Here is a 72,089-nt window from a genome sequence, read left to right on the forward strand (position 1 = left end):
GGCCACGCCGCCGCCCGCGCAAGGCCCCGCGCCGCCTTCCGCCCTTGCTAGGTGCGCACGCTGGCCGCCCGCGCCATGTGTGCACGCCGCGTGCGGCCATGTGTGCACGCCGCGGCCGTGGCCGCTCGCCGCCCGCGCACGCTGCCGCCGCAGTGGCCGCTCGCTGACCGCGCCGCGCACGCACTCCGCCGCCGCGCGCTGCGGCCGGTGCTTGGAGGGGACAGGGGAGCCGCCGCAGCCGGCCGAGGAGAGGGAGGAGGGGCGAGCTCGGTGCGGCGAGGAGGGAGGAGGGGCAGCGGGGCTCGCGGGCGGCGGCGTCGCCGTCCAGGCAGGTCGGGCTTGGGCACCAGAGGAATGGGAGGAAAGAGAGGGGGCGACGGCCGACGGTCACAGGTGGGTGGGTGTGATGGGTGGGATAAAATATTAAACGGTGAATGATATATGGGCCCGTGTTGTGGTAGAATAGAGGATGAGATATAGAGTACGATGGGTGCGGAAAAACTGAGTGTAGAGTAGAGAATCTTGATGACCAAAACAGAATATTCGTTTTAGAAAATGAATTTAGAGTATGACGAGTGCAGACAACCTCGTATGCAGCAAAGGGCTAGCACCTCTAACGGCGGCTTACGGCCTTTTTCATTTTTATATTTAAAAAAATAAAATTTTAAAAATATATAGCCATTCCAAAAAATTTCAAAAATGGGCCCCTGTCGCCCAGGCAGGGAGCAACAAGCCTTTTTTGTAAAAAAAATTACAAACCAGTCCTCGGTCAGCGCGACGCGGGGGCTCGGCGGGGGGGGGGGGGGTCGCCCCCCCAACGGGCGACAGGGATGGCCTGTCGCCCCCCCCCCCCCCCCCTCGGGCGACAGGGTCCCCTCCTCTATATAAGCCCCCCACCCTCATTCCCTCCTCATTTGAGCCCAAAAATTCCACCAAAAATCTAGAAAAAAAAAGAGAGGAACTTCCACCAAAAATCCTGAAAAAAAGAGGGGTGAGGAGAATGGAAGCGGCGAAGCCCTGCCGGATTACGCACTTGTGATCTGCAGGTAATTATATTTGAATCCATTGATATTGTATAGCAATTTAATATAATTAGTGCTATTGTAGAACAATTTAAGTACGAGTTCGAGGATAGAATTAATTTTTGGATAGTGAAATATAGAATTGTAAATTTATAATGACAGTACCTTATTGATATTACAGCATAAGGCAATGGCTGCCTCCAATTCTGGGGGATTTTCATGGACCGAAGAAAAATCTAGTATAATACTTGATATCATGACACATCTTTTAATCAGTAAGAAGTTGGATCCATTAGCGGATGGTACGATAGAGATGGTGTTGTCCAAAATAGTAGAATTTAAAGATTTCACAATGTTTCGAGGTATTACAACGCAAGATGTAAAGGGACACCTGCTAGAATGTCGGAATATGTACATGAGAGTATGTGAACTAACGAATCATCCTAATGTCATTGGATTCTTACAAAGTTCTTGTAAGATATGGATGCGGCCAGAGGTGTATGAGATGCACATTAAGGTAACTCTCATTCAATTCTAATTTCGTCCGTCATTTGGAATCGATATTTATAAAATAGTAAAATTATTGTTTAATTATATGCTAGGATTACCCCGAGGACACAGAGTTGATTAACAAATCGATACCAAATTTCCGTAAATTGGTATGTATCTTCGGTGGACTTATGCCGCAAATTAGGCGAAGGGGGTGAAGAAGATCTTCGGGTGATAGTACTTGGCCTCCACAAGAACAGATGACCGGAGGTTCGTCAAGTCATGCTGCAGCACCTCAAACACCAAGTTGTGTTAACTGGGATGACGACATGAATGACTTCATGCCCCCCAAACCATGGCCTCCAACACATGATGTTCCTCCCCCTGTACATGAACCTAGATCCAGAAAAGAGAGAAAGGGAAAGGGAAGAGGTTCGTCAAGTCATGCTGCAGCACCTCAAGCACCAACTTGTGTTAACTGGGATGACGATATGGATGACTTTATGCCCCCCAAACCATGGCCTCTAACACATGATGTTCCTCCCCCTGTACATTAACCTAGATCCAGAAAAGAGAGAAAGGGATAGGCAAGAGGTTCGTCGAGCCATACTACACCACCTGCAGCACCACCATCTGTCAACTGGGATGACGACCTAGATGATTTCATGCCATGATCTATAACATATGATGTTCATCGGTTTAAGATGTATTCACATTTAGTATTGTTAATGTTGTATTATGCTTGTATGTATGTCTCGTACCTAACTTGCATTCACTGGACATGTACATAATGTCGAGTTTGAATCGTAGTTAGTCCTAATGGAGCATCGAACCATAAACATACCATCTGTCATATGTAATTGAAAATACAAGAGTGATCAGAGGCGAACGTTGAAGTGTACAAATAAGCGGTCCACAGCTATCTCATTACAAATAAACATCAGAGATACAAACATCGGATATATCTAACCGCCCCTAGGGCGTCGGACCCTCTTAGCCCTCTGCTGGGCACGGACATGGCCCTCGGAGTAGGTGTGACAATCCGGAGACCTCACATGTCACTCAGGACGCAAAAGGGGCTGCGGTGTCTGCTGCTGAGAGATCCCAAGTGGTGCTCCTCCTAGCTGTCAATACCCCAAGACATCGGGGTCACCGTGCGCACCAGGTGAGTCTGGAGTCAAGCTGTCGAGTTCGTCTAAGGTGACGCCCTCGTTATCTGGAACGAACGTACTCGAAACAAACCCTGCGTAACATATAAACGTAAACCAACATATGTTGCGTGGTAAATTAGTGAGTGTATTGAGAGAGTGTTTTGTACCAGGTCGAAAGGAGGAAGAAGGTCCGGCGCCCGCATCGGGGTAGAATCCTATGCATAAAATGCGGATGTTAGCGTACGCTCGTGTCTTTCGTCATGACATGTAGAAACTGAAATATGAAACATAAACTAACATGTGTAGGTCGGTATCTGTGGCCCCGGTACCATCCCTGGATACAGTCCGCCAACTGGTGGTGCCCCTCTAAACATTCCAGTATGGCCGAATGTAGTAGCTGGATCGTATCCTATTTATGGTATTAGTAAATATGTAGCAACCCTGGATACGGTCAGCAGCATCGTGAAGTGCTTTTTGAGGACACTTCTTGTAGTTGTGACCCAATGCTCTACATTGGCTGCAACGCTTTTGTGCCTTGCTTGCCTCAGACTCGTCCATACCATTCCGAATACGACGTGTCTGACGGCGGCCTTTGCCTTTCTTAGTGGCTGGATCAGGAATAAACATCTTATCCTCATTATCCTAAATGAAAGGTCTCACTATTCCAATCCCATATACTCATGTCCCCAGGTGGATACAGCTGCTTCCTTGCTGAAGTAAGGTGAAACAAATACTCCTAGCTGCAACCCAGACTCTGCACATGCCGCAATGAGATGCGAGCATGGCAAATTCAATAACTTAGGCTTCATGCAGGAGCAGAAGGCTTTGCCATCTACTGTATTCAAACTCTCCTGTACCACCCTATCTCTACGGATACCACGACCAGTTCTATCCTTGCATAGAACCTCAAATCTATGCTCCATTGTACCTGTCGATATGACACGGTGTAGTTTGGTTTTTTCTATCTTCTATTGCATCTATTGCATATATTGTGTCACTCTTGTGCAAAACTGAATTTGGGGGTTGCTGATGTTTATGCTTGCAGCCATGTAACGCTCTCTGAAATACTTCATGCACCCATACATGATGAACTCAACAATTCCCACAAGAGGAAAGGCACGACAACGCCGCATAACCATATTGAAACACTCTACATGGTTTGTTGTCTGAATACCATACCGCATTCCGTTAGTATCATAAAGGAATGACCATTTCTCCTTAGGTGCACCTCGAATCCAGTGTGAAAATGGCTTCTCAATTGAATTCCTAGCCTCTGCAGCCTGACTCGTGCTGGTTCTTGATGCCCTTACCTTCACTTGCTCTGCAGTCAACTGATCAAGCATCTACCATAAAGCATTGAATTTTCTCTGTTGATTTTGGATGCACAACCTCTTAAACATGTTCTTAAGATCCTTGTTCTTGAAGTGGTCATAGAAGTTTGCACCCATATGCCTAATGCACCACCTGTTGTGGACATCGGGCCATAATGGAGGCGTTGTCGCAGTTCCGCGTTGCAATTTCATTATTGATTGTAGCAGACCTGCATGCCTATCACTAATAAGGCACACATCTAGACGTGTAGCAACAACATGAACCTTCACTCGTTCAAGGAACCAATACTAACTGTCTAAGTTCTCATTCTCAACAAATGCAAATGCAAGCGAAACTATTTGGTTGTTGCAATCTACCCCAATTGCGGTGAGTATCTGACCTTTATACCTTCCAGTCAGAAATGTGCCATCAATGCAGATCACCGGAAGACAACACTGAAATGCCCTAACACAGGCACCTAGGCAAAAGAAAGCTCGTTGCAGAATGCTTTGCCCCCTAGTCACGGCTGGTACGAGGTATGTGTCATAAAAGCTTCCAGGATTTCTAGCAGCAACCTGGGATAACATACGAGGTAGGTTATCATATGATGCCTCGTATGTGCTGAACCGCATCTCGAACACCTTTTGTTTAGCCCGCCATGCCTTCAAATAACTAATGGTGTACTGGTAAGTCTGCTCAATGTGTCGAACAATCATTTTTTGCTCATAATTTAGGTTGTTCATAATCAACTCATATATTTGCTTTGCAACAAAGTCGCATGATATATTGCGATGCGAGGGCTGAACTTCTGACTGCAAACAAGTGTGCTCTGTCACAATGGAATATTTCCAGTTTGACTTCTATTTTCCTTTGAATGCATGTACTCACCATGAACATCCATCATTCACACACTTCACCTCATATTCTTTATTGCCAGACTTCACGACTCTAAATTCTCGCTTCAATGATATTGCCCATACTCTCACAGCATCTTTTACGGCTTCAATGTTTGGATATATTGCACCTTATACTACCCCATTCCCTCTGTACTCCCACTCCTAATTTCGTACGTCATCTACGACATGATTGCCAAAACCATGCTCCTTCCACTCTTTTGGCAATGAGTACTGCTCGTCATCAGATGAGCCCTCATATTCTTCCATCTCTATTGCGGCTTGGTCTTCTGCCTCCATCTCGTCCACGATGCTATGTATCCTCTCTCCCTCATCAGCAAGGCCCTGTAGTCTGATGTTTTAGTTCTCTATCTCTTCTGACTCATCTTGCTCAACATAGTTGGTCTCTCTTCGAATACTCGGAGTTGCTTGATCTGCACCATGTTGGATTTCATTTTGTGTTTTCTCCCGATTTTGAACAAGAATGGCCAGACGCCACCCACGCTCTAGAGCTGATTGCATGTACTTCTGCCAGTCATCAGTGCTGTGTATCATCATCAATTCCCATAAATCACTTTCTACTTCCCAATTAATAAGAGAATGGACGGTCATCACATGTGTCTCCGGATCAACACGGAACCCACGCTGAAGCCACTTATATATGGAACCAAAACTCCTCTCCAGAGTTTATCTATGGCGCTAGATGTGCACTTAAAGGCAGAAAGGTCTACTCCATTTGGCCCATACAAAATATTGTAGTCACCAAAAAATACTTGAAACTGCATCTTGCTCGACATGTCTGTATATCACAGAATACTTATCGAGTTATACTCTTTACTTCACTAGATTATTCAATAATCCGTAAAAACTAAGTATGGATTTCAACTACAACATTTAAGTATTCATAACTACGTGATGACACTCAAATTCTATTCTAAATCGTAATTAATTTATAAATACGTCTCTAATAGTACTGCAATTGTAATAATAAACGCGTAGTCTTAATTTCCTAAACTAATAATAAACGTGTATCCTTAAACTCCTACTTAAATTGGTTCTACTATAGCACTAATTAAATTTAATTACTCTACAATATCAACGGAAAAATACATAAGTTAAATATAATTACCTGCAGATCACAAGTGCGCAATCCAGCAGGGCTTCGCCGCTTCCCTTGTCCTCACCTCTCTCTTTTTTTCTGGATTTTTGGTGGAATTTTTGGGCTCAAATGAGAAGGGAATGGAGGTGGAGGGCTTATATAGAGGGGAGGTACCCTGTCGCCCGAAGGGGGGGCGACAGGCCCCCCTGTCGCTCATTGGGGGGCGACCCCCCCCCCCCCCCCCCGCCGCCGCCGAGCCCCGCGCCGCGCTGACTGAGGACCGGTTTGTAAATTCCTGTCGCCCCCTGCCTGGGCGACAGGGGGCCTGTCGCCCTCCCCATGGGCGACACGGGCCCATTTTTGAAATTTCTTCGAACGGCCATATATTTTTGAAATTTTAATTTTTTTAAAAAAATATAAAAATGAAAAAAAAGGCCGGCTTGCGCGACTGCAGGCCCAGTGAGGCTCCGCCTAGGAGGGGCGGCAGGTTCTGCGCGCGACCAGGCCTGCACGGCGGCCCGGGTAGCTCTACGCCGAGGCAGTGGGGTGTTGCGTGAGGCCCGACGGTGACATGCTCGGTATGGCGGCCTGGGGCACGGGAGCCCAACGGCGGCTGGCGCAGTAAGGCTTCACCTGGGGCCCGTGGTGGGCACCACGTCGGCCGGACCTGCACGGTAGCGTAGCACTGCGAGCTCCGCACCGATGTCTCTTTTTTTCCCTTTTTCTTCTTTTATCTTAGGTTTGTTCATTTTTTGCCTTAATGTTTCTTCCAAATCTTTTCGTTCTCCAATATTTTCAGTTCAAACTTTGTTCAAAATTTTGAGTCAAGGTTTTGTCAGAAACTTTGTTTACAGATTTTGTCCCAAAATTTATTTTATAACTTTTTCATATTACTTTCTTTCTCTATAAATTTCTCTACAAATCTTCTGTTTATAAAAATTTGTGTAAAAATTGTACAATTATATTTTTTTGCAATATTTACGTCTTTATGTTTTTTACAAAAGGGAAAAATTACCGCGTATTGAGGGTGCTCCCGGCATTATGTCAACCGGACGCAATGCTCCGTCCGGGCAACCATAAACTTGATACGCTCATACAACCATGTTTTATATGAGGTGGTGGTCTTCCGCGATTTGTTTACCGCTAGCCTTCGGATGCCCTTGGACCCTGTGGTAGTGGATATTTTTCGTTTATTCAGAGTGTATTTGCATCAGATGACACCTACTTCAGTCATTCGCCTAAATCTGTATATGTGGCTGACGAAGACCTGCCGCTTAGCTCCGAGCGCTGAAGGATTCGCTCGTGCCTTCTGAGTGCATTACCAGCCGAAGAAGATTTCAGTGGAATCGATCGGAGGTGCAGAGATATCAGCTGTTCCTCAGTACGGGTGTTATACCTTCGCATTTCACAAAAATCTTCCCAGCCCGGTCCCGGCGAGCAAGAACAAATGGGCCAACGACTGGTCCTTGTACTGGTTCTACCTTAAGGTTACTTTGGACTCCGTCACGAGGACCCATCCTCTCGTCGTCGACCATATCCCTGATCTTGGCGACGTTCCGAAGGCCTCCTCCAACGTCCGCGCCGAAGATGAAGCTCTTCTCGCCCTTCTTCGGAAGCTGTCGAAGACCTTTAGCACCCGCGACCTCATCGAAGAATTCGTCGCATGTGGCTGTTTTCCCATCAAGGCCGGCTGGAGTGTCTCCTCCTGGTTAGCCGAAGACCGCTGGATCGAGGGTATTCCGGTACCTGACTTCGCGACCGTTTTCAACTTCGGAGCGACCGTGAGTTTTTGAACATGATCTCGTTAAGGAGGTGCAACGCTTCGTGTTTTTGCTTACATCTGTTGCTACCTCGGTGATGCAGGGGTGGACCCTGCTGTTATCGAGACCCGGGCCGATGAGTTGATCGGGTCAGTGTCGAAAGACGAGTACAAAGCCCTCGCCGGCCATCTTGGTGGGGCCCGACGGAACCGGGTGTTCCACGCATTGGGCCTCTCGGCTCCTCCTCGATCGGCTGAGCTGAAGCTTGCCGAAGGTCATGGCGGCCCGGAGAAGGCAAAGGCTCTTGAGAAAGCAAAGCGAAAAAAAGCTTCTTCGTCCGCGGAGCCGAGAAAGAGAAGCCGGCTGCTGGATACCATTCTGCAGCAATCTCCACTGCGGAGCAAGGGGGAATCCGAAGATGGCGGAAGCACGGACAGCAATCGTCCTCCTCCGGAGGCGACGCCTCTTGACATCCCTTAGGTGGCGGTGCCCCTGAGGGCGGTCCGTCCTGCCCTGGATCTCGAGTTCAGCACTGCCCACGAAAGCGAAGACGAGGGGCACGTCGAGGAGGTTAACATCGTGGCTGACTCCCCCCGCCGCGTGTCCCCCCCCCCCCCCTCGCGCAGCCCCTACCACCGGCGAAGGAGCCGAAGTGTCTTCTGGAAAAAGGGGGGAAACTGCATCCTCGTCCCGGAATACCGCATCCCCCTCCGAGGCGAAGAAAAGCGGTAGCGAAGGTTCATCGAGCTCGTCGGACGGCAGTAGTTTCTTCGTCCGTGATGCTGATCCCGAAGCCACTGTTGTGGAACTCGGTGCGAAGCCCACCGCTGTGCTTCTTGGCGGGAAAATTATGAAATCTCTTTGCTTTGAGAGCCGGGACCGCGAACGTGAGCTTCTGGCCGCGGCAGGCGACTCCTTCTGCTTTCCCCTCATGGAAAAGGACTTGATGGGGAGCGGGCTAAACAACATCCTAGAGAGTGCCCAAGATTTATCGCTGAAGGCCTTCGTGGCTGCGCGGTGTGCTGCTCGGCAACTGGCGGCCGAAAACAGTTCAAAAACTGCTGTCGCCGACCTGGAGGCGAAGGTGGCGTCTCTGGAGAAAGAGAAAGCAGAGCTGGAGACGCGCCTCGCCAGATCTGCCGAGGAGAAAGCAACCCTCACCAAGGAGCTCCTCGCGTCCGCTGACCGAGCAGTGAGAGCCGAGGACGCCACCAAGGCCGCGAAGTTGCTTCCGGAAGATGCCGCGAAGCACCGAGATACAATGCAATAGCGGCTTTGCACCTTCAAGGAGGCAATAAAGACTGGGTCGGAAAAGCTGCAGGAAGAACTGCCTGACCTCCTCGCCCATTATGGGCTTGTGGCTCCGGATATGTTCCCGGAGGGCGCCGACTCCATTGGCCTGGGCTCCTTCTTCCAGAGGCTTCGAGCATGCGTCGCCATGCTGGATGCTGGGGCTCACTTTCACGAAGACATCAGCGCCATGGTCGCCGTCCGTACGCTCAGCGCCGCCGTGTACAGCCTCTTCCCCTCTGAAGCTGGTCAGGCTAGCATTGTGACGAAGGCTCAACTTCGTTCCCTTCGCGACCCCTCCTTCCGCTGGCCAGGCGAGGATACTGTCAACCCGGATGCGCTCCCTGCTTTGGCGAAGAACATCGCTGTCAGCTTCATGGAGCGGTTTTTCAAAGGTGAAGGTTGTGCCCTTGTTCAGCGCGAGGTCGAGCGGATGAAGAACCAGGTGACTTTCATTTATCTATTATTGTTTTGATTCCTTGACGGAGAACTTGCTGACTTCTGAACTAGAATCTTTCAGCTCCAGTCTAATGCTGACGCTATTGCGGAGCCCATTCTCCAAGAGGTTGTGCCCGTGGAAGAGAGACCTGGCGGCGAGGATACGAACGGCGACAACGGGCGCAGCGGTGCTGATGCAGCCCCAGGGCTCCAAGACCAGGCGAGGGCGTCCTCTTCCCGTCCTCCGGTTGGCGAGGTGCGAGGGTCACAGTAGGCTGTTGTATAGGGTCTCAGTTGTAATAATTATTTTTGTACTCTAACACCTTCGGTGCCTGCGCAGGACCCTGCGTTGGCCCCTGCGCAGGGGGCCGAAGACGTTGCTCCTCACCAGCTGAATCGAGGGAACTTTTATGTTTCTGGTGCGTCTTGGACGAAGTTCCATATTCATTATCTTGCGGTTTCATTTGAAGCATTTTGGGCGAATAGGGCGCGTGTGTATGATCAACGGAACAAACAGACAAAGCATTTTTTTTGCCGATTTTCAGCGTGATCCGGTGAAACACGTGAGGATCCTTGCTAACCGTAGGCTTCGTCGTGAAATAAAACGGATTCTTGACACCGATATGTCGTATAGTTCTCCGGCTGGTCTGCGCGAGCCGAAGCCGGAGCCAGTGGATGAAGAGCCCCTGGCGCCTCACGAATTTATGTATCGACGCAAAGGCATCTTCGCCGAGAGCTCTAGTTGATGTTCGTTGCCCTCGGTTCCAGGGGACGACTTTGAAAAGTTTCTTCGGCGGACGGCCGAAGAGATAATAGATGTGGCGGTCCGAGATGTAATATCCGAGGTGGACCGCCTAGTCTTCGAAGAAGAGGCCTCGGATGTGAACATGTGATTTGTTTCTTCGTGCTTTCACACAAAGTGTAACTTCACTTTGTACCAATATGTACTTTGTAATTTATTTCGTGACTTCGGGCGAAGTGTATCTTCGCGGTGTAACAACATGTACTTTGTAGTTTATTTCATGTCTTCGGGCGAAGTGTATCTTCGCGGTGTAACATGTACTTTGTAGTTTATTTCATGTCTTCGGTCGAAGTGTATCTTCGCGGTGTAACATGTACTTTGTAATTTATTATATTGTCCGGCGTTTCAACCTTCGATTGTGCACAAGTGTGTTTTGCGAAGCGCCACCCCCCCTTTTGTACGGGAGAGGTTACACGTTTTTTTGCTGTTCATCTTCACTGGCATCGTGCGTCTTGTTTTGCGAAGCGCCACCCCCCCCCCCCCCCCTCGCTCGACTGGCGGGGATGATGACCTCTGGCTTCTTATTGATTGTTGCATGCCTGCGGGGACTAGTGCCGTCGCTTCGGCGACAGGGATTTCCACCCGTCACTCCGGCGGTGGGATTTTTGTTAGGGGACCTTCAGCTCTTTAGCCGGAGAGGTTCGCACCTAGCCTTCGGCTTTCGCGCGATAGGACTTTCCACCCGTCGCTCCGGCGATGGGATTTTTGTTAGGGGACCTTCAGATCTTTAGCCGGAGAGGTTCGCGCCTAGCCTTCGGCTTTCGCACGACAGGACTTTCCACCCGTCGCTCCGGCGACGGGATTTTTGTTAGGGGACCTTCAGCTCTTTAGCCGGAGAGGTTCGCGCCTAGCCTTCGGCTTTCGCGCGACAGGACTTTCCACCCGTCGCTCCGGCGACGGGATTTTTGTTAGTTTTCTGGGAAGTGGAGCTAAGGGGAGCGAAGACCTCAATTGGGTTTGCTCCTCGTGCTCACTTCTTTCAAGCGTTAACGGCTTGTTTTCCGCGCCAATGACTCCCCTCTTCGCATTGACGAAGAGGGATAGATGCTTTGGCGCCTTTGTAACGCGCTCGTTTGTTGGGGGCCTTGTTTATATTTCACAAGGGGTTACATAGGGTTCCGCCTCGTTAAAAACCTCACACCTCCGGTGCCCTAGTGGACACTTGAAAGCTTCCCCCATGAGGAAAAGAGTACGGGCCCTTTGGTACATTGTGCTAATTTAGAGAAAAAAAGAATTTATTCTACGAGCCCCTTCGGTTATTTCCCTCAGGTGGCTTTTACACACTTCCCTACACAACTTCCCTACACGTAGTATCTTTGTAGCATGTCCTTGTTCCATGAATATGGGTCTTCGGTACATTCTAGCGTGCGGAGCCTGCAGGCCTCTGGTCTTGCCATCGATGCGATGATAAACGGGCCTTCCCACTTGTTGTACATCTTCCCTTTCTGCTTGGCCTTCGGTATTCTTCGAAGCACCAAGTCACCCTCTCTGATATTCCTGGGCTTCACCTTCTTATTCCTCCACCTTCGCGTTTCGTCTTGGTATTTACCCAAGTTGATTGCTGCTTGTATATTAACAGCTTCGATTGTGTCAATTGAGGGCTTGATGTCTTTTTCGATGTTTTCTGCTCCTTCGGTTGTTCTCCAAGATTTGAGCTTTATTTCCTCAGGTGTTACGGCTTCTTCGCCGTATAGGAGCTTGAACGGTGTGAACTTTGTGGTCCTAGACTCTGTCGTGTTATGAGACCACACGACCCTCGGCAGTTCGTCCACCCATTTTCCCTTCGGCAGCTCAGTGATGTTTTTCTTGATGCCTGCAAAGATGATGCCGTTGGCCCTTTCCACCGCGCCGTTGGACTGCGGGTGGTAGACCGATGCGAAGCATAAGTTTGTGCCAAGTTGTGTGGCGAATTGTCTGAAAGTTGCACAGTCGAACTGTTTGCCATTGTCCACTGTGACCTCCTTCGGGACCCCGAAGCGACAGACGATGTTCTGCCAGAAGAATTTTTGCAGGGCTCCTGCTGTGATGTCCCTGAGTGCTTTGGCTTCGACCCATTTGGAGAAGTATTCCACCGCTACAGCGGCGTACTTGTAGTTTCCTGGAGCCGTGGGCAATGGTCCGACTATGTCAATTCCCCATCGCGTGAGGGGCCACACCGGCGGCAGTAACTACACTTCGTCGGGTGGGAATTTGCTGTAGGGGGCATGCTTTTGACAATTTGGGCACGTGCGAACCACCTCGTGAGCATCTGCCATGGCCGATGGCCAATAGAAAACTTTACGGAAAGCTTTGCCGACCAGGGCCCTCGTCGCGATGTGCGAGGAACACATCCCTGCATGTATCTCTTCAAGCAGCTATTTTACCTCTTCGCGTGAGATGCACCTTAAGAGTGGTACGCAGACTCCCCCTCGATATAACTATTCGCCTATGATTCTGTAGTTTCTCGCCCGAAGTGCCATTCTTTTTTCTTCCTTCTCATCCTCCGGGACAAAGTGTCCGCGAAGATAGGCCATTATGGCGGCCCTCCAGTCTTCGCTGGTTATGGCATTGATGAATTTAGCTGGTTCTTCGGCACAATTTACGGAGGCCTGCTTTAATGTTTCAAAGAAAACTTCTGGCGGTAATGGATCAAACTGTGCTGCTGCCTTCGCCAGTTGATCAGTTTGCTTATTTTTTGTTCTGGAGAAACTCCGGATGCTGAACCCGAGGAAGTGTTTCTCCATGCTTCGCACCGCTGCCAAGTACTTTGCCAGCTCTGGCTTGAGAGCCCTGTTGGATTTGTTTATTTGACTTGTGATCAACTCTGAATCGGACCTGATAGTCAGTCTTCGTGCGCCTAGTGCCCTTGCTTTGCGAAGACCCAGGAGAAGGCCTTCATATTCTGCTACATTGTTTGTGCACCCGGTGAAGTCAAGCCTGACTGCGTACTTCAGTTGTGTACCCAAAGGTGCTGTAGGAACTGCCGAAGCCCCTGCTCCGTCTCTCTGGTAAGCCCCATCACACTCAAGTTGCCATATTGCTTCTATCTTCGGCAGATCTTGTGAAGGTGCGACTAGTGTCCAGTCTGTGATGTAATCTGCCAAGACCTGTGACTTGATTGCTGATCTGGAGACGAAGTCAATGGTGTGCTCGGCTAGTTGCATAGCCCATTTGCCTATCCTGCCGGAGGCTTCACTGTTCTCAAACATATCCCGAAGTGGGAAAGAGGTTGGAACCTTGATTTTGTGGCTCTGGAAGTAGTAACGCAACTTGCGTGATGCCATGACCATCGCATATGCCATCTTCTCCATTTCTGAATATAGCAACTTTGACCCATTTAGGGCTTCGGAGACGAAGTATATGGGCGACTGGGTTAATGCCCCTTCGACCATACGTTCTTCAACAAGGGCGGCACTGACGGCTGCGCCTGATGTGGAGATGTATAACAACAACTCCGCCTTCTCCGAAGGGCTGGACATGACAGCCAACTTCTCGATATACTCTTTGAGGTCTTCGAAGGCCTTCGCCTGTTCTTTGCCCCATTCGAAATTTCCTGATCCTTTCAGCGCCTTGAAAAATGGTAGGCACTTCTCCGCTGATTTTGATATGAATCGATTAAGCGAAGCCAACCTGCCCGTCAACTTTTGTACCCCCTTTCTGGTGGTCGGTGGCTTCATCCGCCTGATCGCTTCTATCTTCTCCGGATTTGCTTCTATTCCCCTTTCCGTTATCATGCATCCCAATAATTTTCCTCTTCGGACTCCGAAGACGCACTTCTCCGAGTTCAGCTTCAAACCATGGCGGCGAAGGTTCACGAAAGTTTCGCAAAGATCTTGGATATGGTCCTCCCTCCTCTTGCTTCGGACAACGACATCATCGACATACGCGGAGATATTCCTTCCCAGTTGATCTCCCAGTACCTTCTTGATCATTCTATTGAAAGTGAATCCTGTGTTGCGGAGGCCCTCCGGCATTCTCACGTAGCAATATGTCCCGAAGGGGGTGGTGAAGCTGGTCTTCTCTTCGTCCGCCTTGTTCATGAATATCTGGTGATAACCTGAGAAACAATCCAACACACTGAGCATCTCCGAACAAACTGCTGCATCGACCAAGGTGTCAATTCGCGGCAGTGGGTGTTCATCCTTTGGGCACGCCTTGTTGAGGATTGTGTAGTCAATGCACATTCGCCACTTCTCGTTCTTCTTTGGTACCATTACAATGTTTGCTAGCCATTCCGGGTACAGGACTTCGAGGATGACGCCCGCGTCCAGTAACTTTTGTACCTCGGCTTGAGCCGCTTTCTGCCTTTCTTCGGACATTGATCTTTGGCCCTGCTTCACGGGTTTCGCCTTCGGATTCTCCCTCAGCTCATGCTCGATGACTTCTCGACTGACCCCTCGCAGATCCGAAGAGGACCAAGCAAACACATCTTGATTGTTGCGGAGAAACTGTATAAGCCTGGCCTCTTCGGCCTCTTGAAGCCCTTTTCCGATGATCACCATTCGATCAGGCACATCTTCGCACAAGGGCACCTTCTTCGTATGTTCCGCTGGGGATACACCCCCTAGCTTCTCAGGCTCTTCGCAATTTTCACCATCATTGACCTCATTTGGTGCTTCAATGACATGGACATTCTTGTCTGAGGTTGATGCGTTGTCCTCGCACCTTCTTGCTTCTTCTTGGTTTCCGAAGACTGTGATAATTCCTCCGGTCGTGGGTAGCTTCATGCATAGGTACGACTGATGAATTACTGCTGCGAATTTGACCAAAGTGTTGCGACCGAAGATGGCGTTGTAGGGATAATTGATGTCGACCACGTCGAAGGTAATTGCTTCAGTTCTCTGTCCTGCACCTTCGCCAAACATTACGTTGAGCTCTATCTTTCCAAGAGCTTCGATTCTCTTGCCTCCAAACCCAATGAGTGGATACTGTGACTTCTTCAGCGCTGCTTCGGTGAATCCCATTTTGACGAAGCACTGCCAGACGAGGATATCTGCAGAACGCCCGTTGTCCACCAAGATTCTCCCTACATCATTCCCCGCGAAGTGCACTAAATTCTTGCCAATGTTCGCCCTTATGACAAGGGGGTCATTATGTGGGTAGTGCTGCAGCCGAAGGTCTGCCTGCGTGAAAGTTATTGGGACATGCGACCAAGTTGTCCGGAAGCATCTGCCCTCGCTGACGTGGGAGACTGTTCTGAAATATTCTTTCCGCTGCTTCTTCGTCTCATGAACTGGTTCGTTGGATCCTCCGGAGATGGCATTGATGATGTTGACCCTGCTGCCCGAAGGTGTGTCGATTGCTCGCTCGGGGATTTGCCCCGGTTCTAGTTTTGGAGGTGGAGGTAAATTTGTTGTGTCACAAGAGAGTGGTGTTGAGCTTCTGGACCATGTCTGATTTTACTGTGGGGGTGGTAGCATTGGAATTGATTGTTGCGGAGGTGGTGCATATGGCAGTGGGTTATAATTGAAGACCGGGTACGACACCGGCCAATTTGGTGTAGGAGCCCAAGTATTTGCCGTTGTCGAAGACTGAGGCGGCATCTGCGAGGTATGATTGACTGGTTTTGCTGGCTGGGAATTCTGCCGATCAAACTCCTCTTTCCTTTCAATGGCGAAAGGGCACTCATTTGTCCCGTGGCCTTTGTCCTTGCCGTGGAAGAAACAGAACGGAATTTTCTCCCTTCGACCACCGCTGTCCCTTCGGCCTTTGTTTTGTCGGTCTTCGCGATGGTGAAGATCATCGCGGTTGGATCTTTCTTCGTGTCGGTCCCTTTCGCCTTTGCCCTTGTGACGGTGTCTGTCCTCTCGGGGTCCCTCTTCGGATACGTTGTTTACTGTTCTTTTCTGCCTCGGCTCATTGGCGTGCCATGGTTTCGAATGGGACCTCTCACTGCTTCACGATTTCTTCTGCTCGTTCTTCTCCTCGAGCCTTCTCCTCTTCGCCCGGTCGGATATGCAATATTCTTGCATTATCTCGAATATCTTCGTGACTGTCTTTGGCTTACGCCGGGATATGTATTCCCCGCATGGTCCCAGATTGATCCTCTTCACCACCGAATCGATGATGCTCTGGTCGGCAACATTGGGCGCTCTTGCGCGAAGCTTCATGACACTCTGGAGATATTCTTGCAAGGTCATGTTTCCTTGCCTTAGATCGTGGAAGTCGCAAGATGTGACTTCGTCGGGCCTTACGGCGCGGAAGCTTGAACATAACTCAATGCGAAGCTGCTTCCAAGACAGAATGGTTCCTGGGGGGATGTTTGCGTACCAGCGCTGCGCCAAGCCCTTCGATGCGAGGACGAGCGCCTTCGCCTTACATGCGGTGCCTCCTCCTGATGCTTCGATGGTGGCTTCGTACTTGAGGAGGAACTCTTCGGGTCTGACTCTCCATCGAACTGAGGCAATATTGCTGGGTTAAGACGGTGAGGCCACTGTACCTCCTCCAGCTCTTCGGACAATGGTGATATCCTGTGATGGCTTCTTCGGTGACACTCTTCGCCGTCTGACTCAGAATGGTCAGAGATCTCTTTGACCGGCACAAACTTCTGGCGGGACCTCGGTGGTTCTTGCTGTCGCGGGTTGGCCACGACTGCCTCCCTCTGGGGTGGTTTTGGTGGAGCCTGCAATTGCTCCAGCTGCAGCCTCTGGGCACGGAGCTTCTCCTGCATCGCCTTGTAGCGAAGCTCCTCCTCCCTCAACTTGTTGTACTGCTCTTGACACTCTGCTTCGGTGAGCATGGTCTGCTTCCCCTTCGCCCTTGTCATCACTTGTGGCTCCGAGGGTCCTGATTCCAATGCCTGCTGCTGAACCCTTCGTGCCTCTTCGATGCGACGCATCGCAGCGATGTCTTCGGCTGTGACGCCGATGTCCAGAAGGTTGACTTCAAGCTGGCCATCTGCGAGGGCCTCGACGGAGACGCCGTCGCTGCTAGCTCCGTTCGCCTGTGTTGCTGCCGCTTCGCCCTGCGAGGGCGTTGTCGTCATGGTGTCCTCGGAAGTGGCTCCGGTGGTCCCTCTCTTCTTCGTTGCCGCCATGTGGTGTATCGAACCGACGGGTGGGCGCCAAACTGTTGGTGGAGAGTGTCTCCGGAACGGACGATCACAACAACAGTAATGGACAATACGGAAATTAAGTAATAAGGTGCTCTTTTTCCATTCAAAATCCTCTCCCTTCAATGAACATTACACAGGGTATTTATAGGTGGCATTACATCTTCAATGTACAATTACTCTATTGCACCCCTACAACGGGAATATTCTCGGAATATTCCTAGATGCGAGCGTAATTTGCCCGTTACAATTTGAGTGCACCACAGCTCAGCAGCGGGACCCACGCCGACCCCGGCAGCTTCGCCGTACCCGACGAAGCTCCTGGACCCGCTGCTAAGTACTCTGTGAGACTCGTGTCACCAAGTCTTCGCTCCTCTCCGTCTTCTTGCTCGTGGAACTGCGAAGACGGAACACCTCCGCGATTGCTCCTGGCGTCAGCTCCTGTGTTCCGGGTGCCTTGTCTTCACTTCCTGACCCGAAGACGCGCGAAGATGGGTCACCTTATGCTGGCTGTCGGCGTCGGCTCGCCCGACTCCTTGTCTTCGCGTACCTACGGCGATCTGACCGAAGGTGGTGACCCCAACAGGTACTCAAACGAATACCCAGTTTTTTGGCAAAACTTTTTATATATGTAGTCTATCCTATGTATATGAATATTACACAATATAACAGACTTCCAAACTTCTAGTTTCTACTTCATGTTGAAAAATTATAGCAGTCTTACATCCCAACCCTCCCCATGCGACGGCCCATGGTCCCATTAGCAGTCAGGTAGCCAGTGAGCCAGCCTGAGCGACAGGCCAAGCGCTCGTACACCCCCTCGATCTCTCGAATTCCTGAATCCCCAACCGCAAGACCGCAATCCTAGCTCCTCGAATCGGCGATCCCAGCAGTGATTGCGCAACAAGGCCATAAGAACAGACGGTGGGGGGGCTTGTCGACCGCGAGGACGAATGACGGTAGAGGCTCCATGGCGGCAGACGAACGGTGGCTCAGCCGCACGGATTTGGCAGCTGGGCAGGCCCCGAAGGCGGGCAGCTGCCAGACCAACGTTGCAACCAGGCAGGGATGTAGGGCTTGGGCGTGCACGACGTGACATGCATGGCCACGATGGGAGGACCGCCACAGCTCTGTTGCTCCAGTAGTTGTGCCCGTTTGGGGCGTGGGCGTGCAAGCAGAAACAGGCCTGAGCGAAATCAAGTTTGAGCGCAACATGAGCTGACTAGTGATAAATTTGATTTTTATTTTGAAAAGTATCATTGTAATTTATTGAATTTAGGCTGTCAAAAATAATTACACCTTTTGAAATTTTGAATACCCAACTTCCAAAACTTGAGGCCGCCCTTGGTACATACTTCGTAGTTAATGTAAAATTATATTATCAGCTACAATTATATATATCTATCTGCAAGTAAATGGCTTCTTTTATAGATGTAATATATTTTAATCTAAAGGGAGTATACATTTTTGGCTTGTAGAATGGAATCGTTCGGGTATACGATTGTGTGTAGTGTAGTGTACTCCGATATCTTCAGCAGATTACTTATTACTCTATTGTTAAAAAGACAAATTTTTAATATTGGAAGTATGGAGGATGGAGAGGAAAATCTATTGGTGATGCTGATATCCTGAGTTCAGGACTCGATGGCCTAACTGTTCGAGTCGGTCAATGTCGTGGGGCTGCAGTCGCCGCCGATTCTCGATAACCTTACCCACCTCTCTATTTCCACGTTGTTTTAGTTCTCCCTCTACTATTTCGGTCAAGCAACGCGGGCGCCCCTGATTTAATGAACACCACATACGAACGCACTAAGCCAATGCAACTTGCTCTTGCCCTTATCTCGGCAGCGCCATCGTGCTCCTGCCCAATCGCGAGCAACTGCGTCCGCTTGCAGATATTTTTTATGGCAAAACCACGTTTGACCGCACCAGAATCCAGCACTAGATATCAGCACACTGAAGCCCTGGTTGCAGATATTCATGTTTGCATCACATCATTGACAGACTACTGTAAACAACGCAATGCTAAAAAAAAAACCTCCACCCCAGCAGGCAACGGGGCTGTAAACTAGTTACCAGAACAAACCCTCTGGCGAGCCGGACAACAGTTACCAAACAATGGTATGTACATCCAACAAATGGTGTAAAACAAAAGCAGCAGCAGGAACAGACTCGCTGCCAGGAACTCGCTACAAAATTGCTGGCCATGTAACTATGTAAGCACAGCCATAATAGAGGGACGAACATCAGCACCGATATTTACACGGCCGCAGCACAGAACAGAGGACGCCCTCTACTTCTACAACAGAATGGTCTAGTGGTCGGAGTCCAGCCATCGCCTCAGCTTGGAGAGTGCCTCTGGAGACAAGCTCTTGCAGCACCTTAGCCTACTATTGGATGTCGGCTCTAGGGACGCCGGCCCCCCGCTGAGCTCCGACACGAAGCAGACCACGATCACCGTGAGGTTGTCAAAGGTCTCGAGCCTCTTCGCCTCCATGGCGAGCTCCCGAGCGCACCGCTCAGGGTCGTCATGCCGCCGCAGCCCCTTGCGGACCGTGCTCACCGCGTGTTGGCTGGTCATCACGTCCCATATCCCATCGCACCCGATGATCAGGAACTCATCATCCTCAGTGAGGGTGGTCCAGCGGATCTCTGGCTCGGCAATGAGGGGTGATGCCGAGCCTTGGGGCAGTTTCATGTCCCAGTCACAAAGAGCCCGGGTCACGGAGAGAACTCCATTGAGGTAGCCATCTTCAATATATCCACCAGACTCAATAACCCTTTGACGCTCTGCATCATATGTTGGCCTGTGATCCTTTGACATCTCCACTGCTACGCCTTTCCTACAAAGGACTGCACGGCAATCCCCGGCATTTGCAACCAAAAGTTGCCTGCAAGATACAAAGAGCAAAAGAGCATGAGTACCACTGCATCAAACAACTCATCATGATGCAACGAGGCTTGGTTTTTCACACTCAACTAACCTTCCCAGGATCAATGCTGTCAGTGCTGTGGTTCCAGAAGAACGGTTGATGAGTGAATCATCAGCCAGAGCAAGGTCAGCCCGCAAGAAAGCCTTGCGGACTGAATCCTCAACAGATTCAGCGAACATTTTATCTTCCTGTGAGGCTTGTGGGAATTCAGCATCCTCAAAGAACAATTTCATTGCATGCTTCTTCATGTAGGCAGCTGCATCTGAACCACCATGCCCGTCAAAGACCTAAAAGGCAAAATCACAGTTAAATTGGGTACAGAAATTTACATGAAGAATATAATTAGCTGAACGGCATTCACAGCACGTACTCCATAGAAGGCACTAAGTTCAGAGAACATAAGCACTGGAGCAAGATGAGCAGAAAGATCATCAATTCGAATATGTTCATCTTCCATGTACCGCCTAGGTCCAATATCAGCGAAGCTACCAGATCGAATGCTTGGGACAAACTGCAGGGGTTCCACAGATACACTATCCCCAGCATTAGAAAATCTTTTCAACTCCTGCATCAAGAAAAAAACTGTGAATTACACTGGTGTCTTTCCAGTTGTATAAATTGTAACCTCCTAAAACTTGCTTCTCCAAAATGTCCAATTCCGCGCAAAGCACAACCTCAAGCTCTGTTTCTTTTCTTATTATGAGAGCTGCCAACTACGACATATTGAATTGACCAAATAACTATTCCTTTTGTTCTAGGCGAAAACATCAATTGTTTAAGTTGGGCAATATATGAATTCCAAAGACCCGAGCCACACAATGCGTCAGATGATGGAAAATCCAGATGACCCCAGCAACGAATTTAGGGGAGTTTTACATATTTCACATGCGCAACTGATCAATATGAACTCTCCAAATCAATCCGTTCACTTCCAATGAACCATAATCAAATATTAGAAAAAAAATGAAAGAAAGGCCCTGTCCATTGAATATTTAGACAAACTATCCTTGCAATTTACCTATCAGGCTATCATACTAGGGAAAATATTCGAAATCAGGGTAAACACTATAAGAAACATTACACCCTTGATGATCCATGAAACATTTGACAACAGCACAGGAAAAATTCTTATGCGATGATTTCAGGCTATATAATTTCTTAGCAAAACATTAAACAGGACAAGAAAGACCAAACCTGCACGACCGCCTTCGGCGACGCCGGCGCCGCCACCTGCACCGGCATGGGTGCCACCGCGACCACCTCCTCGACGACCTCGACGCTCTTGACGACGCACCGGTGGAACGGTGCCTCCAGCAGCGGCACGACCTGATGCATGACCTCGGCTCCGGCTCCCATCTCCGCCTCCAACCCGCTCAACAATCGATTTCCCCCCACCGCGGCTGGCGACACCAACTCCTCCCAAATCCCTCGCCTTCCGCCCACTCCGACCCGAAGAACTCCCGATCCGATTCCGACCTCTTCTTGGCCTCAAAATTTCCCCACCCCCAAACAGCTCGATCCGAAGCCCGGTCGACTAATCTCGACGAGAAGCACGCGGAAATCTCCGAAAGGAGCGGCCTTTCCACAATCCGAGAGACGGGCAACACGGAAGAAAACTTCTTTTTTTCTTTGGACAACAACACGGAGAACTGACACGATCCGAACAGCGATTCAGGAAAGAAACGGCGAAGAAGCAGAGAGGTGTTCGCTATTTATTCGCGCGTGGCGGAAGACGAGAGAGGGCAGCCGGCGGCGGGTGACGCGGGTGTGTGACCGGCAGGTGGCCGTGGAGGGACCGGTTGCCTTCGGTATCGTGCCCGGTCGGGAGAACAGGGCTACCGGCACGCGTGCGCGTTGCGAGAGCAATGGGATAATCGCCGACCTCGTTTTGGCAAGACGGGCAGAATACAAGCGATGAACGATGCGTGCGCTCGTTTCACACCTTTTGCGTGTGGGAATCGAAGACGGGGAACCCTCGTTTTGTTTTTTTTCTCTTAACCTAGAATATTCGGAACGAAACTTAGCTTAATAATTTTGTATATCCCAATCGATGGCGTAAATTTTTGTACAGATTAAATTGCACTAATGTGCCATACACTAGTTAAATTAAATTAATTAACTCTCGTGGAGAGTGACTTTACAATTTGACATGGTATTGCCATGAGCTCATTGTGGCGTCAAAATGTTTGGCTTCCTATCCATTTCCTTCCCAATGTTAACAATATGAATAACTTAAACGAAGTTTGGACAATGTCAAAATAGCTATAAAAAAATGTCACCAGGCGCAAATGGGCAATATGCCATACTTTACACTATCAATTCATATATGGCTATTTCGAGGGGGTTGTTAACATGGCATTCGTTTAACATTTGTTGCTCATTGATCTTTACTATTATACGTCGTTCCTCTGTAAAGAAGCCCACGTTTTGCACGTTTTTAAGAGGACGAAAATGGACTTTAGTTCATGTAGCAACAGCTAATTATATGCTTTCATCTTGGCGTATTCCGATAAATTGCCACTTAGCTTAACGCAATGATAGAATACATAATTCGTAAAAATATAAATGACTGCGACTTGTAGACTTTGGTGCGGCTGGTCTCATTATGCCACAATTGCTCCAAGTGATCGGCTGCTATTACACAAAATTTTGTAACAAGATGCATACAATTTTAATGAAAAAAATCCAACTTACATATAACTGAACCATGACCGAAAGGAGCCTGGTTTTAGCCTTTCACTGCAAAATCAGACAGTGAGAGCCATGAATTGTTTAAATTGGGTAAATTTGGTCTTTTGTTAGTTTTCTATTTTGTAGAAATTGATATTTTTGTTTAATATAAAAATCATAAGTAATTCATTTAAACCAGGGAAAATGAGTGTTGCGCCATCTTTTTCTTAATTTATATATTAATATTCTATTTGGATTATTTGGATCTTATTTGTTAATTGTTCTCTAGCGTATTATTGCTTGTGGTCGTACTTTTTATTTATTTAAATTGCCCTTTTACACTATATTGCACTTGGACCTTGAGATTAACCAAGAGGATCTGATGAACTTGTTATTTTGGTATCAGTTTCATATTTTTGTAATTTAACAAAAAAAGTATGATTTCTTTTAGATTGAAACATTTTTTCAATTTCTAAAAAATATATAAAACCACGTTTGCACTACTGAAATGACCAACTTATCGGTTTTCTAAAAAAGACAATCATCAGAAGTGTATTCATCCTAGAATGTAGAGTGAACTGGTTGTAACCATACCAACAATATACTCTACTAGAATATCATGCGTAGATCCCCATGGTCCCACGCGTCCCTCCCGGCTCAAGAGCAACCAATACAAAGGAGAAATTTGACAATGATCGAAAAAAATAGGAGCTGTCCATCTGATAAAATTTTATGGTGAAGATAGAAAGTACAAAGAAATACATAGGGTAAAGTACCTAGTAATTCCAAAATGTAGGACCAAGTACCCAAAAGTGGGACTGAATACTAATTTAATTTAATTTTTATAAATATTATTCATAGATCAAAGGCTAGAAAAAAAATTTAAGGTAAAAGTACCTGAAAGTATCCATTGGTACTTTACACTACGAAGAAAAGGTCCAGATCGCAAAGTTTTTTCGCTGAAAATATCACATCGAATATTTGGACACTAATTAGAAATATTAAATGTGGATAACTAACAAAACTTATTCCATATTACCAGGTGAATTGCGAGACGAATATATTAAACCTAATTAGATCATAATTAGACAATGGTGTGCTACAGCAAACAATTTCTAATGATGGATTAATTAGACTTAATAGATTCGTCTCACAATTTTCTGTCAATCCATATAATTAATTTTATAATTAGATCATGTTTAGTACTCCTAATATAATTAGTTTTATAATTAAATTATGTTTAGTACTCCTAATCTTGAGTTCATAATTGCTACATTAAATTTCGCAAAGTTTTTCACATATCTAAACAGCCCAAATAAAAAACCCCCCAAAACGCCGCTCAGCGCTGACCCAAACCAATGCCGGACTTGAGCTTCGGATCGCGGAGGACGGAAGTTATTAATAAAGCCAAACAAAGTCCAAGCGCCCCCGGTGTGGCACGGAGCTAGAGCGGCAGGGCAGGGCGCGTGCCCTCCACGCCACCCAACCTTTCCCTTTTGACGACAAGAAGCGTCAACGCGGGGCGCGCTACCGCCCTGTGCCGGGGCTTCCCGCGGGCTCCCGAGCCCGGTCTGCCGTCCTCGCGTGCGCCCCCCCCCCCCCCCCCCCCCCCCCCCCGGCCCCGCGGCGCGATAACTCGACTCACACCAATCCTTTCTTATTAACGAAATTAATATTACCCACACAACTACTGCAAACCAATTCAACCCAAATATTTGAGTTTATGATGAATAAAATATTAGCCAAACTATAATTACAACGCAATAAAAACATATTTTTCAAAAAACAAATTATTGTGTAGATTTTGCCATATCGTTTTGCACAGAGTAGCTGTCAGTTATACCGAGTCATCTCCAACAAATTTTAGTCAATTTTGATAAAATTTTATAGTGTGAACGCGAGGTTTCATTTCTAGGGTCCGACTCTTGACATGGGACCCACATATAATTCTAGCAACACTGCTTTGCACAAAGTAGCTGCTAGTCATACCGAGTCATCTCCAATAAATTTCAGTCAATTCCGATAAATTTTTTAATAGTGTGAACGCGAGGTTTTATTTCTAAGGTCCGTCTCTTGATGTGAGATCCATGTGTAATTCTAGTCACACTATTTTGCACAGAGTAACTGCTAGTCATACCCAGGGTTTTTTTATCCGACCGCCGGGACCTAACCGCCGGCCACCGGTTCCGGTTTACCGGACCGGTTGGACCGGTTACCGGTTGAAACCGGTCAAAACTCAAATTTGAATTTAAAACCCGCAGTTATACCGGTTTCGAACGTCTAACCGGCCGGTTTGACCGGTTACCGGTCGGTTTAGGCTAAATTCAAATTTTTTTCTTTTTTAGTTTAAATTCAAATGCCCGCAAAGTATACTAAATGAATGTTTGTATAATATGTTTTAGCCTAAATGAACCCTCCAACCCTTTTTTGTACTACTTTTATATTGTATTTATATACTTTTGTATGTATGTTTTTTTGTTTAACTTCAAATGCTCGCAAAGTATACTAAATGAACGAATATTTGAAAAAAATTTGACACCATTAGATTCGTCGCAACTTGAAGTATTTTTAAGAATTTTTTCGGATTTTTCCATTTTTTCGAATTCAAATTTAAAATTTGAATTTGGGCCGGTTTCTAACCGCCTGGAACCGGAACCGGGCCGGGCTGGTTAGACCGGTAACCGCGGTAACCGGTCCGGTTCCGAGCGGTTTGATTAACCCTGGTCATACCGAGCCATCTCCAACAAATTTCAGTCAAGTTCGATAAAATTTTATAGTGTGAACGCGAGATTTTATTTCTCGGGTCTGGCTCTTGACGTGGGACTCACGTGTAATTCTAGCCACACTGCTTTGCATAAAGTAGCTGCTAGTCATACTGAGTCATCTCCAATAAATTTCAGGCAATTTCGATAAAATTTTATAATGTAAATGCGAGATTTTACTTTTAAAATCCGGCTTTTACGCGACCAACACTTATATATAATTATACTATTTTGCAAAAAAATTCATTTCAGCCCATTCCAATCCACTCCAATATATATTTATATAAAACTCACTCCATCCACCTATTAGATAATATAATTTATTTAAATGTACTCAAATATAATCTATATGAAAATCCAATCCATTAAATCTATTTCAATCCAAACCATTAGTTAGCAGGGTGAGCTGCTGCCCACCGAAAAAGAACGCTTCGCGCCGGCGCAGCCATGCGTGCGGTCCGTCCACGGATGGTCGGCATTTCGTGGGGCGATGGATCCGTGGGCACTTGGCAGATTTGCCCAGACTTTTTTCCACCAGGATGCGCTCATGCGTTGCCACCGGTCAGCTCGGCTACTAGCAGACCAGACCTCATCCGTAAGGCCGATAAATGCGATGCGAGAGATGGTGGCGCTTGTTCCAGGCGACGCGTGGTCAGCGACGTGTATCTATTTGTCTCTACACGTGGCCGGCTGGCTTTTAGCTTAGCCCGCTGGCGATGACCGCGTCGCGTGGCCGGGACACGCGCACTACCGACTGTACGTGCTTCTCGCGCACCGATCGATGGATGATGAGGTGTTGCTCAGAGCCTCAGATCATCACATTCACTTCGAGTGACTCTTTAGTTGGTGAAAAAATTTGGATTTAAATAGTGTAACACATTTTATTATTATTTGACAACTAATATCCACTAATGAATTAATTAACATAATTAAATTCATATCGTAAAAACTAATTAGACTATATAATTAGTTATTTTTTTCAACAGTATTTAATACTCAATGTATATGTCCGAAAATTTAATGTGACATGTACTGCGCAAATTTTTTAGGAACTAAACGCCCCCTTAGTATAGGAGTATGAGCAAAAAGCAGCAGCTGTTGCCTTTTTGGAGGAAAAAGAAACACTTGCATTACCCAAAGGCAAAGGGATCAAAGAGGAAACCCGATCCACCTTGCCATGGGGCTCGCTAGCTCCTTTCTTTCTGCCCCGAAATGGAACACCTGTTGCTCTCTGCGCGACGGCAGGCGGCACAGGACACGTAACGGGAGAGGCAGTGCCACACGGCAGTTCACGGACATCAGAAACAGGGTATCGATCATTCGATCCACGGATACAGACGTGGCCGGAATCCTACTGTACTTACTGAACCTTGCCTGCCTGGCTCCTTTGGGAAGATCGAACAACGATGTGGTTTGTTTTTCCTCATTTATATGGCCTAACAAAATGGTTAAATACCTGCCCAGAAATATCTTGTGCAAGGCATTGCGTCAACATTTCCGGTCCTCACTTCAACCTCCATCTGCGAAAGGCCATCAAGCATCTAACTGTATTATTGTTATCAAGTTCGGTATATATACACGCAATAAGTATATAGTTCTGTTATCTGTAGCAGCAGCTCAGCAAGACCCCATCCCCAAGAATTCAAGAAAGATGGTACCCAGATAACGTTAAAACTTGTGACTATTCTCTTGTCAATTGGTTACTGGCATTTTTTGCTTTTGCCCGAACCAATCGCGGGGCCATGAGAGCATGACCGGAGAAACAAAAGCTCTATTGCTTTTTCAGCTCTTGGATAATCGAATTGGCACGCAATAGCATCAAGTTCTTGAAGCATCATCATACAACATTTCACTTTCGATGCCAAAAAAAAAAAGAACGGAATCAATGTCAAGCTCCAGACGGCCTAGCCCGTACGTAGTCATCCCAAGATAACAACTCATAGGCCATAAGCACTTTGGCAAAAGGAAATGGCTGCCAACAATTATCGTCTAGTATATAACTTGACGTCTGCAATGGCACAACGAAAAAAGAAAGAGCAATTTCGACTTTCTTAGAATCCTTTTCCTGGTCAAAAATGAAATCTACGACTGACGAGTGGTTGAGACAATGAGCCCTGGATAGAGATGAACCAAAGGAAACATTTTTTTATGATTAGAATATTTGCTCACTAATTAGAAGCATAGTTCCCCACTTAAAAACTTTACAACCGTCACATCGGATATTTGTACACTAATTAGGAGTAGTAAATTTAGACTAATCACAAAACTGTGTAAATCACAAGACGAATCTTTTAGATCTAATTAGACCATGATTAGATAATGTTGTGCTGTACTAATGACGAATTAATTAGATTTAAAAATTTTGACTCGTGATTTACATATGAGTTCTGAAATTAGATTTTTTATTAGTATCCAAACACCCCTCCCGACATCCCGTGAAACATCTGGTGTGATACTCAAAAACTTTACACCCACGAACTAAAAGCCCCGCCACGCATTTGGCAGCCAGTGTTTGAGACGCAACGTGAGCCTACTAGTGTCAGTAGACAGTAGGCACTACCGCACTATACCCGTAGCACGTCTACACACGAAACAAGCCGCGCGTCACTCGGGCCACCATCCAGCTCCCAGCACCAGCAGGCATCAGACCCTTCGATGACCTGATCTCAACGTCTGCAGTAGCCGCTATAGCTTCACTTTGGTTTGACGAGTTACGCACTAATTTTCTTCTCCAAACAAGAGAGAAACGCTTGCTTGGTAAACACCTAGTACTCAGTTCTCAGATAGATGTCCAGAAATACACGCCATCGACCTATTACTTCGGTTGCCGGATACACAGATGAATGCCTGAAGCAACCTTTAGTGGTATCGCAAAGGAATCACTGATGATACGTTCAGACGAAAGGACTAAATGAAGCCTTCATGGGCGAACAAATGCCGCAATAAACATGTGTACATTTTTTAATGAGCTGGAGCAGTGTATTAACTCATATGTACAACTAAATAACCAGTTCAGCTCCTTCGCAGCTTGTTACTGCAATTCTGTGAATTCAAACTAATGGTTAGCTATAAAGATTGTCAACCCAAAACTGGAAGAAGATGGGGAAGTCTGACCTCACAATGTGTACCAATGGTTGGTTCCGACTGAACTACTTCTGAAGAGAGCCCTGTATCATTGACGTTAGTGACGGATGGACCCGAGCTGTCTTCAATGATCGTGCAACGCTTCTTCCTTCTGAATATTCCTCACCAAGAGGCCATCTGGGCCGCAGCTCATACTGTACCACACAAGAACTGATCAGGCAAAGAAAATATGGAAGTAGCTCATGAAACTTTTTGCAGCAGCAATTTCAGCAATTCAACTGCTAACTCCAAGACATCTTTCGCAACAAGGAATAGGTCTGATTAAAAAAAAAGGCAAAACTCCATTCTAATTAGTGAAATTAGATGTGATGGTTTTGATTTCTGACACTGCTGATCTACATGGTACTAGATTATCAAATCTCAACCGTACAGTCAAATGCAGTTATTCAGGATCAAATTTGCCAATGTGGGACAATTCAAATTTTCAAAACAACTTCAAGAACTATATCCCACTTGGATGACAATTGAATTGCTGTTTGTTTGTCAATTGTTTTTTCCCCTTAAAGTTGACAAAAGGCCCAATTATACTAGATGATGGAAAGACACATCGCCTTGCTTTGTCTTAAGAAGGTAGTACTGAATCCTTTAGGGAGAAACTCATGAGCTCCGAGCACCCGGATGGGTATCCTCTCAACTAGACCTCTACTGAGCTATTGTTCAGTTTTCAAAAGGCCCAATTACACAAAAAATTTCAAAGAAGCTAAAGGTGTCATGAAAGGAAAAAGTGGTGCGGCATCGCTGCAACTTATTGTTAGAGAGTTGTATAGGCTGGCCCATGGGCCTTTGGTTGTGCCGGCCATATTGGCCTTTAGGGTTGGGGCGCCCGCACTGTCCAGGTGCGCCCCCCTAGGATAAGATCCGGTGATTAGGATAGGCAAGTATCCCCTGATAGGATATTTCCATATACCTAGGCATCCTTGCCTATATGTACTTGTACTCGTGCTTTGCACCCTAATCAATCCAATCCTATTCAGCCATACCTTCCTTCATGGTATCAAGAGACCGGGTCACCCCCGACCTCGCTTCCGCTAACCCTAGCGCGCGCTGGCCACCCCATGGCTTGATCCCACTCCGAGCCTTCCTCCCCCAAGACGGAGGAGGAACGCAGGGCTGTCCGCACCAAGGCTAGGGCTGATGCCCTAGCGCGCGCCGCCGAGGCCGAGAAGTTTGCTGACGCTGCAGCCAAGGAGCGTGACGCCGCCGCCGAGCGCCTTCGGGAGGCGCTCCTTGCTGCCAAGGAGCGCGTAGCGGCTAACGCCGCCGATCCACCCCCCGCCCCGCCGGCGCACAAGGACGACGACAAGTCTGTCCACGACGTCCACGGTGCCATGCTGCTTCACGAAGCGGCCGCCGTTCTGAATCTGCACGCCCAAGCTGTTGCGGTTCAGAACATCCGGAGCCTCGTCCCCGTCGTCCTCGACGTCGCCGCCGGCAACTACACCAGGTGGCGTGAGCAGTTCCTGCTCGTCCTCGGCAAGTTCTCCTTGCAGGACCACGTCCTCCTCGACGACCCCCCGGCCACCTATCCTGACTGGGTGCGCATGGATTGCATCGTCCGGTCATGGATCTACGGGACGATCTCCAACGACCTCGTCGAGACCGTCATGACGCCCGACGCCTCTACCCACACCGTCTGGGCTGCCGTCGAGTCTCAGTTCCTAGACAACCAGGAGACACGCGCCCTCCTCCTTGACGCCCAGTTCCGCGGCTTCAAGCAGGGTGATCTGTCTATTTCAGATTACTGCAGGCGCCTCAAGACCATGGCCGACCAGCTCGGCATCCTGGGTGAGCCTGTCTCCGACCGGACCCTCGTCCTCAACCTCGTACGTGGCCTCAACGCCAAGTACACCGCCATCGGCCGCCACATCCGTCGAGGGCGCCCCTTCCCCACGTTCTTGGAGGCCAAGAACGACCTCCTACCCGAGGAGATCACCGTGGGCGCCTCTGATCCGGATCCCTCCACCGCCCTCCTCGCCGCAGCCACTGGCCAGCCCTCTGCGCCCGCCCCACAGCAGCGTTCTGGCGGTTCCGGGGGCGGCAGCAGCCCCGGGGGCGGGTCTGGTGGCGCCTCCTCCAAGACCAGGCGCTCCGGCAAGCGCAGCAACCGCCAGCCGAAGTCTGGCGGCTCCAGCAGCGGCAACGGCGGCAGCAGTAGCGGCGGCGCCACGCAGGCCGCCCCCACCGTGCCCTGGCCCACCTTCCACAATCCGTGGACCGGGGCCATCCAGATGTGGCCCGGCCCACATCCACAGCAGGCTGCGCCTCCCCCGCAGGCCCTGCTCGCTCAGCAGGCGCAGCAGGCCCAGCTCCAGCAACTGCAGGCCTGGTAGGCGGCCCAGGCGCAGGCCCAGGCGCAGGCTTTCCAGGCGGCCCAGGCAGCACAGGCGCAGGCCCTCCAGGCTTTCCAGCCTGCGCCTGCTCCCGCTTCTCAGCCCGCCAGCCAGTGGGCTGGCGCCCCGGGGTCCTACAACCCCCTCGCCGGGTTGCCGTCGTGGGATCAACAATCCCTCGCCTCCACTTTCAGCACCATGACGCTAAATCAGCAGCCGCAGCAAAACGAGTGGTACTTCGACTCAGGTGCTATCTCTCACATGACCTCCGACTCTCGTACCCTTTCACATATTTTTCCCCAGCGGTACCCTTTTCCTTCAGCTATTGTTGTCGGTGATGGTTCTTTGCTCTCCGTCACCTCCACTGGCACAGCACATTTGTCAGGTCCTCTGCATCTTAATAATGTGCTCAGTGGAATTTGACCCCTCTGGTTACTCTGTGAAGGATCTCGGGACTCGGAACGTGATCGTCAGGTTGAATAGCTCCGGGTCTCTGTACCCTCTGCACCTCCCTGCTGCTGCCACTGCCTTAGCTGCCGGCTCCACCTCCACCTTATGGCACCGCCGCCTTGGTCATCCTGGTCATGAGGCTCTGACCAAATTAGCTTCCATGCTGCCGTCATGTAATAAAGATATTAGCTCATCTCTTTGTCATGCGTGTCAACTCGGCCGCCAGACCCGTCTTCCCTTTCGGGTGTCATCGTCCCGAGCGTCAAACAAGTTTGATCTTATTCATTGTGACATATGGACATCTCCTATTGTTAGTGTTTCTGGTTACAAATATTATTTGGTTATTCTTGATGACTGCTCTCACTACTTATGGACGTTTCCCCTACGTCTCAAGTCCGACACGTATGACACTCTCGCTAATTTCTTCTCTTATGTGACTACACAGTTCGGTGCCACTGTCAAAGCTGTGCAGTGCGACAACGGGCGCGAGTTTGATAACTCCAATGCCCGGACCTTCTTTCTCACCCGCGGCACACACCTGCGCATGTCATGCCCCTACACTTCGCCTCAGAACGGTCGAGCTGAGCGGATCATTCGTTCCACCAACAACATCCTCCGCTCGCTCCTGTTCCAGGCAAGTCTGCCGCCCTCTTACTGGGTCGAGGCCCTGCACACCGCCACCCATCTCCTAAACCTCCTACCAACCAAGACGCTGAGCATGGCCACGCCCCACATGGCCCTGTACGGCTCGCCACCGTCCTATGCTCATCTCCGCGTCTTTGGTTGCCTGTGCTACCCCAACATGACTGCCACTGCCAGTGATAAGCTAGCACCTCGTTCTCTCCCGTGTGTCTTCCTTGGATATTCAGCTTATCATAAAGGGTACCGCTGTCTTGACACCTCGTCCAACCATGTCATCATATCTAGGCACGTTGTGTTCGACGAGTCCGTTTTCCCTTTCACTGAGCTGTCGTCCCCCCCCCCACCCCTAAGGCATATGATTTTTTGGAGGATTCTACTGACATTGTGCCGGCTCCAATAGGACCGTCACAAACCCTTTTCCCTGCAGGACCTCCACCTCCGGCGCCTACCCCCTTGGCGCCAGAATCTGTCGGGACGCCGTCCTCCGCACTGCCATGTGCGGCCCCCGGAGCACCCGCCTCCGCACTGCCACGTGCGGCCCCCAGAGCGCCCGCCCCCGCACGGCCACGTGCGGCACCCGGAGCGCCCGCCCCCGCACAGCCACATGCGGCCCCCGGAGTGCCCTCTCCCGCACTGCCACGTGCGGCCCCGACGGTCCCGCCAGGCTTTGCTCCACTGAGCCCGGCCACCGCAGCCCGTGCTTCACCTGCACCGGGCTGGGACCCTGCCTCTCGCCAGGCAGCGCGTCCTCTCCCGACGGTGCAGCCCCTACAACCGTGTCTACACGCGACGTAGCCAGGCTGCGCCGCCTCCCCCTCCGATCACCGGCACACCTCCTCTACCGAAGGGAGCCGTGACGGTGGTCCCCGTCGTCAACGAGCATCACATGGTCACCCGTGCGAAGCTCGGCTTCAGGCAGCCTGCTCTCTTCACCACGGCGCCACTGTCCCCGGTCCCGAAGACCTTCTGTAGCGCCCTCGCCGACCCCAATTGGCGGGCGGCTATGGAAGAAGAGCAAGCTGCCCTCCTAAGGAATCACACTTGGGATCTGGTTCCTCGCCCGCCACGTGCCAATGTGGTCACCGGGAAGTGGATCTTCAAGCACAAGCTCAAGGCTGATGGTTCTTTGGAACGGTACAAGACTCGCTGGGTCCTGCGCGGGTTCACTCAATGACCAGGTGTGGACTTTGATGAGACATTCAGCCCTGTGGTGAAGCCTGCGACCGTTCGCACCGTCCTCTCCTTGGCGCTCTCTCGACAGTGGTCCATCCACCAGCTCGATGTGAAGAACGCCTTCCTCCATGGCACGCTCTCGGAGACGGTCTACTGTGCTCAGCCAGCTGGTTTCGAGGACCCCTCTCACCCTGATTTTGTCTGTCGGCTCAACAGATCTCTTTATGGGTTGAAGCAGGCTCCTCGTGCATGGTACAGTCACTTCGCAGCATACCTGATCAGTCTGGGCTTCGTCGAGGCCAAGTCAGACACCTCCCTGTTTGTCTACCGCCACGGCACCGACACCATCTACTTGCTACTGTATGTTGATGACATCGTTCTCACAGCTTCTTCGTCAGCTATTCTTCAGCGCACCATTCAGGCTCTGCAGGAGGAGTTCAGCATGACCGATCTGGGTGAGCTTCACCACTTCTTGGGGATGCACGTCCAGCACTGTGGTTCGGGCCTTCTTCTTTCTTAGCGGCAGTATATGGTTGACATTCTGGATCATGCTAGTATGGCTGAGTGCAAGCCGTGCTCTACTCCTGTGGACACCAACCCCAAGTTGGCGGCTGATGGTCCACCGGTTCAGGACGCCTCTGAGTTTCGGAGTCTTGCAGGTGCCTTGCAGTACCTCACCTTCACCAGGCCGGATATCGCTTACGCTGTTTAGCAGGTTTGCTTGCATATGCACGATCCGCGCGAGCCTCACCTTGCTGCATTGAAGCGTATCCTGCGCTATATCAGAGGGACACTTCACCTGGGGCTTCTCCTTCGACCGTCTTCACAGAGCGAGTTGACTGTGTACTCCGATGCCGACTGGGCAGGCTGTCCGGATACTCGCAAATCCACATCGGGTTATGCGGTTTTTCTCGGGGACAACTTGGTTTCCTGGTCGTCGAAGTGGCAGAATACAGTCTCCAGGTCCAGTGCTGAAGCTGAGTATCGCGCAGTGGCTAATGGTGTTGCAGAAGCCACTTGGCTGCGCCAGCTTCTCATTGAGCTTCATGCACCTCCTCGGCGCGCTTCGTTGGTCTACTGCGACAACATCAGCGCCGTCTACATGTCCTCCAACCCAATTCAGCATCAACGCACCAAGCACATTGAGATCGATCTTCACTTCGTGCGGGAGCATGTTGCTGTTGGTGATGTCCGCGTCATGCATGTTCCGACATCGTCTCAGTACGCCGACATCTTCACCAAGGGACTTCCGTCATCGGTGTTCTCGGAGTTCAGGTCCAGTCTGAACGTTCGTGCTTCCGACGGTCAGACTGCGGGGGCGTGTTAGAGAGTTGTATAGGCTGTCCCATGGGCCTTTGGTTGTGCCGGCCATATTGGCCTTTAGGGTTGGGGCGCCCACACTGTCCAGGTGCGCCCCCCCTAGGATTAGATCCGGTGATTAGGATAGGCAAGGATTCCCTGATAAGATATTTCCATATACCTAGGCATCCTTGCCTATATGTACTTGTACTCGTGCTTTGCACCCTAATCAATCCAATCCTATTCAGCCATACCTTCCTTCACTTATTACTTTGGTGGAGAAAAAATGATGCAAGGATGTTAAACCACCGAGAGCAGGATATTGAGCAAATACACATTAAAAAAGCATAAGAAAAAACAAAATGACCTGTCAAGCCAGGCAGTATAAATGGTTAAAGAAAACAAAGTAAAATAGTTAAAACAATGAGGACAGAAACTATGCATGAATTAAATGCGAATCAAGCTGCAGACCTGCATATCATGAGGCTCATCAGCAGCAGGTGGGGCCTCAAATCTTCCCGCCACAAAGTGCTCAATCCCAGTCCAAGCAATCATGACGCCTATGCAGATGCAGCAACATTACCAAAAGAATTTACAATAAAGTTGTAAAGACAACTACAGTAATTAGGGCACATCATACTTCAATATGATATTTAAAAAAAGAACAGTGCAGTCTAGGGTCTATACCCTATAGTCAAAAACAAAAACCTGCAATGAGTTGTCTGGTAACTGACTTTGAATACAGACACTATTATTGACGGTACAATACGTTACTAAGTTACTAAGACTTTTCAATCAACTCGTACCATTGTCAGTGCAAAGGCTTGGAGGAGGAGATACAAGCTGTAGGCCATTATTCTCAACAACTTGATTCAGGCGAGTCCTAACATACTTGTTTGATGCGACACCTCCTGAAACAACCTTTAATAATTGGATCAGTCCACTTACTGGAAAAATTAAACGAATTTAACCATCATCAAGATATGTGGATTACAAAGTATTTGATGGAAGGTTCCATCTTCAATGCCCATTCAACTGCTCGCTGGCATTTTTCTTCCAAATGCAACACAGCAACTCGCTGCATATATCAAAATGATCAGGAAAAACATTGAAATCCTCAATAAAAAATTGAATGTGTTGTCCATCATGTATAACCTGAAAAGAGGCAGCAATGTTCGCCCTTGATTGTCTGTCTTCCTCTGATGCAGACGAAATAGGAATATCATCTGTACATCTATCAAGTATGAAAATGAAAGACCAGTCAACGAAATTAGATATAACCATTTAAACTACAAAAACCCATACAAGAATATGCTTTTTACAAATTATAAGAATATACCATATTCTAAGATCGAGTTACTAAACTTTGTAGATGAATGCACAGGTTTTGAGACAAATCCTACGAGTCGTCTCAACATAGCCGGTCCCAAACCCGGGTAAAGGAGGAGGGTTGCGTTAGGTTTTGGCAAACCAGCATAAAAAATGTCATTCTAATAGATTTGAAACCCACAAGAAACTCGTTGGGGCATAACCCTCTTAGCGACGCGCTACACCGGAACCCGGGTGTGGTGATAAATGGGCAAGGGCCGGGTCGCCATCCCCCCAAGGGCGCGTCGTATCATGACCTGGGTACGATGATAAGTGAGCAAGGGTCGGGTCGTCACCTGAATGGCGCGCTACATCTACGCCCGGGTGTAGTGAAAAATGAGTAAGGGTCTTCGCACTTCCCTCGACGGGTGCGAAGGGTAAGGAAGCTAGCCGAGCCAACTAGGATTCGTATAGGTAGCTGGAACGTAGGGTCCCTAACGGGTAAGTTGCGAGAGCTAGTTGATGTAGCAATTAGAAGGCGTGTAAATATTCTATGCGTTCAGGAGACTAAATGGAAGGGCCAAAAGGCGAAGGATGTTGAGGATACTGGCTTCAAGTTTTGGTACACGGGAGCAACTCCGGGTAGGAATGGTGTAGGCATCTTGATTGATAGGAGCCTTAAGGATGGAGTCGTAGAGGTTAGAAGGCAAGGCGACCGGATTATCCTAATCCGGTTGATAGTTGGATATTCGGTTTTGAATGTGATCAGTGCCTATGCCCCTCAGGTAGGCCTTAGTGAGAGCACCAAGATGCAGTTCTGGGGAAGATCTAGATAGCATGGTTAGTACCGTGCCTACCAGCGAGAAACTCTTCATAGATCTCAACGGCCATGTGGGTGCGACTAATGTAGAGTTCGAGCGAGTGCACGGGGGTTTTGGGTATGGTAGCAGGAGTCAAGAGGGGGAGAATGTGTTAACTTCGCGTTAGCCTACGACTTGTTGATAGCGAATACCGTGTTTAAAAAGAGAATCCCATCTTGTGACGTTTCGTAGTGGACAACACTCGAGCCAGATCGACTTTATCCTTACTAGGAGGGAGGATAGACGTGATTGTTTAGATTGTAAGGTGATACCTGGGGAATGTGTTGTCCCTCAACACAAACTTGTGGTGACGGACTTTCGTCTTCGGGTACGTGTCCACCGAGACAAATGTGCCAAGATTGCGAGAACAAAGTGGTGGAAGCTTAGAGGGGAAGCGGCACAAGTGTTTAAGGAAAGGATGCTAGGTGAGGGGCCTTGGGAAGAAGGAGAAGACGCAGATGACATGTGGCTAAAGATGGCAACATGTGTTCGGAAGGTGGCCTCAGAGGTGTTTGGCGTGAGTAGGGGAGGCAAACAGGAGGGGAAAGACACCTGGTGGTGGAACGACGAGGTGCAAAGGGATATTAAGGAGAAGAAAGAGTGTTTCAAGCGCCTCTACCTTGACAAGAGTGCAGCCAACATCGAGGGCTATGAGTGTAGCGAAGAGGGTTACAAAGCGAGCTGTGAGTGTAGCAAAGGGTAAGGCGTATGATGACCTGTATCAGCGGCTAGACACGAAAGAAGGGGAGAAGGACATTTATAGGATGGCTAGGATCCACGAGCGGAAGACAAGGGACATCAACCAAATCAAATGCATTAAGGATGGGACAGATCGACTGCTAGTGAAGGATGAGGAGATCATGGATAGATGGAGAGAGTACTTCGACAAGTTGTTTAATGGGGAGAGTGAGAGCCCTACCCTTGACTTAGATGACTCTTTTGACGATACAAACAGACGTTTTGTGAGGAAAATTCAGGAGGTAGAGATCGGGGAGGCTTTGAAGAGAATGAAGAGAGGTAAAGCGATGGGCCCTGATGGTATTCCCATTGAGGTGTGGAGATGCCTAGGAGATAGAGCAATAGTATGGTTAACTAAGCTTTTTAATCTCATTTTTCGGTCAAACAAGATGCCTGAAGAATGGAGGAGAAGTATATTAGTACCTATCTTCAAAAACAAGGGCGATGTTTAAAGTTGTACTAACTACTGTGGGATTAAGCTGATGAGTCATACGATGAAGCTTTGGGAGAGGGTTATCGAGTATCGCCTAAGAAGAGTGACAAGTGTGACCCAAAACAAATTTGGGTTCATGCCTAGAAGGTCAACCATGGAGGCGATTTTCTTAATACGACAATTGATGGAGAGATATAGGGAGCAGAAAAAGGACTTGCACATGGTCTTCATTGCCCTTGAGAAGGCATATGGCAAAGTACCGAGAAATGTCATGTGGTGGGCTTTGGAGAAGCACAAAGTCCCAACTAAGTACATTACCCTCATTAAGGATATGTACAAGGATGCGACGATGTTTGTCCGGACATGTGATGGCAACACCACTGACTTTCCTATTAACATAGGCCTACACCAGGGGTCAGCATTGAGCTCTTATTTATTTGCTTTAGTGATGGATGAGGTCACAAGGGATATACAAGGTGAGATCTCTTGGTGTATGCTCTTTGCTGATGATGTGGTGCTAGTTGACGAGAGTAGGGCAGGGGTTAATAGGAAGTTAGAGCTGTGGAGACGCACGTTAGAGTCGAAAGGGTTCAGACTTAGTAGGACCAAGACCGAGTACATGATGTGTGATTTCAGCGCGACTAGGCATGAGGGGGGAGATATTAGTCTAGATGGGCAAGTGGTGGTCCAGAAGAATACTTTTCGGTATTTAGGATCGGTGCTACAAAAGGATGGCGAAATTGATGAAGATGTTAGGCATAGAATTTCAGCTGGCTGGTTGAAATGGCGAAGCTTCTGGCATCCTTTGTGACAAGAGGGTGCCACAAAAGCTAAAAGGCAAATTCTATAGGACAGCAATTCGTCCGGCGATGTTATACGGTGCTGAATGTTGGCCTACAAAAAGGCGACATGTGCATCAACTGAGTGTAGTAGAGATGCGGATGTTGCAGTGGTTTTGCGGGCACACAAGGAGGGATAGAGTCCGGAACGAAGTTATTCGGGATAGGGTCGGGGTGGCACCAATTGAGGAGAAACTTACTCAGCATCGGCTGAGATGGTTTGGACATGTCCAACGAAGGCCTCCTGAGGCGCCGGTGCGTAATGGGGTTCTTGAGCGGGTCAATAATGTAAAGAGGGGTAGAGATAGACCTAAACTGACGTGGGATGAGTTGGTTAAGAGAGACCTTAAGGATTGGAATATCTCTAAAGAGATAGCTTTGGATAGGAGCGCTTGGAGACTAGCTATCAATGTGCCTGAACCTTGAACTTATTTCTTTCGGGTTTCATCTCTAGCCTACCCCAACTTACTTGGGAAAAAAGACTATGTTGTTGTTGTTGTATAAAATAGAATTTACTTGTGTACTTAGGAGTTTAAAATGAAGTAGCTATATATCGGTTTAGAACTTTGAAGTTGAGGCATAGAGAAAGTATCGAATACTACTATCTCAAGAATACAAAGTGGATGATTCTACCAGAAACACCAGAAAGCCTGTACATATTATGAAAAAAAGGAGAGGACACAGACTGAGAGAAGATGGGATAGTATATGTTTACAAATTCTTAGATTCAATTGCCAATCGAACTTGAGTCTTCAGACCAGCATAGGAAAAAATTGCAATCTTTATGTTGTCGCATGGGAACCTGAAAGCACACAAAGAAAACGGTAAGCAAGTACATCATGTAGCCAAAGGTTAATAATAAATGGGTAACAATTTAGCTACATCTCAGTTAAGTTAAAATTACATCAGCAGACTTACTCTAAAGTTTACAGCGTTTGGATCACCATCTAGAGCAAGCTCTTCAAGAGCAGGACCCCCACCTTTCCTCATATCAAGTCCCAACCATCTTGCCGATTTGTCATATGCCTCACCGATCGCATCATCTATAGTAGTCCCTAGTTGAACGTATTGCCCAAGGCTATGAGCAAGAACAAGAAGATTGTGTCTTCCTGAGCAGATTAACTTGTTAGATACCTTAAAGCCATGAGAGAGAATTCAGGAAACAAGGACATTTCTTCTGTCCTGATTGTTACAGCAGCTTTTATGCCAAAATTAGCATAAATGCTTAAGGGATTTATGTTGAGCTAGTTCTGCATTGAGTTACATGCCCTTTGTCGATAGGCACAAAATTCATTTTGTAATTGACTAAAATCATCTGTCACATATATTTCATTTAATAATTTTAACAGGTACAGGAGTGCAGTGCATAACAAGTAATCAGCTTATGGATTGGGTTAAGGAGACATTTCGGTTTTTGTTTTCAGCTGAATCCTGGCTCAAAACCCTTGAAAAACTAATCCCAATTCCAAATATGTTGAGAATCTTATCAAGACGTATTAATCCATGGAGGATTAAGAAAATAATAGCATATAAGGCTCAGACATAGTACTGTAATTAGCATATACCTGAAATTAGAAGGGCCAAAAAAGGGAAATCAAGGTCCTTGTTCACTAGCCTGACAAGGATCAAACAACATTAACTGCGAATACAGTGCATGCATAGAGTTAGAAATAAGGTGAAAAGTTTATACAATCTTTTGTTCATGTTTGTAAAGGTTTTCTTTAGCATAAACATGTTTCATGTTCTAAGTAATTTAGCTTGGAGTTTCATTTCTTTCATCCACTACAAGACATGGATTAGCCAATAGGTGGACGATGTGGCATCAAGAATTAGGTAGTTTACAGGTACACGTCTGCTCCTACATTAAACAAAAATGAATGTTTTCACACAGGCTGAAAATTAGTTCAACTTTGAACATTTTAACTAAAAATATTGTTTGTTCACTGCTCATGCCACTATACCAGCTTAGTCTAATTAATATCTGCATAAGCCAGTATGACACTATGGAAGCATGAGAGGAGGTAGCAATGTCTAAAGTCTCAACAGATGTGCAATTTCGATGTAAAACCAGATAAAAATGTCAACAATGCAAGCAATTTATAACAATTACAACAAATGACTTTGAAACAAAATCGCAATCCTTTATTCTTGGAAACAAAAACCACTGCACCTATTTGATGATGAATTAACAAAATAACTTGCATAGCATATAAGAATAAGAAGAAGGTAAAAGCCCAACAGATTTAAGAACAAGGCTAATTGAACAGCGAAGGACCCTATGAGTAAAATACCTGGAAACTAATGCATGTGCCTCCATATGATGAACTCCAACAATAGGCAACCCAAATGATTTAGCTACTTGTCTAGCTTTGTGAACACCAACTGCAGTTTAGACATGTAATTGCACTAACATTAGAGAAGGCAAGAGATGTGATCTTAGAAACAGCAAGAAACTAGACTCCTAAACCTAATACACTGACGTGCTAGCATTTATCCGAATGTCTGGTAGATTGCACATCATATAACATCATGGAGATCCCAACCATGTTAAAAGTTCTCCAGGAAGGCAGAACAAATGCAAAGGTTTAATTGAACAATGAGTTTCTAGTCTGATCAAATACAACTCATTTGGATCATGTGAAAATTTTAAAACTGTAGTAAATGGTATCAAGTGAACAGACATTTCAGCAGCCCAATGAACAAATAGGAGGTACATCCATACCTCTAAGGCATAGACTAAGCCCTGGACCAACCGTAACGGCGACAGCAGAAAGATCACTTCCTGACAATTTTGCATCATCGAGGGCCTTTTGAACAACCTGGGCAAAAAATAAGGGAATGCAGTTAACATAAATGGCAGAGCCTCAAAAGGCTGTAAAACCTCTGTGGATCTAAGAAGCCACACCAGGTCAATTACAAGAGCATGAGCTTCCTCGGCCATCTTAGGAGCGACACCCCCATACCTCGCAAGCAAATCCGCCTTCCAAATGTTGGCCAGCGAAAAGCCACAGAAAAAGCAGACATGGTCAGCAAAGGTTTTAAAAAACGCTAGACGCTAGGTGAACGCTATCCTATGGTTTAGAGTTTTTTGTGATTAAATGTCTTTTGTAATTAAACGACACTGTGATTAAACGCAACGCTAGGCCAAAGTTTAGAGTTTAATCAAGATTAAACGTAGTTTTAAAACGTTTTTTAAAACAGGGTCAGCAATGCACAAAGAATTCCCTTCCTGTACAAGCTTGACAGCTGAAATGATAGAGCATAACATAGAAATAAAATTGTACTGGAAAATGGCTTACTTGGGAAGATACCACTTGGCTAAGGATCTCCCCGTCGCCTCTAACCGGCAACCAGCCAGACAAACAGCATCGAGGCAGCTGAGCGCAAATCCTAAAAGCGGCCGCAGGTAAAATCGACAGGAGAATCGAGGAAGAAAGCACTAGTACCACAGCGGCCGCAGTGTCGTCGCAGCTGGTCTCGATGCCGAGCATTAGGAGGTCGCGGCGGGCTGGGACGGCGCGAGCGGCGGTGCAGGAGGACGCCACGGTGGAGAGGGGACGGAGGGTAGGGGGAGGGGTTGCTGGATAGGGCGAAGAGGCGGAGGCGAGAAAGCGGTGGGGAGTGGAAGGAGGACGAAGAGAGGAGAAGGCCTTCGCCGGGACTCGTCGTCGGAGGATGGCGGCGATGGCGCGGGAAATGGGTGGCGATAAGGTCGGGAGAAGAGCGGCCGTCATTCCCTCCGGGGCTCCGCTCCGCTCCGGTGGCTGCTGACTCCTCCGGGCCAATCCCCTCCCCCACACCTGTTTCTCGATAAAAATAGCGGCAGCGGCGCGGCGGGACCTGCGGCGCCGGCGCCCGGCGGGGCGGCGATGCTTGCAGCCTACAGCGGCACAGGCGATTGTCTGCGCCGGCGGTGGAACTTGCTGTGCCGGTGGCGGATCCTGCCGGCTGTTGCAGCAGGAACGCTCGCGTCAATACCTGCGGCAGTTGCGGCGCTTGTGCGCCTGACGAGCAAGACGAAGACCAGCATCGTTTTGATTCAGCAGGCACCATATATCCTTTACCTTCTGATTTATTCCCTGATTTTTTTCAAATACCTTCTGAACTTTGAGTGTCGATTTAATGTTTATTATGTGCATAATCATCTGATTTTTTCTAGTTATTTTAAAAAACGTTAAATAGCGGAGGCTATAGCCCGCTTTAGCCTAGATAGCCTCTGCAAAGAAATTCCGCTTAATGGCTTGGCCGGTGTTTTAAAATACTGGTTATGGTCATGTACTAATGACTGTTTTCCTCTTGTGTGATAAGAGTGTGTGTATGCGCGTCAACTAAAGCCTATTTGGTCCATAACCCTACACTACTGCAATAGTCTTTATAGAGATGGTTGAAAAATATTTTCAGAGGCGGGCAAGGCTAACCACCTCTGAACAAATGGCTCTGTTAATTGAACAAAAAAATCCAAAAAAGGGGATGAGCCCGTCGAGCCCATCTGCGGCGCCGCCGCCCTTGTCCATCATGGCCATAATATTCTATCTCATAACAAGTAGTACCTAATATTCTATATCTTAAAATTATATACATAAATTATAATATTCTAAAAATTACAATTTTGCTGTAATTAAAACTTTACTGAAGTACTCCTAGAAAGCTTCACCAAGGCTCGCGCCCATCCCCGACCTTGGCTGTTGCAGAAGCAGGTGCCGCCGATGCGGCCAATTTGATCGTCGCGGCCAATTTTGTGGCTGTAGCCGCGGCCGAAGCCACTGATGTCCTTGCCATAGCCAAACGGCGCTGCGGCTGCCTCCAGGAAGGCCCTGGCTGATGCAGTTGTTGCTATGGCAGCTGGAGACCCTGTCATGGCAATCGCCGCAGCCGCCGTGGCTAGCGCCGCATCAGCAGTGGCCAATGATGGATCCATAAATAATTAAAGGAGGGGCTGATTTTTTTTCCTCTCCTTCCCTTCTTCTTCCTCCTCTTTTTCCTCATTATTTCTTCTCAGGAATGGAGGAGGGGCTCAAGCTGGAGCCCCCTGGACCCGGTGCTGGATCCGCCCCTGGCAGTGGCTACAGCTACAGCTACAGCTGCCAACTCAGCAACACGTGTTGTGACCGCAATATCGTTTCAGGGCACGATGATGCAGAAGGATTGGACATCAGGTGGCAAACGGAGTTTGTTCTATAAAGTCATTAATATTATGCTCGAAGGCGTTTGCGGGCTCACTTCAGTGATCAGCACCGTGAAGAGAATGTCCATTTTTGAAACTACTAAAGGTTCGCTGATCCTCGTGGGTGTTGACGGCCATAATTTCACATTCTAAGCCGTCAACTTCTTGGAAATAACATGAGCTTTACACTATGTTCCATTCATATTTTGTTTATTTCTAATGAGTTCCATCAGTTTTGGATGAGTTGAGATTGCAGGAGCAAGTGTACCAAAAATTGGGCAAATTTGGGCAGAAACCCAGGCCGACCGGCCTCTCCTAAGCCGGCCGGCCTGGCACCCCCAAAGACACAGCCCCGGCTTCGAACCAGTGGCAATGTGACACATTCAAGGGACTCAGAGTCGAGGGTTGGGCATTAGTTCAAATGGATACACCGAAAGGCTTCAACATCCATTCAAAGAACTGCAAGACAACCCAAGATCAAAAGAATTTCAGCAACCCACTTCCCTGGAGATTGTACAAAGGCAGTGCGAAGTCCCGGCAAAACCAGAGGACGAAATGGGCCAGAGGGAGGCCGGCCGGCCTCCCCTAGACCGGCCAGCCTAGCAACTACAGCAATCGAGCAAACCCAACTGTCAACCGACTCCAGGGAGCGATCAGAGCCGTTGTCCGAAAGGCGGCGGCCACGTGGCGGCAACTCCAGGCCGGCCGGCCTAGGGGAGGCCGGCCAGCCCCACATGGAGGCCTCTCAGGCTGAGGTTTGGCGTGGAAGTTAAGCGCAACGAGATTACCTGCTTCCAACCGACGCTACCTGCAGTAACCGCCAGAACCGACCTTGAGAAGGATATAAAAGGTGGCACCATCCATCACTTCAACACACACCATTGGAGCTCTTCTCTTCCACTTGTACTTTCTAGATTAGGTTAGTAGCTTGGGAGTTAGAGTCAAGTAGAGCTTGCTCGGGATTCTGGAGTCGTCGGAAGTCTAGTATAGCTCTTGTATCTTTCTTTTGACTTTATTAATATAAGTTATCTTCTTTACTTTTCTGAGTCAGCTTTACTTTCCGTAGTCTTTTATTTACTCAAGTCTGAGGTTCAGCTTGAGCACGGAAGTTTTCCTTTAGCTTAGGCTAAGTTATCTCTCTTAGTGATTGGGAATTTATCTTACGGGTTTTCTCGCCCGGACTACAGTATCTCAAGTTAGTACTCTAGGTTGAGGGGGATTTCTCTCGAAGGCCTCGAGAGAAATCCTAACACCGAGTGCAGACGTGGTGTCTGACCTTAGTGTTAGCTAGAAAGTGTGTTCCACCCCACGGAACCGTTGTGGTAGTCGGTAGGTGGTGACCTCCCTATCCGTCCTTTGTAGTCCACCACCCTATCATAACAGTAGTGCAGGTTGCCATTGGACTTCCCTCTCATCTCTTTCTGTAGTCCTTCCTCTTCCAGCCACCAAAGTAAGCTCTGCTTTATCGAAAACTAGTAGGGTGTTTAGTCTGATCTAGAGAGGCTAGCTCGATAGTTCAGAAGTGTATCAGGTGTCTTATCTCGCTGGTTGTCCTCCCAGCTGCTACCTCTCTAACGTTTAGAGTCTTCGTGTGTCACTCGGTCATTGCCTGGCCATTTATCTCACTACCTATCTGGCTTACCCCCCGTCTAGTCAGCCGGTCGATAAAGCTAGTACTATTGTCAATCGATTTACAATACTCTTTACCATAATGCTTCCCTGAGGAAAAATACGATACCCTGGAATACTCCAAGGTGAAGTGCTACAGCGGTGATTCTGTGCGCTTGCAGAATATCTATTCTAATCGGGCATAAGAAACGCCAACAGTGGGTTTTCTCGCGCTTGTTGCTGGCGCAGCTTTCAGTGCTGATGGTTGGGTTGAGGCAGCCATGAATCTCCTTTTGTAACTGGGAGCAGTGGCGGAGCCAGTACCAGCATCTAGGGGGCTCATTCCTCTTCCTCCGTCTTCTTCTTTCTCCTTTCCCTTCTCTCCTCATCCTCTTCCTTCCTCTTTGCTTATAATGAAGTTCTCGGGGTAGGGGGGGGGGGCTTGAGCCCCCTGCCCCTCCTCCTTCCTCATGGCAAACCGGCATAGATACTCTGGCATGGAAGGAAAAAAATAATCAAATTTATATTGTACGCCATTTTATGTTATGCCCTAGATTGGTGTGTTTTTCTTTTTTTGAGTCGAAATGGTGTACTGTACCACTTACTATGATCATCTTCTGATGAAAAGTTTCACGCTTTGTAATAAAAACCTGACTTGTAGCGGTGAAACACCTATTGTAACTATTTCGAACTTGTATGGTTCCTTGTTGTAAGAGGAAGAACTATTATAAACTATTTCGAATTTGTCTGGTTTGTTGTTGTAAAAGGAAGATGTGTGCCAATTGGCAAGTAAGGAAGTTGAAACCCAAGAATATTAGTAGCAACCTTTTACAATAGAGGAAAATAATAACCTGTCAGTTGTCTCAAGGTTCCTTTTCGCAAAGAGGGGAGAAGTACTTGTTTGGCCAGCCCCTTGGCAACAGCGTGTCAGCTGTCCATACCATTGTTGATACCGTTTTTCGGCACATGTCAAAGGATCGGTAGAAGAAAGGAATGCATGTTGAAATAACGATGGTGCATGGGAGGTAAAGATCGGGCACAGTTTAGTACCGATCAGGCGTCTCAGTGTTTTCTAGGCAAATTTTGATACAGGACAGCCTCAGATTGGAAGGCGGTATTTTCTGTTTATTAGAATAAATTTCTTTAGATAGAATCAATGTTTTGCCGTAATCGGCTAGGACTGTGTTAGCGTGGGGTATAAATATGAATCCCCGAGCTATTGTAAAGATTGATACACATCCAACAAACAAAACTTTACTCTACTTGCAATTTACTTTCTCGTCGGTGGCTTCGCCATCTTTTTTCTTTCTGCGAGTCCTTTCAAGCTGATCAAGGACGCCTCACATTCGAGCGACTTGATTTGCTGGTAAGTTTTCATTTACCGAGTAAATCTGAGATTTAGCTTCCGGGCGTATCGCTGTCGCTTCGTTCAGATCTATTCAAAATTTATCGAAGTTATCTAAGTTTTGATCTCGGGCGCATCGCTGTTTTCTCGTTTAGATTAATTCACCAATTACCCAGCTTAGTGATCTGTTTAATCAGTTGTAAGCTCCATGTTTATCACGATAAACCTTATAAAGCCGATTAGATTAAATCATAAGTTTAGCTTTGTCCAGATCCATACATTCGTGGGTTTGTACATTGTTACCTGGCACGTGTCGGCTTTTAGATCTAGCCGTCTGGTTGCTCATCGGCATCGGCAGCTCATTGTCGATTCATAGTAGATCGCTTTTATTATACGCTTACTCTACACGGTTTTTTTTGTCACCTTCTATATCGGCAAAGCCTTGGTGATACCCCACGTAAGAGTGATTTGGAAATCCAGCCGATACACTCTTGAATTTGACGGTTTATTGTTTCCTTGTCAATTTACAGGTCAAATTGACTGGCACGCTTGGTCTGCATTCTGAGGCTAGGCGAACGGTGCCCTCAGATTCCAGTGTGTTGATTTTGCGTCAACACATCTTTTGGCACGCTCGGTGGGACCCGGAACATCAAGATATCAGAGAAGGCAGAGATCTCGGGAAACAATCAGATCCCGATTGATAAAGAGAAGTTGAAGGAAGAACACAAAGCAGAACTTAAAGCTCTCACAGATGCTTTTGAGCAACAGTGCCTTTTGTCCTTCAACACCAACAGAAGCGGAGAGGTAGTCAAAAAGTTCAATTTTTAATTTTCAAAAAAAAAGTTCAATTTTCCCACTTTTGTACTATATGAAGAGTCACAGAAGGAGGACAAGATGATTCATCAGATGAATCAGGCGTTCGGACATGCTTTCGTAAATCATGCTCCACTCATGGCCAACCACATCCACAACGCTGTGATCAAGACGCTACAAGATAGAGGGACACCTGGCTTTGTGGGACCAGCCTACTATCAGGGATGTCAGATGGTCTTTTCTCCTATTGGATCGGCTCCTGGGATATCACAGATCCATCCTCAAGCTACGGCTGATGAGGGTGTCATAGATGCACAGCCGATCAGTGCTGTAGCGTCACCTCAGATCCCTCCTGTGTACACCAACTCTACACCGATGGCCACATATGCACAGGGGGACTTCATGTCAGGATACCCAGTTGGTTGGAATCCAACTACTGGACTTGGTATGCCTCCGGAATTCATGATTCCATCTCCATCAAAGCAGCCAAGTACATCGGCTTCTCAGCCGATGAACCAGCAAGAAAATGTGTCGGCTCCACAGCCGATTCAGCCTCAAGACACCACAACAGAAGTTTTGGCAAACAGTCCAAGCCATGTGTCGGCCCCATGGCCGACACCTCAACAACAGTATCTGGCGATGATGTTACAACCCAAGTCACCAACAGAAGTTTTGGCAAACAGATTCCCTCATGCCAACGGAGTCACATGGGTTTTCCAAGATCTTGCGACTGGTATGTTGCGCCATGTGGATGTGCCTAATGTACCTAGCTTTGCATGCCGTCAGTCTGGTCAGGGGGCAGCACAGAGCAGTCCAAGCAATGAGATGGTGTTGTACCAATCACCATCTAATCAACCTCCTCAGCAAGCTACACAAGCTGCATCGGTTGTTCAGCCGATGACCTCGCTAAACGTCCAGCCTGCATCGGCAACCTTGCAGTTGACTCCACCAGCACCACATGTAGGATCAGCTGGTGACCAACAGGTCGACTGGGCATCTAAGATTGCTGAGATGATGAGAGATCAGTTTGGTTTGAAGCCAAAGCAGCAGAATCTGATGTACAGAACTCCATATCCAGCTGTTTATGATCAACTGCCATTGCCCCACAAGTACAAGTTTCTAGATTTCACCAAGTTTTCTAAACAGGGAGAGGTCTCCACTGTGGAACATATCAACAGGTTCATTGTGCAGTGTGGAGAGGCAGCTCAACACGACGCATTAAAAGTGCGTTTGTTTTCCATGTCCTTGTTGTAACACCCCAGTGTTAATTTAGGTGCTAATTCCGTGCTTAGTCACTAATCATCACTTAAGCATGGTTATTAGTGTTAATCGTGTAGGCTTAGTTAAATTTCAATTATTGACTTAGCTTTGACCCCTATTTTCTCCCAAATCCAAAACTCGAATCAACTTTTGCCCAACATCAATATTGTAGAACTTTTCTTCCTCTACAACTTTCATTTTGGCCAAATTTCAAGTTTCAGCACGAAATTTAAAGAAAACCTTTAATTTTGCTTTGAATAGGACATTTTCAAATGCACTCAAGTTTCAAATTTAATCTTTGAAACCATTATTCAAATGAAAAAGTGCCTGAAATAAAAGTTGAAGATCTAAAAATTTTGAATAACTTTCGTATTCATAAGTTTTTCATTTGAGGCCAAGAAAAAGGAGAAAAACTGAATTTACGAATTGTATTTTGAACTTCAGTTTATTTACGAGACTGCCCTCATTCCATCTCTCTCCTTCCTCTGTTTTTCCCTCCCTCACGCCGTCGCCGCCTTGGCGTCGGGCCGTCACACCGGTGCCATCCTCTGGCCGGCCACGCGCCACGCCATGAGCCAAACCGCCCTCCCTGGCAACACCTCGCGCTTGCCACGCGTCTACGATGCTCGGCCGGGCGACACGCCGCCAAACGCCGTCGCCCACTCGCCGTCGCTGCGCTCCAGCCCCGCCGGCGAGCCCTCCACGTGTCGGCCATCGCACCTCAACGTCCACGCGAGCCCGTGCTTATCCCGTCCAGTGCCCAAGTCTGTTTTCCCCTCCCCTTCTCCTTCCTCAGGCTCAGGATGAGCCGAGCCCGAGCAGAGCTGCCACCGCCGGCGCCTCTCTGGCCAAACCCCACCTTGATTCTTCGCGCCCAGGTTCACCGAAGCCTCGCCGCCACAGCCATGGGCCGAGCCCACTGCTTGCGCGCACGAACGCCACCGCCGCGCGCTTACCACCGCCATGGCCCCCGCCCCAACCCATCGCGGAGTACCCCTCCCCGACCCTCCTCGGCTCCAATCGACCCTGGGAACGGGATTCACTAGCCGCAGAGAAGCTCGTCGACCCCCTCCCTGCCGCCAGACCCGCCGGAGCACCGCCGCCGTCATCTCCATGGCCAGCCGCCGGCCCTGCTCCGTGAAGCCTCCCCCTTCGGCCCTCTTCCTCCCAAACCGAGCCCGCATCGAGCTTCCTCACGCCCCACCGGTGCTCCTCGACCCGAGCCCGACGACCCGAGGTCATCGGAGCGCCGTCGCCGCCGCCAGTTACCGCCCCCGGCCGCCCTCCTCCGCGGCGAGCTCGCCTCCAACCACCCCGACCCCAAACGAGACCGCCAGATGGTTGCCCTCGCCGCCCTCGTGCTTTCCCCCTATTCCCCCTCGCCGCCGGCGATCACCGGCGCCGGAAAATGGGCCGCCGCCGCCTCCCCTATCTCCAACCCCAGCCAAGGGCCATTTTGTAAAATATTTTAAGTTTCCAGGGACCTTTATGCAAGAATCAGGGACCCCAACGTAATATTTAGTTTGTATTTCAATCCAAATTTCAGTGAACTTTGAAAATGCATAGTAAATAGTAAAAAAATCATAAAATAGTAAATGAAGATGTTTTGGAATCCTTGTAAGTAGATCTATGCAGTAGATTCATAATCTTGTCGGCTTTAGTAGAAAAATATTGCTCTAGGTATTTATCTGTGCTGGTTAGGAATAAATTCATATTTGTAGTTGTGCTGCTCTGTTTGCTATGAAATTTTTATGATAGGCTTCTCATGTGATGTATGTTCTGTGGTAAAAATTTCAGAATTATTAATATATGTATGACTGAGTTATTGATTTAACTTGAATAGTGCTTTATAAATGGTTTTAAATGCTTTATAAATAAAATATAGATGCTAAAATAGAAAATGTGATTCCCCTGCCCTTGTATGATGTTATGTTAGTCTAGGGAAGTGTAATATGACCATGTATTTATAGAAAATATGAAGTTTCACATTTAACTTGCTCTCACTCGATTAAGTGCAATAAAGATTTGTATTTTACATAATGAATTAATTATAAATCCTGAGCATGCAATATTCATACAGTAGTCTCGTATTTGCATTGGTAGTTCACAGTAAAATTCCCAGGCCCATGAGTTGTTGCATTTGTTTGGTTCCTAGATATAGTATTCTTTTTGTGTGTTGCTAAAGGATGCTTCCCTACATGTTAATTTCAGTAGCTAATTCCTGTTCCTGTATAAATCATGTTAACCCTTTTAGGACAAGAATATGGTTTGTGTTTATTCACCTTGCTTATGTTTGTTTGTTAAGATAAATAAAGTCTAGAGTTATTCCTTCTTGATTTATAATATTGCTTGGTTTTTCTAAACGAGTTTAGTAATGCTTGTTGGAAGGAAACACTTCAGCCTAAAATGAGTTAAATTCTGAACTCACACATCAACACTCAAATCGTTCAGTTATTACTTTCATTGTGGGGGCTACTCCGTCGATACCTGTCAGTCTTGTCGGTTCTTTAATTGCATTATATCAAAATGCATCACATCATGAGCACTCCTGCATCATGTGTTGTTTTCCTTAAGTTCATGCATTTGCACCGTTGCATGTCATTTAGGTACGCTAGATGTGCGATGCGTGGAACTGAAGGATAAAGTCAGAGCCGAACCCGAAGATGATGTTTGGTGGACATATCCAGAAGATGGATGGATGGATCTCGATATGCATGATCGATTGAGGGTGCTCGTTAAGCGAGTATCATCTAACTAACACTAACTTAGTGTTAATCCCAGACAAGCCACGGAGCATAACCTTAATTTTAGTATTCAATGTTATATATATATATATATATAGTGCATTTACATTTCTAGGAATTGATTGGAACCCTAAATGCATGATCCATAGGTTCCCTCAGTTACCTTACTAGTGGGTAAATCATTAGTACTGCCATGCTTAATCAGGATTCGGTAGAAGTTGAGTGATTCCTGTCACTCGCGAGTTATAGGTTCTTATTACTTACGACAAAGTGGCTTGAAAGTGGTTAATGAGAAAAAGGAAGGAATTTGAGACCGGGCGGAGGTGAAATTGGTTATGGATATGTAATGGATGGAAAATAAGCCTCCGCCTGTGTCGATTGAGGACCGTACCGTTGATGGCTGTGCTGGCTATGATTGAACAGTACTAACCACATACCGGAAGTAGGAGGTAGTCAAAACCAGTAAGCTAATTACCTAAATTGCGTTGGAATCTGAGTCTCGACCTGCGGTGCTAGGCAAGGGTTGACGGATGGGATAGTCATCCACGGGTTCACGCGGTGTTCGCACGTGTGGGGCTCCTCATCCGGGTGCTGGCGGGCTTGATTCAGGCTTCAGGGTAATCATGGGAACAGTTGCTTGGTGGGACCCGATGGGGTTGCACTTGGCGTGTGAGTTAGGTCCACCTTGCAATGTTAAATCGGATCGATTTGCCATGACTCGCAGTTATGAGAATCTTGGTCACTTCATCGCATCGTAGTAAAGAAGTGGAATGAGACTGGAATGGAAAAGTTGAGTTGTATGTTACTAAAGATAATATGAACAATCATGTATGCTCTAGAGAACTAGGCAAACCTAGTTTATATCTATCAACTCAATTGGAACTAAAATATTGAAAGTAAGGATCCAATAATAGTAGTTTTTCAGCAAAATAACTCCAGAGCCAAACAGCTTTGCATGTCTAGATAATGAGCTAAGTATACCCATAGACGGGTAAGTCTTACTGAGTCTTAGAGTACTCAGGGTTTATTGTTACCCTATTTTCAGGTGTAGCTGCTGCTGGTTGAAGCTGACCAGGATTCACATCGGTGGGTTCGATGTGACATCCTCCCGACTTCGTAGATCTTGTGGTTTTCAAACTGAACTTCATTTCTAAATTTCCGCTGCACTTTTAACTCTGATAACTTTTATTTAAACTTAATTGTAATACTTTGCATTGTAAACTTAATTTTGAGAACTTTTGTCTGCTTGTAATCATCTGTGCTCGTCTTCGTGCGAGACTTCTGGTGTTTTCAATCCTTAGCCCATTAGGCTGCCGGATTACACCGTTTAAAGTGCGCTATAACTTGATTAACGCTTAAAATGATAGTTAGCGCACTTAAGCTGGTTTAATTTAAGCGGTTCTGTGACACTTGTCTGGATCGGCCTTCACATGGTTCACTACATTGCCAGCCAATTTCATCATATACTTGGCCGATCTAGAGAAACAGTTCCACCAGTTCTTCTACTCTAGTGTAGAAGAGATGAAGTTGACCGATTTGACTAACCTGAGGCAAAGAAACGATGAATCGGTCGCTACCTTCATCCAGAGGTTCAGAGATGTCAAGAACCGGTGTTTTAGTCTGGTTCTGTCTGATCAACAGCTAGTAGAGGTTGCCTTCCAAGGACTCCTGCCACACATCAAGGAGAAGTATGCTTCTCAGGAGTTCTACAGCATTAGTCAGATGGCTAATAGGATGACAGGGGATGCAAGACCATATGAACAAAAGAGGAGCAACTTCCAGAAAAAGGTTAACTTTGTTGACTGCTCAGATTCTTCTGATTCAGATGATGATCAGATGGTGGGATCGGCTGAATGGGTTCAGAACAATAAGAAGCCGATGTCATGTCCTTTTGGTAATAAAGAACCCGAAAAGTATGGGTTCGATATTACCAAAGCTAACAAGATCTTCGACCTGTTGCTGTCAGAGGGACAAATTAAGTTGAAGCCATACCATAAGATCCTGACAGATCAGGAATTGAAGAATATCAAGTATTGCAAGTGGCACAATGCGACATCTCATGATACCAATGAGTGCAAGGTATTCCGTCAGCAGATACAATCGGCTATAGAGCAAGGTAGGCTCAAGTTTGAGACACCTAAAAAGCCGATGAAGATTGATGGGCATCCGTTTCCAGCAAATTTGGTAGATGTTGGAAAGAAGGGTAATGCTTTACAAACCAAGATGCTCACATCACAATCGACAAAATGAGTCTGGTGCTGTTGATCCCAAAGCACAGATTATGGCCGATGATGCTAAAGGAAAAGGGCCGCAACAGAAAGAAGAATCGGTGGCGCCTAACAAGAAGGTCACGTCTCAGATGCTGTTGACCAAATTCCAGCGTGATCAAGAGAGAAGACAATACCGGGAAGAATCTGTCAGATGACATGATGGACATTGGAAGTGTCCTTTCTTTGTGTACTGTTGGGAAGAAGGGTTGACTCTGCCGACAGTGGATAATTGTCCAGAGTGCAACGGCTTCTATCGTGAAGACCGGTCATTCAAGAAGCCATGTTTCGACTAGAGGCCTCGAGGGCCGATCATTAGAGAGAGGAGCAATGATAGACACATCTTTGTACATGATCGGCTGGGGGGCAGGGTTTCAGTACATGATCGGCTGGGGGGCAGGACCATGCTACGTGATCCTGCAGGAGGAAGGATTTCTGCCGATGAGCGAGTTGAACAAGCTGCTGCTGCTCATATTCCCGATGAGTACCCACACCGCAGAGATCCAGAAAGAGTGCCTGTTCATGACAACATTGATCGGCCTCGATGGTGTCCAGGAGGATTGACCAGGTCACAGAAGAGACGGGTTCAGAGACTGTGTCAGACAGAGGCCCTGGAAGAAGAGGAAAAAAGAGAGGCTCCTAGGAGGGGAGTCAGATATGAAGTTTGGCATGTTAAGCCAAAGGCTGATGAAGAGCAACCATCAGGAACATTGGTTGCACCTATTAATATGGTCTTCATGTTACCTAGTGAGTTCATGGCTCCAAATGATGATTGTGAGGAGCAAGACTTGGAAGAGGCTATGGCTCAGTTAAATTTGGAACCCATACCAGCTACTTTTGAGAAACCAGGGGATGAAAAGCACAAACATCTTAAGGCTCTGTTCTTGAAAGGCTTTGTTGATGGTAAACCTGTCACGAAGATGTTGGTGGATGGAGGAGCAGCAGTGAATATAATTCCTTATGCTATGCTACGCAAACTCGGAAAAGGTAGTGAAGATCTGACCAAGACAGATATAATGCTCAAAGATTTTGAAGGGGTCGTATCTCCGGCAGTTGGAGCATTGTGCATTGATTTAACCATTGGCAGTAAGACTCTTCTCACAACTTTCTTTGTTATCAATGGGAAGGGATCATACAATTTGCTGTTGGGAAGAGATTGGATTCATGCCAATTATTGCATACCCTCTACTATGCATCAATGCCTTATACAGTGGATCGGTGCTGTTGTTGAAGTCGTTGCTGCTGATTCATCATTCAGTATTGCATCGGCAGAAGCCTGTGAACAGAGTTATGAAAGAGCAAAGTGCTTATCTAGCCAAGCATGGGAAGCAGAGTTTTTGAAGGTCGCCGATTATGAAATATCATCGAGTTCAGCGGTTGAATCTACAGATGAACCTTAGGTGGTATTTGTAAAAGCTGATGATGCGAGCATCGGCTGAATTTTAGTATAGCCGACATAACAACTGTCGCCTTTAGAACAAAAAATGTAAAGAAAGCCATTGATATTGTGATAACATTGGCTGTGGATGGCTGATATAATATTGTATCGACCTTAGGGCAATAAAATTCAAAAGAAAATGATGTATTGGGCAAAGACAGGAATTGTAAATTAAATGTCATTTACAATGCATCAGATTGAAGTTTTTCCACCACGACAAGAATGAGTTACAGTTCACGAAGGTCCCAAGACATTCTGAATTACAGAGATCGCACGCAGGCGATTGTCATCGACCTTCTAGATCTCCTGGATGTTAGCCTCAGCAGAACCTGGTATTGCTTTGATGCTCTTGTGAAGCTGATAGGTTTGGCGGCTTGTTCTTGTTTCTCTGCTTCGAGTTGCTGATGAACCATTGGAAGTTGGGATAGTCTGTTGTCCACATCGGCAATTTCTTGGTTCACATGTTCCAATTTCTTGAGGAGACGATCCCGTTTGACTTCTAGGTCTCTTTTGGATTGCTCCATAGCTACCTTGGACTGGGTCAGAGAAACAATTTTCCCTCGGGTTGCATCCACGAGACTCTTCAGATCATCTCTTTGTTTGATCGTTTGCTCCTGGTGAAGCCGATCAGAGAGACGCTTTTGGGCTTTGAGGACTGAAATCTGATGACTCTCAATATAGACAGCAGGGTGCAGGGCCTCTTCAAGGGTTTCAGGAAGAATACCCTTCAAAGACCTCAGGATAGTGCGAATCGGCTTAGCATCTTGAATCAGTTGGCCAATATCTTGATTCAACAACTGTAGAACTTCCTGGAGTTTGGCCTTAGTTTCTTCAGATAGTGGAGCTGATTCTACTGATGATGTCACTTCATCTTCTGCACCACTAGTTCCAAGTTGGAAAGAAAACAAAATGTTGTCTCGGCTGTCCTGTGCCTAGCCAAAGAGGGAGAGGTGGTAATTAGATGATTTCTTTTCTGAATTTCTAGAAATGATGAAATGTCTTACTTGAATTCAAGGAACTTCATCGGTGATCGATGCAGAGGAAGATGCAAGTAGCAGTGCTAAAGCACCAGAGTCAGGAACGATTGATGACTCTTGCACAAAGCTTGGTGCTTGCTGAATAAAAGGATTGATGTCTGTTGACACTCACTAACGATCATTTCCAGGCGTCAACTTGATCAGAAAATCATGAGAGTTTGCATTTCTTACACGCATCCTTATTCAATAAAGTCCCTAAACCACACTTTACCTATTAGAATATGCAAGTTGTGTTTTCAAGCTAATATGAAGGTTGCAAGTACACTTCGGCCCGACATAAAATCACAGAAATTATCAGAGCACCGATTCAGGCTCAGATGGACTAAAAGTGATGCAAGAACCCAATTCAAACGAGTCAAGACAGGACAACCCCAATGTGGATCAGACAATGAGGCCCAACACAGCCTGCCAGAAGAAGTTGGGGACGGTTGGCGGCCCAGGCAGGCCGACCGACCTACTTGGCCGGCCGACCAGGCCCGTGGGCCCCACCGCCTCAGCTAGGGCACGTGGCGCCTCCCCGTTGGTCCCCTACGTCGGTTGTGCAGGCTTCATCCCGGGGCTCCCTGCTATAAATACAAGGGGGTGGAGAATAGGACACACACACACACACTCACCACACACCTCTCACTTCCTCTCTTGCATTCCTTGCATAGTCTTTAGGTTTAGTTGAGTTTAGGAGAAGTCTAGGAGTCATCGAGTCGGCGGAGTTGCTCGAGAGTCTGGTATGGATTCATCTCTAACTCTCTCTTATAATATTCGGTCGTTTGTTATAGAATTAGACTATGGTTACTGATATCTGCTTGAAGTATGTTCTAAGTTATCGAGTATATGCTTCTTGTCATGGTTGTGTTATTATTCAATTCTTGCATTGCATGATCGCCTTGTGCTGGTGATGGTTAGTTTTTTGTTCTTAGAACTCTATCAACTACTGCAGTATTCGTATGATTGCTCTAGTGTGATGTCTGTCCATCCGGGGGGTGGGGGCTCCGCACGGGACACTAGAGTATCCCTTACTAGTGTAGACATGGTGTCTAGATTAGCTAAGAGTTGCTGGATGTCAACTATACCCCACGGTTTGTAGAGGTAGCCGGCAGGTGGTGACAGTCCTGTCTGAGCCTTTTAGTAATCCTCCATGTTCGGTATGGGGTTAGGAGGTACATAAAGTCGCCGGGGTGTACGGGCTCCTCCCGTTACTTCGATAGCGATCTCCCTGTTGTGTAGTTTAATCTCTGATGAGCTAACCAATTAGAAAGTGTAGATATAACTAGCCTAGCACAGCTGACTCGAGCTCTGACTTTTACCTTGCTCCCAGCCTAAAGCAATCTTTATTCTTTTTTTTTATCCAAGAGAGTAGTTTGTGTGTGTGTCACACTACCTCCTACCATGTTATTATCTTACCCATATTTATGCATGAGAATATCCAATCTAGATAGAGCTCATCAACTGATCTATATATTCTCTCACTCATCACCTTCTATGCGGAAATATAAATGACACCCCGGTATACTCCTGGGTAAAATGCTACATCGGTATTCTGTGCGCTTGCGGATCTATTCGTTGTTCATGAAATACTGCCATCCCAAATTGGCATCTGCGGGCATCATCGCTAGGTGACATTGGTAGGTGCCAACAAGCATTTTTGGCGCCATTGCCGGGGAGAAGGCACAGAGTGAAATATATAGACAAAGTTGTGAACAAAATCGAAATTGGTATTCACTTGCTAAACAGGCTAACCTGGCTTTGTTTTCTTGTCTTTGTTGATATAAAAACAGGGTAGTATATGACCGGTTTCGACTTGCCGCAAAACTTTCATTCCGATCCAGAGTCACTTTTGAGGAGGACGCGAGCTCGTCTCATATCACCTCGGAGATCACTCCCGGCAGTTGATCCAGTCATCGCATCATCGTCAGCTCCTAGAGCTATGGCCTAAAAGACACTCTGTGATTACTCTGCTCCGTCTGCTAACCAGGTCCCGACCGGACCCGAGGTTAACACCGGAGGAGAAAATTTCGAGATCAAGACGGGTCTCATTACGATGGTGCAGGCCAGCCCATTCTGTGGCAAGGCCAATGAGGATGCCGGTGCTCATCTCCAGCAGTTCCTGGAGTTCTGCAGTACTTTTGTTATCAAGGGTGTATTGCAAGATGCAATCCGGCTCCGTCTGTTTCCGTTTTCTCTCTTGGGGAGAGCGAAGTAATGGTTTTATGCTAACAAGGCTGCTGTGGATACTTGGGACAAATGTGCCAAGGCGTTCCTCTCGAAGTTCTTCCCAACGGGCAAAACCAATGCTCTTCGCGTTCGGATTTCGAACTTCCAACAGGCATCAAATGAGTCAATTCCGGAAGCTTGGGAGAGGCTTCAGGAGTACATCCTGGCGTGTCCGCACCATGAAATGGATAATTGGCTCATTCTACAGAACTTCTACAACGGGTTGACACAGTCATCCCGTGATCATGTGGATGCCGCTGCGGGTGGTGCTTTCTTCTCGCTGACCATTGAAAGAGCTACATCATTGATCGAGAAGATGGTTTCCAACCAAGATTGGAGCGATGATCGCCTCCAACCGCGCCAGCGAGGTATGCACTCCGTCAAGGAGGCCGACATGCTCGCTATGAAGACCGATCTCCTCCTTAAGAAGTTTGAGGATTATTCCCAAGATAAGGCTAGATGCAAACACTTCAAGCTACGTGCGAGGTCTGTGGGAATGTTGGACATTCGGGCGACAATTTCCCAGAAAACCAAGAAGAAGCTCTATTCCTCAATGGCAGCAATGGGTTTCGTCCACAAGGAGGTCAGAGGTGGAATCAACCATGCCCATATTACCAAGGAGGTAATGGGAATTCGAATTCTTTTGGTCCTAACCAGTCTACCTTGAGAGATCTTGTCTACGGCCAAGCAAAGATCAATGAGTCCCTTCAGAAGAAGTTGGCCACTATGGACAAATCTATGGAGACTATCCATGCCAAGATGGACGGATTCTCCACGACTATGAAGAACCAGCTGAGTTTTAGTAAGGTGCTAGAAACTCAATTGGCTCAATTAGCTGCTGCTACACCTGCTGCTGAACTAGGGAAGATTCCGGGGCAACCCGAGTCTACTCTAGAAAGCGTGAATGTCATCAATACTATGTGGAAAGAGCCCCTTAGCAGGACACCCCTCAGCTATGTAGAGAAGCTCACACGCCGAAGAAGAGGTGCGTGGGGTGAGTTAGCAGCCACAATAAGAGAAGATCCCAGAACCCCAGTGATCAGCTGCTCAATCTCTGATTATGAATTTGATCACGCCCTTTGTGACCTTGGAGCCAGCGTCAACATTATGCCCAAGGTGATTTTCGAGAAGCTATGCTATCCATCAATTTCCCCTACCACTATGTGTGTTCAGCTGGCAGATTCCACGATAAGATATCCAGAAAGAGTTGTGGAAAGGTTAATGGTCAAAGTCAAGAATAACTACATATTGGTGGACTTCGTAGTCCTTGATATGGAAGGAGATCTTGGAATTCCGCTCATACTTGGGCGATCATTCCTCAAGGATACAAATGCCAGAATTGATGTGGGGAGAGGAAGAATCAGCCTCCGTATCATGGGAAAGACCATGAAATTTAAGTTTCAAAACATGAGAGAGGTATTCCTGATTCATGAGGATAGTGAGAAACAAGGGCTATAGGCAGAGCCCAGTTGGGATGATCAAGACTATCACCCATCTTCCAAGCCAGCTTGGGAGTATTGGGAAATTCATACTTCACCAACCGAGCTAGTGGAAGATAATCAGAAGATCCCTGACTTCATCGCCAATACAGTATGGAAAGATCTAGAAATCATCTATCCAGCATCCGAGGATCCTGTTCCTGTGCCACCTACGCCATCAAAGAAGACCAAGAAGGTGTGGCGCAAGAAGAACAAGACGTCATCGACCGCTACTACTTCTCCAGGTACGGACAAAACGACCTCAATCTGATCAGGTATGGAGAAAGGTCCTGCTTTTCGACCCTAAACCAAGAGCTAGCTTGGGGGAGGTTCCCTCCACTAAGTCAATTGTATCCCTTTATTTGCTTTTAATAAAAATTGATAAAAACTTCCAAAAACAAAATAAAAATTTATTGCTTTATTTCCCTTTACATGATGCGCAGTAAGAATGTTTTAACTCCCTTTTGATAAGTTGAAAGGATGAGTTTTGCTTTGCTCTATCATGTCTGTTGTGCCTAGTTTGAAAATAAGAGTTCTCTTTAGTTTATATTCGTTTGTTATACAAATATCTTGCCAATGAACCTGAAAGTTCTATGGGTTGCATATGCTTGATCCGAGTCTAAGTTGTTGTGAGTTTAGATATGGTAAATAAGATTATGCAAGCTTGTTCTAGTGATGCTTAAAGTCTGGAGTTGTTTTCGAAAAAAAATTAATTAAAGGGCAAGTTCCCCAGCAATATGCAATGTCCTACAAGAGCCATATGTCATATTCCATGAAAAAACCCTTATACATATGCTGCTTGATGTTCTACTGAGTTTTGTCAAATTGGGTGACCCTAGTGAGATGCTCTTCATGCTTTCTCGATCATGAGCACGTACACATCCCATCCATTTGCTATATTCTTACACTGGGAATTAGCACCACCATCCATTCCACATCAATAAATGCTCCATGTCTTGGTGATTTCTCTCGTAGAACATCCCTGAAATAAAATAAAGTCAGATTATGGTTGCCCAAAAAAGAAGAGAAAAGATGGCATGCCAAAGAAGCATGACCCAAAAAAAGGGGAGAGAGAAAAAGGGGTAACCATGTCTCAAAAAAAAGAGACAGGGATGGTTCGAGAGAGAAAAGTCATTACCTCAAGGAGTAAGCCGTATTCATCCATCTATTCATCCACACATATACTTGCACCTTTTGATCGAGATTGCATGACTTGTTTCTCCATGGATCCTCTTTTTGACTTTACAATAAATAGAATACAAGTGTGCCCTGTTCTTATCCTACCTTGAGGTCCACAAAGGCTTGTAGTAGTAGGGAAGATCAAAGGCAAACATTGCCCTGGTAAGGAAATACAATATGAGTGCCTCGAGAGAGTTATCCTGTGAGTTTTGCCATGTTTTCAAAAATCTTTCAAAAAAAGTGTCTCCAAATGGATTGCGGATCTATGAACAAGTAAGTACTGTTTTATGCACCGTTCTAACTCTCAACAGCCCAAGACAAGGAGACAGCTAAAAAGCCCCTTGAGGGAGTAAGGTAATTGAGCAAAGGTATACTAACCAACTTATTTAAGCTTATAGATGAATCTTTTTGCTTCAGACTATGACATGATAGGTAAGGTACGAGTCAAAGTGATTTTCTGATCAATAACTTGATTTGCCCTACTTTGCTCGAGAGGAGCAAAGGATAGCTTGGGGAATCATGTTGACGCTCACTAACGATCATTTCCAGGTGTCAACTTGATCAGAAAATCATGAGAGTTTGCATTTCTTACACGCATCCTTATCCAATAAAGTCCCTAAACCACACTTTACCTATTAGAATATGCAAGTTGTGTTTTTAAGCTAATATGCAGGTTGCAAGCACATTTTGGCCCGACATAAAATCGCATAAATTATCATAGCACCGATTCAAGCTCAGATGGACCAAAAGTGATGCAAGAACCCAATTAAAACGAGTCAAGACATGCCAACCCCAATGTGGATCAGACAATGAGGCCCAACACAGCCTGCCAGAAGAAGTTGGGGCGGTTGGCAGCCCGGGCAGGCCGACCGACCTACCTGGTCGGCCGACCAGGCCCGTGGGCCCCACCGCCTCAGCCAGGGCACGTGGCGCCTCCCCGTTGGTCCCCTACATCGGTTGTGCAGGCTTCATCCCGTGGCTCCCTGCTATAAATACAAGGGGGGTGGAGAATAGGACACACACACTCACCACACACCTCTCATTTCCTCTCTTGCATTCTTTGCATAGTCTTTAGGCTTAGTGGAGTTTAGGAGAAGTAATTGGGTCTTTCTCTTCATCGAAGGAGGTGCAACAGCAAGTAATTGGGTCTTTCTCTTCATCAAATTCTTCAGATGGGAAGGACAGTTCTGACAACCTAATGCCCATGGTCTTGTGCATATACATATTCAGCCATAATTGGATGAACCACCAGGGACCACCCAGATTGGAGATCGGCTGATCGGCCCTTAATTTGGCTGATACCTGGTGGAGGAGGTGGTAGACTGATCCTAGAAGATGCTTGCCAAGGGGTACTGGGTTTCCACTGGCCAGAGTTTCGGCCATCTTCAGAGTGTTGTTGGTTGGGCCTACTATTTTGCCACAGAAGATGAATTTCTCCAACCACATATTGAGGAAAGCAGTATGCTCCCTAACTGACACCGAGCTGGTTTTCATATTCTCAGAGACATATCCGCTCCAGCCACCGATAGCTCTAGTTTTTATCTTGAAAGAGGCCGTATCTAGAAAATTAAAAGCTCTATCGGAGGCAGTGATGTTCAGGCCCGTCAACATCATAACATCTAGCAGAGTGGGGGTCATTGGACCATGACCAAACAGAAAGGCATTTATAGCATCAGACCAAAAGAAGGAAACCGATATGAGCATCGGCTCGTTCTTGACCATTTCAGACAGAGATAAATTGAGGTATTGGCTGATGTCATATTGTTCTCAGGTGGCTCGGTGACTTCCTGCTACTCTACAAAACCAATTTCTCCACCCGGGGGTAATGTTTGGCCAAGATCTGAAGGCATGGGACCAATCTGATGTCATGTTTGAAGCTTTCAGCGGAATTCTGCCGGTTTCCAGATTGATTATATCAGTTGGATCTAGGTTCCCCATGGGACCTAGGCAAACCATGCTAGGTTATTCGGACAAAGAGATGGAAATCGAACTCCTAAGGGCCTAGGGAATGATAGCAGAAGGGAAAATCAAGAACAGCCATAGGTCGCGGATCAAAATAGTGATGCAGGGGAATAGAAAAGTTGTGATACCTGGGGGATCTCGGAGATGGAAGCCATTTGCAGACCTTGGGAAGAGCCTTGGGTGTTCGGGGAAGATCCACCGGCAGATGGCGGCGCAGATGAGTTCTTCAGTGGAGGAGGAAATGGCCAGAGTACGAGAGGTTGCAAAAGGTACCCTGATGTATTTATAAGGTGACCCCACCTCAAGAGTCGGAATACTGAATTGATAAAAGCAACGGCATGAAGCGCTTTTTAGGTAACCGCTTGGAGGAAATAATTGTAATTGGGAAATAATTTCGGAGCAAAAGGATATTTCACTCCGAAACTGGGGGGCATGTGTTGACACCGTTTTTCGGCACGTGTCAAAGGATCGGTAGAAGAAAGGAATGCATATTGAAATAACGATGGTGCATGGAAGGTAAAGATCGGGCACAGTTTAGTACCGATCAGGCGTCTCAGTGTTTTCTAGGCAAATTTTGATACGTGACAGCCTCAGATTGGAAGGTGGTATTTTCTGTTTATTAGAATAAGTTTCTTTAGATAGAATGAATATTTTGCCGTAATCGGCTAGGACTGTGTTAGCGTGGGGTATAAATATGAACCCCCGAGCTATTGTAAAGATTGATACACATCCAACAAACAAAATTTTACTCTACTTGCAATTTACTTTCTCGTCGGCGGCTTCGCCATCTTTTTTCTTTCCGCGAGTTCTTTCAAGCTGATCAAGGACGCCTCACATTCGAGCGACTTGGTTTGCTGATAAGTTTTTGTTTATCGAGTAAATCTAAGCTTTAGCTTCCGGGTGTATCGCTATCGCTTTGTTCAGATCTATTCAAAATTTATCGAATTTATCTAAGCTTTGATCTCGGGCGCATCGTTGTTTTCTTGTTTAGATTAATTCACCAATTACCCGGCTTAGTGATCAGTTTAATTAGCTGTAAGCTCCCTATTTATCACGATAAACCTTGTAAAGCCGATTAGATTAAATCATAAGTTTAGCTTTGTCCAGATCCATACATTCGTGGGTTTGTACATTGTTACCTGGCACGTGTCGGCTTTTAGATCTAGCCGTCTGGTTGCTCATCGGCATCGGCAGCTCATTGCCGATCCGTAGTAGATCGCTTTTATTACACGCTTACTTTACACGGTTTTTTTTGTCGCCTTCTGTATCGGCAGAGCCTTGCCGATACTCCACGTAAGAGTAATTCGGAAATCCAGCCGATACACTCTTGAATTTGATGGTTTATTGTTTCCTTGTCAATTTACAGGTCAAATTGACTTGCACGCTTGGTCTGCATTCTGAGGCTTGGCGAACGATGCCCTCAGATTCCAGTGTGTTGATTTTGCGTCAACAACCATGTACTGTAGCAACAATCTGGTAAAGAACTTTCATTGGTGGGTGTCCATGGTTTCCACTAGGGATGGCAACGAGTACAAACTCATCGGGTTTTACCATTCCAAATTCAAATTCATGAAAAATATCTAGACCTATTAAAAAATTCATACCCGTGACGGGTTTAAAATTGTGCTTAAACCCATACCTATCGGGTTAACCGATACCCACGGGTAACCCGTGGGTCTGTACTTTACTATGCTAGTTTTTATCATAATTAACAAATTTAACATAGTAAGCATCAAAATTATAGCATACAGGGATACAAACACTACAACTGTAAAGCAAAAACATCCTACCCACTATTGGACTGGTGGATCAGATTAGCTGGTAAAATTAGATGATCATAAGAGAAAAATAGGAATCCATGGGGCCATGGCCCCCGTTGGCCCTGCTTATCCTCCGCCAGTGCTACCAAACTATTCAGGGTTCATCAAAATAAGAAGGGAAGAATAAGGGATGTTAAATTTATTATAGATTTATAAAATAATATGACAATTGCACTAGGTTGAATCGGGTTTAAAAACTCATGGGTTTACATGTTTGGGTATTGTAGGAATAAATTCGTACCCATAAAAGCAAGTATTATAAAGAGGCTGAGAGCTAGCTGAGATCTTACATGGAAGAGAGAGAAAACAGAAGACAGAAGGGAGCAAGCGACTAGTGAAAGGCCCCCTTGCGAAGATGTGCTGCTGCGCATACTATTGGCTGCTCTGCATTAACTAACTATAGGGTTCACCACCGAGACGGCTGCTTCCAGCTCGCAGTTGACGCATGCCATTAACCTTGCTCTAAACCCAACGGGTTGGATTTATGCCCATTTATAAAACCACAGGTCTAAGAGGTGATCAAACTTGTACCCTAATTGAGTAAAAATTCATCGAATTTTGAATTTCAGGTACCCATTGTCATCCCTAGTTTCCACATGCCTACTACATCAGGCTAAAATAGATCCCTCAAATTGCATGTCGTAGGCTGATTTGGCTGAATAACTAGCTCCTCTTCTTTGTAGGTCGACATTTCGCTTTTCCACTAGTCACCAAAAGCTGACGAATTAAGCGAGTAAATCAAAAGTCAACTTATGGCAAATATCTTTGATCCACTCATTTATCTGTGAGCGCTTCGGCAATCGTCCTATTTAGGTCTTGTTTAATTCCCTTCAAAATTTCAAAACTTTACAAGATTTCACATCACATCGAATTTTTGAACGCATACATGAAGTATTAAATGTAGTTAAATAAAATAACTAATTACATAATTTGTCTATAACTTGCAAGACGAATTTTTTGAGCCAAGTTAACCTATGGCGGAATAATAATTACTAAATATAAACGAAAGTGCTACATTACTTTACAGCATCATTTTTATGCATCTAAACAAGACCTTAGCCTCTTATTCCAATCTAGCTCAACTAGTACACCGGACATGTCTCGAATGGTGGAGCAGTATCCATACATCTTCACAATGTTTCGGTTTTGTATCTGCACTAATATCTCTATTTCATCACGGAACTATTCCCCATTGATCGAATTACGCTTCTATACTGCGTATCTTCTTCTGTCTGTTCCTTGCTGCATACCTGGCGAGTCGGTTTGAAAACAATTCTATAGCTATGCACTTACTCAATTCTATAGTTGTTTTAGATTCATTATAAGTCAAACTTCTTCGAGTTCAACCAAATTTAAAAAAAAAACATAGCTTGATTTGACGATAATTGTGTTGCAATTGTTGTTACATTTTTCTATATAACTATGCCGAATATGATAAAACTAAAACACAATACATTTATAGATTGCCAGCATGTATGTGATATGAATCCGTTTTATTGAAAAAAACATTAAAATATTTACATAGTTATTATTAGGAAAGATGTATATGTGAGATTAAAGCAAAGCAAAGTCAACGTGGCTCTGATCGGCCGTGCGCCCACGCCCCAATGATGATTTTACACTCAACCGTAAGTTTTGGAGTGAGCGGTCGATTTTTTTCATCACCATCACATGTGGGCCCATTGCTCCGCCTTCGCTGTCCCTTTCCCACATCTGGATCTCGCGCTCCCGACCTCCCTTTCCTTACTCTCTCTCCCGGTCCTCTCCCCATTCCTCTGCTCCAGATGCATCACGGTGGGGCCACGACGGGAGGAGCGGATCCCGGCGGGGCCAGCGGCGGGAGGAGCGGCGAGCCGGCGGCGGGGCGCGGCAGGACGGCGGCGGGGCCGGCGGGAGGCGCGGAGCCGACGCGCTGCGGGTCGGCGGCGGGAGGCACTGCGGGCCGGTGGCGGGAGGAGGCACTGCGGGCCGGCTGCCGGGGGAGGCGCTGCGGAGACGGGTTGGCGGCGGGAGGCGCGGCGGCGCTCGCCCCCAGCGCCGCCCCGGCAGATCTAGTTTTTTTTTCTTTTTTTAATTCATTTTTATCTGAGTTTTTTATTTTTTATGTAAAAAATTTTTCTCTTGTAATTTTTTTCTTACATTTTTAATTTATTTCGTACATTTTTTTCAAATATTTTCTTGAAGGTTCCCTCTCCCCTAAATTTTCTTTGAAAAAATTCTGCTCTCTAATTTTTTTCTTTGATTTTTTCCTTGAAAAAATTTCTGCTCCGAATTTTTCCTTGAAAATTTTGCTGCTGCTCCAAAAGAAAATTTGATTTTTTTCCCTATTTTTTTCCAGAAAATGATAAAAAAAACTTTCTATAAACAGAAAAAAAACGCAGGAAGGGGTCTCTACGGTCGACCAAAAATTAGCCTGTCCCCGCCCGCGCCCCGCGGCAGGCCAAGTGACACGTGCCATTCACGCCGCCCCTTTTTTACCTTTCGGAGAAAGAGTGAACACAGGGCAATTCGCCTTCCTTTCCGCACGCTAACGGACGGAGCAAACCATTTCTCGTAAAGTAAATTTGCTGCTGGACATTCTTCGATGTTGTTAGTTGTTGCTGGACATTCTTCAATGTTTGTTATTTACTGATAGACACTACTTAATTATATGTTCGCTGATAGACACTCTTTATGTTTATATATTTTGTATAAGACACTACATACATTATAATATTTATTTTCTGGTAAAAAATAAAAGAACTAAAAGAAAGACCAAAATACCCTCCGTATCTTATCATATCCATCTGATCCCCAGCCACCTGTTCGATTCCCGGGTAACGGCCGTTCCCACCCTTTCCCAGCAGCGACAGGCAAGAGGCGCCGCCGGCCACCATCTGCAGCCCGGGCAGCGGCCCTGCCGGCTCGAAATCCCACCAAAATCGATCCTGCTCATGTAGCTTTGCCCCATCCCCACACAAATCAGTGCTGCGCTCCACCTCAGCTCATGAACCAGCCCCTAAAATTCAAAATTTCAAAACTATCACATCGAATGAATAATTAAACCTAGATAAAATAAAAAATTAATTGCATAGTTTGATTTTAAATTATGAGACGAATCTAATGAGCCTAATTAAACTATAATTAGACACTAAATTGCTACAGTAACTACTACAGTAAGCATGTGCTAATGCCGAATTAATTGATCTTAATAAATTCGTCTCGTAGTTTAAAAAAGTTCTACAATTAATTTTATGATTAATTTATATTTAATACTTCCAATTTGAAAGATTCCCTTTCAACCCCTGGGTCCGCCACAGCGCCAACCGCCATGGATCCTGCAGGAGCTTCCCGGTGCGCCCTCTCCGGTGCTCTAGTCGTCCTGCGTACATGACATCGCCATGAACAGTCCGATAAAATATCTACAGTGCGGATTCATCAAAGAAGCTCAACCTCTCATGGGTTCTTGTCGGGTATTGTCGACATGTATGGATATTGAGCTCTTTAATGGCTTTGAACTTGGATGGATATTGAACCTTAGTTCTTTTCTTTATCTATGCATATCTAGGCAATGTGGTTCAAGGGGCATTTGGTCATTTTACATATTTTCTCTCTTCTCTAAATTAGAAAATCATTATTTTAATAGAGTTGATGTCTTGTAGCAAATATCCATATTTCAAAAGTGCCCACTAGCAAACGCATGATTTAATAGTATTCATCAGCAAAATACAACATTGAAAAGTGTCCGGCAACAAATTTACCCTTTCTCGTACGCGAAACCGTGACAGCCCACCGGAAAAGCATCCAGCGGCCATGCGGTTCATCGGGACGCATTTCTTGGTGTGATTGACGGATGACTCGCGGGCAGGTTACCGGCAAGTGTCTGGAACGACCAGAGCTGCCCGTTTCTTGCGGTTTGCCACTTGCCAGATACAGAGATACTACTGCTACCCACGAGACGAGCAAAGATTTGTCCTAGTGAGCTTCCATTCTATCCCTTTGAGCACTAGGTCTTTGTCAAGCCACTGAATTCGAGTTTGTTACTCGTGGAACTTTGAGCTCCTAGACAATTAGACGTGCTTGTGAGTGCTCAGCTGAGATTGTGAGCATCATAAGAAGTTCGTAATCTTCATTCCTCTCGGAAGAACTCATAGTAAGTGACATTGGGCTTGAGCGTTGGTCTCACCCTTGGGTGAGGAGCATAGGGGTTCTTGAGCACTGTCTCTCGAACTCTTTCTCAACAGAGACGTAGCATCTTTGGGTGTGAACTTCGGAAAACAAATCTCTGGCTCTTTGTGTCACTTTGCTTGAGCTTTGGTCTCTCTGCTTGTGGAACTAACTTTTTAGGATTTGAGTTCAATCTACTCATTCACAAGTTTCTAGCTTGAACCAACTGTTGAGAAATACCTTCAAGGAACATCTGTTACCTGTAAATTTACTTGTCTACTTTTCTTACTTTGGTACCTATTTTTTTTTCTTGTCGTAGCCTTTATACCCGACACATCGGAGAATATCTATGGAAACTCCGGACACCAAGTTCAAAGTATCCGGACATATACCCGTTGTCTCCGGCCCATCTGATTCTGACAATTTTAAAAGTGTTTTAAGTTGCAGATTAGTCTATTCACCCCCCTAGACATCTTGAGGTCCTCTCACAGGGTGAGCAGGCCGCAGGGCGGGCGGCGGCGGTGGAGAGAGAGAGAGAGACGGGGGAGGAAGTGAGAGAGAGGAGGAGGAGGGGAAAAAGAAGAAAAAAAACTAACATGTGGGCCCCACCAGTAGTAGTTGGCATAGAGGATAGGATGTAGAGTATGACGAGTGCAGAAAAAATGAGGATAGAGGAGAGAATCTCCATGACTATGGCAGAATTTTTTTAGAGGGTGAATTTAGAGTACGACGAGTGAGCTAGTGAAAAAAGTTCGGATTCCAAATACCGATTGCCACATATACATACTACTACCAGTCTACCATGGCACGAGTAACCGATGAGCATCTCTAACAGATTTGGAGTGCTCCAGCAGATTACCAATCCAATCGTCATTACCTATAAGTTTTTTATAATCACCAACACACACCTCCCTGCCCTCTAAATATATAGATGGCCTGATGGGCCGTGTGGGATGGGCTGTACGAAAAATGGCACTAAAAACACAATACAAACACGACATGACACGGTAGGTTTGTGTCAGTTCCAGCACGACACGGGCGTAGTGTAGTGCGTGGGCTGTAACCCCAGCACGCAGTGCGGGCACGGACACGACACGGATAATGGGCTGACACGGGCTTGGCACGGTACCTATCTGATACTAGCCGTTAGGCCTAGCCTACTAGTCGTTAGCCTTACAGGCTTACTAGGCCGGGAGTCCACTTAAGGCATGTCACGGCAGCTGACGTATATATGTCACAGGCGACGCCTCTCGCCCCTCCCAAACCCTAACCCTCGCTCACTCCACTCCGTCACCTCACTCGGCCGCCTCTTGCGCTCACCTCTCGCCACTCGCTCGCGTCTCGCCTCTCACCTCTCCCGACTCCGGTTGCCGCATCTGTGCCACTGGCCGCCGATGGCCCATCATTTGGGCCATCTAGTCTTGTCCCTGTGCTATACCATCGCCCTCTTCCTCGACTCCCTTTCTCTTCTCATCTCAGCTGTCCGATCTAGATCGGAACAGCTGTTCGGCCGGTGAAGCTGCGTTGCACCTCCGCCGTCGGCCCGGCCCGGCACTACCGCATGACTTTTTCCCCTTCTGGTCACATCCTCCTCTTCCATCTCCAGTCTCCTCGAATCCATCCCTAAACCCAAATTTTGAGTATTTTGAACCATTTGTGGTGGTAGTGCCTGGACCGGCACTATCAAGACATGCTGATCGTGCCGCTAGCACGACATGGTTAAGTGCCTATAGTGTCCTGCCTGGGCCGAGTGGCCAGCATACAGTGCCGGCACAAGGCTTAGTGCGGAGTAGTGTTGTGCCAGATAGTGTCGTGCTGGATAGTGTTTTGTGGGGGCCGAGCCGGACTGCACGTTTGGCCATCTATATCTAATTGTAGGGTTTTTACTTTATCCTATTTTTGGTGGTTGCATTTTGGTAGTCTGCTGCAGAAACTATTACTTAAAACATAAAAGCAGTTATTGGTAATTAAGAGATAATATGTTTTAGATATGAGATATAAATAATATGTTGAAGATGCTTTTAGCATATCATGAACCAGCACCGGCAGTTGAAAGAGAAAAGAAGCTCGCAAATTGCAATCGTGCATACCCAAAGGCCACATGGCCCAGAGATTAAAGAGGCAAACACCTTGCTAGCTAGCTCATCATCCACCGCGTCTTCTGCACGCAGAGGCCCTGAGGCGCTTTTTCTGCCCCCAAAGGCAATGGGAAAGGTGTGGTGATAGCCTGATAGGATCGGAGCTATGCTACTCTACTCAGGGCCAACACTGCCCTGAGCAGGCGCGCAGATTTGCTTTGCTCTGTTCCTCTCCGATCCCCTTCCTTTTCTTTCCTTTCCCAAAAAATAAAAGCCGACCCGTTTCTGAAGGGAACACCTGTTGCTCTCTCTCTCTCTGCCACGGCAGGCAGCACAGGACACGTAACGGGAGCGGCAGTGCCACACGGCAACGCATGGGCATCACAAATATCAGTCCACACGCAACGATCCAATTGTTCTGCTTGCAGAGTTGCAGCATCACCACACTAGTGCCTTCTCCCCGAAAATTTGGATGCAAAAGAGAACGGAATCAATGTCCATCCAGCTCCTGACGGGGAGGTAGGGGTATGTATTTGTGTTTGAATCCCAATGCTAATGTATAGAAATGCTAAATTTTAACACTAGATTATGCATATACAAGTTGTTAATAGGATGCGCTAACCTTTATCTAAGATTTAAACGTATGGGTGCTAATAGATACTAAAGTTTACCACTT

At 46.9% G+C, this 72,089-nt stretch overlaps 2 protein-coding genes and 1 pseudogene across 2 annotated transcripts; all 3 read right to left on the bottom strand.

Moving 5' to 3' along the window:
• Positions 1-12,672: 12,672 nt before the first annotated feature.
• LOC120674621 lies at positions 12,673-17,219 on the bottom strand. Its single transcript, XM_039955775.1, has 2 exons — positions 16,554-17,219; positions 12,673-15,357 (listed from the first exon to the last, which is right to left on the bottom strand). Exons 1-2 carry the CDS (start codon positions 17,217-17,219, stop codon positions 12,673-12,675), a joined length of 3,351 nt encoding a protein of 1,116 aa, XP_039811709.1.
• A 2,018-nt stretch (positions 17,220-19,237) lies between these two features.
• Positions 19,238-22,097, bottom strand: LOC120674117 (probable protein phosphatase 2C 2). Its single transcript, XM_039955238.1, has 4 exons — positions 21,413-22,097; positions 20,589-20,783; positions 20,270-20,505; positions 19,238-20,176 (listed from the first exon to the last, which is right to left on the bottom strand). Exons 1-4 carry the CDS (start codon positions 21,572-21,574, stop codon positions 19,600-19,602), a joined length of 1,170 nt encoding a protein of 389 aa, XP_039811172.1. The 5' UTR covers positions 21,575-22,097; the 3' UTR covers positions 19,238-19,599.
• Positions 22,098-28,400: 6,303 nt separating this feature from the next.
• LOC120673267 lies at positions 28,401-42,906 on the bottom strand (annotated as a pseudogene).
• Between the last annotated feature and the right edge of the window lie 29,183 nt (positions 42,907-72,089).

This window comes from Panicum virgatum, chromosome 5N (genome assembly GCF_016808335.1).
Source record: "Panicum virgatum strain AP13 chromosome 5N, P.virgatum_v5, whole genome shotgun sequence".
NCBI lineage: Eukaryota > Viridiplantae > Streptophyta > Magnoliopsida > Poales > Poaceae > Panicum > Panicum virgatum.

Coding starts and splice junctions, on each gene's coding strand:
- LOC120674117 (XM_039955238.1), bottom strand. CDS start 21,574: ATGGGAGCCGGAGCCGAGGTCATGCATCAGGTCGTGCCGCTGCTGGAG. Junction 20,784..21,412: donor CGCCGAAGGCGGTCGTGCAG/GTTTGGTCTTTC, acceptor TTCTTGATGCAG/GAGTTGAAAAGATTTTCTAA. Junction 20,506..20,588: donor AACTTAGTGCCTTCTATGGA/GTACGTGCTGTG, acceptor TTTGCCTTTTAG/GTCTTTGACGGGCATGGTGG.
- LOC120674621 (XM_039955775.1), bottom strand. CDS start 17,219: ATGACGACAACGCCCTCGCAGGGCGAAGCGGCAGCAACACAGGCGAAC. Junction 15,358..16,553: donor ATCAGGAGGAGGCACCGCAT/GTAAGGCGAAGG, acceptor ACTTTCACGCAG/GCAGACCTTCGGCTGCAGCA.